The sequence below is a fragment of the Ranitomeya variabilis genome, chromosome 6, assembly GCF_051348905.1.
Source record: "Ranitomeya variabilis isolate aRanVar5 chromosome 6, aRanVar5.hap1, whole genome shotgun sequence".
NCBI classification, from domain to species: Eukaryota; Metazoa; Chordata; class Amphibia; order Anura; family Dendrobatidae; genus Ranitomeya; species Ranitomeya variabilis.
The window spans coordinates 321,213,586-321,285,674 of NC_135237.1; the positions used below are offsets into that span (position 1 = coordinate 321,213,586).

The 72,089-nt window shown below is 45.2% G+C and overlaps 1 protein-coding gene across 1 annotated transcript; it reads left to right on the top strand.

Annotated features, from left to right (window-relative positions):
* Positions 1–41,526: 41,526 nt before the first annotated feature.
* On the top strand, positions 41,527–56,677 carry LOC143782381 (serpin B3-like). Its single transcript, XM_077269767.1, has 8 exons — positions 41,527–41,652; positions 41,943–42,127; positions 42,273–42,308; positions 43,851–43,970; positions 46,127–46,244; positions 49,261–49,403; positions 51,322–51,474; positions 56,181–56,677. Exons 2-8 carry the CDS (start codon positions 41,960–41,962, stop codon positions 56,580–56,582), a joined length of 1,140 nt encoding a protein of 379 aa, XP_077125882.1. The 5' UTR covers positions 41,527–41,652; positions 41,943–41,959; the 3' UTR covers positions 56,583–56,677.
* The last annotated feature ends 15,412 nt before the right edge of the window (positions 56,678–72,089 follow it).

Sequence of the window (72,089 nt, forward strand, 5' to 3'; positions counted from 1 at the left end):
GCCGAATTTCTGATGTCCCTCAGATGTTCCTGTACTCGCACCTTCAATGACCTGGTTGTCATGCCAACGTAGATGCGATCACAGGGACAGCGGCCACAGTAAACAACAGCTTCCGTGTTACAGGTAATATGATGGACGATCCTGAAATTCTTATTGCCTGCCGAATTTGTAAAAAACTTTGTTCTTTTAATAGTATGGCAAGCCGAACAATTCCCACACGGGAGGACCACCACCAACCAAGCCAAACGGATTGCTCTTGGGAGGTACGTAATGGCTGTTACAGAGTATATCACCCAAAGTGCGTGATTTACGCCACGTAATGAGGGGATATGAAGTGAGTTGTTTGGCCAGGTCCCTGTCAGTCAATAATACTGACCAATGTTTTTTAAAAATACCACTAATTTCTGACCAATTAGAGTTGAACTTCGTAATGAAACGGGGCATCATATCCGAATCCTTGATAGCCCTTCTGTGTGGTTTATTCAACAGAGTACATCTGTCCGAATGGAGGGCACGAGAAAAGCCTCTATGGATATCCCTCTGTTTGTAACCTCTCATCTTGAAACAGGTGGATAAATCTCTGGCCTGACACAGGAAACTATCATCGTCTGAACAAATACGACGAGCCCTCAAAAACTGTCCCACGGGTATCGAGCTCTTGAGTTTAGGGGGATGGGACGACGTAAAGTGCAACAATGCGTTGGTGGCCGTTTTTTTCCGAAAAATATTTGTACTCACAGTACCCTCACCAGGATTAGAAATAAACAGATCCAAGAAGTCAATTGAGTCCTGACTATATTTCCACGTAAGCCTGATATTGAAAGTATTGTCATTTAATTGGTTCAAAAATGAATCCAACTGTGACGTGGAGCCCTGCCAGATGAAAAATATATCATCGATATAGCGTAGCCACGAGATGACGGAGCTGTGACCTGGTGTGTCAAGGACCGAATCACTCTCCCACAGCCCCAGGAACAGGTTAGCATACGAGGGCGCTCACGACGCCCCCATAGCTGTGCCCTGGAGCTGTAGGAAGGGGCGGTCCTTGAACACAAAAAAATTATGAGTAAGAATGAACTGTAAGAGTTCCAAAATAAATGAAATCAAATTCGGTTCCAAATTAGTCATGTTAAGAAAAAATTTAGCAGCCCGCATCCCGTGGCCATGCCCTATCGATGTATACAAGGACTCCACGTCACAGGTAACAAACCACATATCCTCGTCCAAAGTAAGACCGTCCAATCTTCTCAAGACCTCTGTAGTGTCTTTAACAAAAGACGGGAGGGTCTCAACACATTGTTTGAGATAAAAATCGATAAACTGACAGGCTGGTTCACAAAGACCCTCCATGCTCGAGAAAATCGGTCTGCCCGGTGGGCAGAGGGGGTCCTTGTGAACTTTAGGAAGTAGGTAAAACGTGGGAATGACAGGAAATTCAGGAAATAAAGCCTGCCTCATTTTACTAGTAATAGCACGGGACTCTACACCTTCATCCAGAAGATGGCTTAACTCTCTTTGAAACACAGTCAATGGTAAGAAATCAAGTATTTTATAGTGATCAGGTCTAAGTAGCTGCTTAGAGGCCTCAGCCTCATACAAACCAACAGGCCACAACACCACATTACCTCCCTTGTCCGCCTTTTTGATGACAACATCCTTCATTTCACCGAGTTCACTGAGAGCACTCCTCTGTGCAGATGTCAGGTTATCACAGCGAACACGGGGATTCAATTTGAGAAGATCCTCTCTAATCATTTTCACAAAAATCTCTACTTGAGGACAGGCGGACAAGGGAGGAAAAGTCCTGGATCGTGGATATAGGTGTGTTGGAACAGAAAGAGAATGGGGCTGAAAATTCTCAGCCTCCAAAGACTCCAAGTCACTCAAAACCTGTAGATAAATTGGGGTAAGAGTTGGATCCGTTTTGGGAGTGAAATACTTTTTAAGAATCAATTTTCTCGCAAAGAGCTCTAAGTCTTTTATCAAGGTGAAATATTCAGACCCCTCAACCGGTGAGAAAGACAATACTTTTGAGAGCACCTCGACCTGTGGCGGGCTCAATTGATATTGAGATAAGTTAATTACCTTTAAAATTTCCTCATTTTCTTGTCTCGGAAGTTGTACTGATGTTTTCTCTTTACGGATACTGGTGTATGTACCCGTTGGACGTGGGGCTCTAGCAGAGGGCCGTCCCTTGCCGATGAATGTCCTCTGTCTAAAAAATGCTCTCCACATGTTCCCTCCGAGGTGCTAGACACACTAGAAAAGGAATGTGATCAAGCTTGCTTCCTAGGGAGTTTTTGACACCAGCGATAGACACGCTTCAGCTGGTAGTCCTCTAAATCACGTAAATACTTCTTAGTTTTGTTATTCTGTATATCCAGCTCCCACTTAGAGAGCTCCATTTCCAAGGACAGATCAAATTTTCTACACTCGTCACCCGGAAGGGTGCTTTGGATTTTTTAACGTATGATTTCAATCTCCTTCTCTAAGGTCTCGAGAGTCCTCTTATCAACCCCCACAAGGAGTTCCAACAAAGTCTTAGAGCATTTAGTTAGGGTTTCCTCCCATTTTGTTGTAAAAACTGAATCCTCTATATCGAGGGTAGGGAATAATTGCACCCGTAACCCCCTAGGTATAATATCTTTTTGTAAATAATTTTCTAAGGCAGCTTTGTTCCACCACGTTTTGGTTCTTTTTTTAAGCAGATCTCTAATCCTCAGTTTCAAGTCTTTAATATCAGTTGCGTCTTTATCAATCAGCTGTCTCTCACCGAACACTGCCCCGAGTTGTGTAACCCGGGTTTTGTCCCATTTCTTAAAATCCATGTAACCTGTAAGGGAGTCTGTAGACACAAGGTAATAAGCAAACTGCAAAACCCAAGAAAAAGCCCTTAGAGCTAACGAAGGGCAACCCTTGTCAGCCAACACATATAAACCAAAAAAGAAAGACAACACCGAGGATCAACTCAGTGTGCATAAATGGATAACTCATGTAACTATGTCAGTAAATAATACAAAAATTAATACATGAAATCCATAACAGACAAGGGTAATTAATGAATATAAATTTATTGAAAAAAACTACAAGTATATAAATACATCAAAAAAGGACACAAAGTGCACAGGCATGAAAACAGCTGAAAAAAACAGCGCAAAAAGATGTAAAAAAGAATTGCGCTGAAGACGACACAGAAATAATACTAATCACTGCTGCACACCACGCAAAAAAACCCCATAAATACCGTAAATTACAACAGCCAGTGGTAAATAGTCATATGTGAAATAGTAGAAAACCACATTGGCTGCAGGTATTAATGTTGGGGCCGCAACGTGCTCAGCTATAATGCTCTGACATTAAGGGAAATACCAAGGGTAAACAGATATAGCGTAGCCACGAGATGACGGAGCTGTGACCTGGTGTGTCAAGGACCGTATCCCTCTCCCACAGCCCCAGGAACAGGTTAGCGTACGAGGGCGCGCACAACGCCCCCATAGCTGTGCCCTGGAGCTTGTTCCTCGCGTGTGTTGTGGCGCCTTGGTGACGTCGCGGGCCGGGTGCGTTGCTGTGGAGATGGGTGGAGGGGCGTTTGTTCCCCTGCCCATGCTCCATAGCGCGCGGCGGCTCGCCTCTTCACTGACGCATACACACTGTGCTTGGCCAGTATTTTGATTCGCTGCATCCCCTTTCAATTTTCAATAAATATCCCGCCTTTCCTCTATTAGCCACGCCTCCTGATGAAGCCAAGGCGGTGAAACGCGCGTCGAGGCTCCATTTTCGCTGTCTGCACGCCCGCTTTTTGTTGCTGTGATGTCTCAAGGTATTAGTATTCAGTCTGTTTACCCTTGGTATTTCCCTTAATGTCAGAGCATTATAGCTGAGCACGTTGCAGCCCCAACATTAATACCTGCAGCCAATGTGGTTTTCTACTATTTCACATATGACTATTTACCACTGGCTGTTGTAATTTACGGTATTTATGGGGTTTTTTTGCGTGGTGTGCAGCAGTGATTAGTATTATTTCTGTGTCGTCTTCAACGCAATTCTTTTTTACATCTTTTTGCGCTGTTTTTTTCAGCTGTTTTCATGCCTGTGCACTTTGTGTCCTTTTTTGATGTATTTATATACTTACTTGTAGTTTTTTTCAATAAATTTATATTCATTAATTACCCTTGTCTGTTATGGATTTCATGTATTAATTTTTGTATTATTTACTGACATAGTTACATGAGTTATCCATTTATGCACTGAGTTGATCCTCGGTGTTGTCTTTCTTTTTTGGTTTATAGGCTATGATTCATGCTGCCAGTTGATCTGGTAAATAACCAAAGAAAAAAATGGACAATCTAGCAATAATGAAATTGTATATTCAAGTTTATTACACATATAAATATGAATAATGCATAGACAAACAAATAAAAGGTAAAAGATACCAAGTTAAAATTTAAAGGGTAGCGACACCTTAGTGCCACTTCCAGATAGGTAGGTGTATATGTCTATATGAATGTCTAGTCAGTATCAAAGGTAATATATGAAATATTCAGTTAAACTTAGGAAATTTGTACATTAGTCAATAAAATTGCAATCAATCCTGTTAGTAAACCTTTTATCTGTATGAGATTATGTAAAGTGCATAGTGCAATCGTTTTATGTGGTCATCTGACCTACAGATAATATTAAAACCTGTATGCTACAGATATAAGGGTGTTAATCAACACTGTCAGTTGCTCTGGTAGCAAGAATCTCGTGACAGGTTCCTTTTAATAAAGTAACATGTCTCTTCAGCAAGCACTACTCTTTTTTAAGTCAGTTTCAGGCAAAAATCATTCACATTCTTATTAAAATTTTTAGTTTTAGTCTTCTGTTTAATAGACCAAGCTGTAAAACAATCAGGCTTCTGCTTAGCCAAACCCTTTACATAGTTGCCGACTTTTACGTTTGTTAGGGCAGAAATGTCCTCTTCTACATAAAAGCAAACAAAGTATTAGCTCACTTTGAAGTCCTCTTGGACAGCTTTTTCTTGGACTATAATTATATTTTCTGCACTAATTTAATTTTGTGTGAAACTGTGGGCAGCACGGTGGCGCAGTGGATAGCACAGCAGCCTCACAGCGCTGGAGTCCTTGGTTCAAGCCCCACTAAGGACAACATCTGCAAAGAGTTTGTATGGTTCTCTCCGTGTATGCGTGGGTTTTCTCCGGGTACTCCGGTTTCCTCCCACATTCCAAAGACATACTGATAGGGAATTTAGATTGTTAGTCCCATTGGGACAGCGATGATAATGTGTGCAAACTGTAAAGCGCTGTGGAATATGTTAGCAGTATGTAAAGATTATTATTTGTGCTTATTTTACATAATTTTTTTAAATTAAATGCTCAGTTGTTCCCTGCTTTATAAGTTAAAGGGCAACCATACTTCAAAATAACTTTTAGAATAATGCTATGGGGGTGTTTTTCAGCTGCACCGACAGGACGACTGGTTGCCATTGAAGGAAATATGACTGTGACCAAGTACAGAGATATAATGGATGAAAACCTCTTCCAGAGTGCTCTGGACCTCAGACTTGGCCGAAGGTTCACCTTCCAATAAGACAATGACCCTAAGCACACAGCTAAAAAAACAAAGGAAAGACTTCAGAACAACTCTGTGACCATTCTTGACTGGCCCGGCTGGAGCCCTGACCTAAACCCAACTGAGCATCTCTGGAGAGACCTTAAAATGGCTGTCCACTAACGTTCACCATCCAACCTGACGGAACTGGAGAGGATCTGCATGGAAGAACGACAGAGGATCCCCAAATCCAGGTGTGAAAAACTTGTTGCATCATTCCCAAGAAGACTCATGGCTGTACTAGCTCAAAAGGGTTCTTCTATTCAATACTGAGCAAAGGGTCTGAATACTTATGACAATGTGATATTTCAGTTTTTCTTTTTTAATAATTTTGCAAATATTTCTACGTTTCTGTTTTTTTTAGGCAAGATAGCGTGCAGAGTGTCCATTAATGAGAAAAAATAAACTTTTTTGAATTTACCAAATGGCTGCAATGAAACAAAGAGTGAAAAATTTAAAGGCTTCTGAATACTTTCCGTACCCACTGTATATACATTTGCTAAAGAAGGGGATAATCCGTCCCAATGGAAATTTCCTGTTTTTGTAAATGAAAAGTCCCACTGAATGAAAAAATGAAAAATAATTGTGGCATAACAAAAATCCACTACCATTAATAAAAATTCCTGAATAACAGATGGATAATTACTGTAAGTGGGCAAATTATATGACAGAGGAGTGATGGCTAATTGGTGAGGTAGGCACTGGTATAATCCCACGTCACAGAAAACTATATGCAATTGTCTAGCCACTTGGTACCCTCTAGAGAAGAAATAACATGTTTTGTACTGTGAATATATCCAGGCAGTTGTTTTACCAATGGTTGTAAGTATAGGTCCATCCAGGAGCTGAGCTTTTTTTCAATATTTCCAATCCCCATCATGATAGAGCATAATGGACGAGGGAATTTATTTTTGTGAATTCTAGGGAGTGAGTGGTATATAGGAATAATGGGGAATTGTGTGAAAATATATTTGGATAATTTTTCTGTTATAACCCCCATATTAACACCCTCTTTGAGAAGTATCTCAAGTTCCTTTTGGCATTTATTAGCCTCCCCGAGGAAGCTTAAAACTTGAAACGCGCGTCGGGGATATCTGTCTGACACCTCTAGTAGGAGACTACACACATGGGTAAGTGCAGCGCCCCAGAGTCCTGGTTGCTGCAGTAATGTCGCTCTTCCACCAGGGGGAGTGATATTACGTCTGCTGGTACTACAGGAGTTCACCTGACCAGGTATCACAGTCACACACTACACTTCACACTCCAGTCCACCAGGGGGAGCCTTGATTCTATCTATTAGGGCACTCCTCACACACGGGTAAAACTGGTGGGTTGGATAGGAAGAGAGTCAGAAGCTACCTGGGTTTGACCCAGAGAGGACCTGTTAGGCAGACAGGGGGAGAAGGAGGAACATCTGAGCTGCAGGCAGGGGGTCCCTGTCAGGGGTGGGATCCTGACAGAGACCAAGCACGAGATAGAACTTTACAGAGCTGTGCCTGCACCCATTGTGGCAGCATCCTAAGAAAGGACACGAAGCGAAGTATATTGTGGAGAGTGAGAAACAAAGTCACAGCACAAGGAGATAATACCGGGAGGAGTTCTGCCCCAAGATCGGCAGCCTCCTTCTGAGGCCCGTAGCCGGTGGCTGGAACACTGAGGGAGTAATAGGCTCTACACATTACTTCAGAGACCGGTAGGACAGTTGATTCCAAGTTGGCTGCCCGACCTTAATACCTATGAAGACACGGAGGCAAATTGTGGGAGAGGGGCGTCTCTAGGGTCCCTATAAAATAGCTCCAGGCTATCCCAGTCATACGGGTTGTCCTATCCATAACATCTGGGGGACAGAGAGAGAGAGAACATCAGAAACATCCACGAAAGTTGTGAGGACTATCCCATGGTGCTCAGCAGGGAGGTACTACAACACACAGGCGCTAGTAGGAAGGCTACTGATTTCCACCTGGATAAGGGAACTCTGGATGTGCCTTCGGACCGGCCGGACTCTGCTTGCCCTGTGAACTGTACTCTGGATTGTGGACTCTGAAGTCTTCAGTAAAAGATAAAGAGACTGCAACCTTTGTGTCCTCGTTATTCATTGCGCCTTACGACGTCCACCATCACCACCTACACATCTGGGAAGCCCTGGGACATACTTCACCTGTGGGAAGGTACGCCATCTAGCTGCCATTCCATCACCCCAGCGGACCCCAAGCAGCTTCGGTCACCCTGACTGAATACCACAGGTGGCGTCACGAACACCGTACAAACAACTTCACCTTTAATTGGACGTCCCTCAGAAGGGCCACGGACCGGGTCGGGCCACCGTGACATCCCCAGAACCGAGAGAGAGATAGACCCGGTACCGAGTACCCCATTGCCCTACACGTGGGGGCGCTCCATAAGCATAACATGCGGCATGTTACTTAGTTAGACTTGCACTTTATGGGCATATTGCAATAGGGGTAGAGTTGGGAGGGATATGGCAGAGCAATGCTTATGGGCTATTGGCTACTTAGCCTAAGATTACTGCATTTCTCCCACTCTCGTAGTATTTGCACTGTTCTTTGCTCTACTCTATTAAACGTTTACCTTATATGCTGTTCGTGTTGGCACCCTTACATATGTTATGTGTGTGTCTTCATGCAGATGGTGCCTTTCAGTCATCTACCTTTTCCTCATCACTGATATTATTGGATGATTTTACCCTTTGTTCTTGCATTTATGTGAATAAAATTTATACGTTTCATATGAAATTGTTGATGTCATGAATATCTATGGGGCATTACGCTCTTGGTTGTTTATAGGACTATATTTGGCATTTATTAGTAGGATTGAAACTTAGCCCCTGTTATACCCTTTAACTTGTAACATGTCAAGAATCTCGTGAGAGGCTCCTTTTAATAAAGTAACGTCTTTTCAGCAAGCACTACTCTTTTTTAAGTCAGTTTCAGGCAAAAATCATTCACGTTCTTATTAAAATTTTTAATTTTAGTCTTCTGTTTAATAGACCAAGCTGTAAAACATTCAGGCTTCTGCCTAGCCAAACCCTTTACATAGTTGCCGACTTTTACATTTGATACGGCAGAAATTTCTTCTTCTATATAAAAGCAAACAAAGTATTAGTTCACTTTGAAGTCCTCTTGGACAGCTTTTTCTTGGACTATAATTCTATTTTCTGCACTAATTTCTAATTTTGTGTGAAACTGCTTTGTTTATTTGTGTTTATTTTAGATTTTTCTTTTTAAATTTGTAAACTTATTTTTTTTATTTTACATATTTTTTTTAAATTAAATGCTCAGCTGTCCCCTGCTTTATAAGTTAAAGGGCAACCATACTTCAAAATAACTTTTAGAATAAGCTGCCAGGTGTATGCATATCAGGAACTACACTATTTATGTCCATTTTATGACTTTTATCCTGTACTTTAACCAGTTTTCCCCTCTTTATGTTCTATATCTCAATTTTCAATTCACACTGAGCTAGTGGGAGGAGACTAGTTGCTCTGATCTCTCCTATACATGTCACAGCAGACAGAGATGGATTCCTGCTGTTCATTCATTTTTTACAAAACAAAGTCAAGCAATAGCAGCAGGAAGGATATTATACACCAGTGCTGAGCAATCTGGATATGAATGTGTAACACCCCAGGGTCCTGGTTGTTACAGTGGCATTGCTTTCCTCACGGGGAGAGTGATGTCACCCTTGGAAGCAAGTGAGGATCTTCTTTATCAGGTAATCAAAAGCATACAACTGTCATGTCGGACGCTGTTCACACTAGGGCGTCCGATAGACAGCTGTAATTCCACTTACATCCACTACACGCTCAGTGGCGTCGGCTAGATTTTATCCAGCTTGCTCGGGGTTAATCCAGCTGGTAATCAGGTTGGAGGCTGGGTCACGCCCACGGCCTTTAAATAGTCGCGCTGGACTTTGGGCGTCGCCGATTATAGCTTGTGCTTTATGCCTAGTGGTTCCGGTCTGGAGTGGTGGTCTTGTTGTAGGAATATCGTATCTGGTGGTGTATTATCCTTTGTCATATTCCTCCTTCCTATTTGTATTTGTTTTGCCCTGTGCACATTATAGTGTATTCCTGTGTGTCTGCGGCGTAGTGCGTTTTTCAGTTTTCCCTGTCTGTGCTTTCTGTGGGGATTGGTGTGTGGTCTCTTCACTGGGTGGCGGGTCGTGGTTTCAGCTTCGGGCTGAAACAGGAGTCAGGGTCAGGCCTGGCGGCCCAGACATGCACACCTTTAGTGTAACTTCTGGGAAAGGGACAGACAGGGTTTCCCTAGCCTGAGGGATATCGCAGGGGCCCGGGTAACCAACCTTAGTCTACCCAGTTCCCCCGTGACATTATAATCGGCCCAAAAGAAAAAAATATATATATATTTTATTTTTTTTTGCATGTCATGGAGCCCATGACTTCCATAAACTGCCAGTTGAGGGCGCTGTTCTTACAGGTCACTGAATTGAAGGGGGCAGTTCAGCAACAGGGTCTTGTGGTATCTAATGTGCAAGTGGAAACTGCAGGTAGAGTTGCAGAGCCAAAAATCCCTTTACCTGAGAGGTTTGCTGGGAAACGCAGTAAATTTGTTGTTTTCCGTGAAGCTTGCAAATTGTATTTTCCTATGCGCCCGCTTTCCTCAGGTAATGAGGCTCAGCGTGTGGGCTTGGTTTTGTCATTACTGAACGGAGACCCCCAAGCTTGGTTGTTTTCATTACCTTCTGATTCAACTGCATTTAACTCAGTAGAGATTATTTTTTCTGCTCTTGGACTCATATATGATGATCCTGACAGATTGGCTCTAGCAGAATCTAAAACACGCGCTCTCCGCCAGGGGGAGCGAATGGCGGAGGATTACTGTTCTGAATTTCGCCGCTGGGTGGTGGACACACAATAGAATGAGCCGGCGCTGCGGAGTCAGTTTGTATGTGGGGTTTCGGGAAGGGTTAAACAAGCCCTTCTGATGTATGAGACTCCTGCTTCTCTAGAGTCTGCCATGAGTCTTGTTGTCCGCATTGATCGCCGTTTGCGTCAGAGAGGGCTAGAGACGCCACCTATGGGGGAGGTTGTAGGTGCAAGTGAGGTTGCTGCAGGTGAGCCCACGGAGCCTGTGCAAATCGCATCATCAAGCCCCCTCGTTCAGGAAGCAGGGACTCTGTTTTTGCTGTGGTAAAGAGGGGCATTATGTAAATGCTTGTCCTCTGTTTTCTAAAAAAAAAAGCGCAACGGCGGAAAACTACTAAGCTCAGAGGGTGTGGAGGAGGCCAATCTGAGCTTATGCATATTCTCCATGGTGGTCTCTCAATGTATGCTCCCTGCCAGAGTTATGGTCGCTGGCAGAGAGCTGCCAATCACTGTTTTTGTGGATAGTGGTTCGGCCACTAATCTCATTGATGGGGAGTTTGCGCGCACGGCCGGGTTCATGGTCGAAAAATTGCCTCATCCTATCCGTTGGTCACCATCAATGCTACCCCTCTCCCACAGGGGGAGATTACTGAGTTTGTGGCTGAGGTTAAACTCCACATTGGGGTCCTACATTCTGAGCAGGTTACATGTAGGGTGCTCAGTAATCTTCCTGCACAAATGGTTCTGGGTTTTCCATGGTTATCTATGCACAACCCGGTTATTGACTGGAAAACTCAGGACATAATTCAGTGGAGCGGATTTTGCCAGGAGAATTGCCTGGCCACATGTGTGTCCGCTGTGACTCCAAGCATTCCTGAGTCACTGCTGGATTTCGCGGATGTGTTCTCAGAGAAGGGTTGCTCAGAATTGCCACGACATCGCCCCTATGACTGTACTATTAGGTTTAAACCAGGGGCTAAATTGCCGAAAGCAAGGATGTTCAACAACAACATCTCTGGTCCTGAGAGGCAAGCTTTAAAAGATTACATTGCTGAGAGTCTGAGCAAAGGGCACATCAGGCCTTCGTCTTCGCCGGTGGCAGCGGGGTTCTTCTTCATTAAAAAGAAAGATGGCGGACTACGCCCGTGTCTGGATTTCAGAGAGTTAAACCAGATTACGGTTCGTGATCCATACCCTATGCCACTGATACCTGATTTGTTCAACCAGGTGGCTGGTGCCAAGTGGTTTTCCAAGCTTGACCTCAGGGGGGCTTGCAACCTCATAAGAGTCCGTCAAGGTGATGAGTGAAAGACGGCTTTTAATACTCCTGAGGGTCATTTTGAAAATTTGGTGATGCCATTTGGGTTGACAAATGCGCCTGCAGTGTTACGGCTAGCGGAACTCACTGAATAAATAGAGATGTTTTTATTGATATTGGTGCGTTCGCAGCCCGGGGTCCACTGGGCGGGAGTACCTGCTGCTAGCAACGGCGGCATGATATGGCGGTATGGACTAACTCAGTTACTTCACCGAGTAGTCGTGAAAGAAAAGCACTGTGCCCTGTTAGGCTTCACAGAGGCACAGGCTAACTGCCCACACAGAGAGCAGTCAGTGGTCACGCATGCACACAAAACTCCTCGCCGGAGGTGCCAGCATTCTAGGGGCTTATTTCAGCCGGGTCCCTGAACACATTCAAACACAAACTCCTCGCCGGAGGTGCCAGTATTCCAGGGGCTTATTTCAGCTGGGTCCCTGAACACATACTCTCGTGACCACACTGGCACAAAGCACTTAACAAAGAACAATACTAGCGCATGGCCGTGCGGTCATGCAAACCTTAAATAGCTGCAGCACGTACAGGACCTTCCTAGAAGGACCAATGAGAAGCTACACCAGAGCGTGAGCACCTACAGGACCTTCCTGAAGGAGCCAATGACCTTAGCTGCAGTATCAGATCATGTGACCCTCGATCTCCACTGAGAGATCTTACTCTGGGCATGCTCAGAATGAGCAAAGCAGGATTTAGACCCAGAAGCATCTTCTCGCCGCTGCCCAGCACCGACTTCAATGGCAGAAGCAGGAAAGGCAGCAGTAACTCTTAGCACAGAGTCAGACTGAGCGAGACGCTGGGACAGACGTCTCCGCTGAGCAGGCTCCACTGTGGCAGGAGAAGAATGGGAGACCGCAGCGGAGACGGACTGAGATTCCCCCTGTGCAGAGGAGGGAACTCGACCCCTAAAATGGGCCCCCCCTCCTTGGGCCTCGCTACTTTCGAAGGCAGCAATGAGCTGCGGAGCCCGAATGCGCTCAGCAGGCTCCCAGGACCTATCCTCAGGACCATAACTGTCATGATTCTCAATGGCGAGAGAACATAGCCCAGCATATATGAGAACTAGCTCTTGGAAGATGGAAACTATACTGACCATGAACTAAACCTGCCGCACAACTAGAAGTGGCCGGGTAGCATGCCTACGTTTTTTTATCCCTAGATGCCCAGCGCCAGCCGGAGAACTACCTAATCCTAGCAGAGGAAAAGACAGTCCTGGCTCACCTCTAGAGAAATTTTCCCAAAAGGCAGACAGAGGCCCCCACATATATTGGCGGTGATTTAAGATGAAATGACAAACGTAGTATGAAAATAGGTTTAGCAAAATCGAGGTCCGCTTACTAGATAGCATGAAGACAGAAAGGGCACTTTCATGGTCAGCAGAAAACCCTATCAAAACACCATCCAGAAATTACTTTAAGACTCTAGCATTAACTCATAACACCAGAGTGGCAATTTCCGCTCACAAGAGCTTTCCAGACACAGTAACGAAACAGCAGCTGTGAACAGGAACAAAATGCAAAAACACACAAGGACAAAAGTCCAACTTAGCTGGGAGTTGTCTAGTAGCAGGAACATGCACAGAAAGGCTACTGATTACATTGTTGACCGGCATGAAACTGACAGAGGAGCAAGGTTATATAGCGACTCCCACATCCTGATAGGAGCAGGTGAACAGAGGGGATGATGCACACAAGTTAAATTCCACAAGTGGCCACAGGGGGAGCCCAGAATCCAATTTCACAACAGTACCCCCCCCTCAAGGAGGGGGCACCGAACCCTCACCAGAACCACCAGGGCGATCAGGATGAGCCCTATGAAAGGCACGGACAAGATCGGAGGCATGAACATCAGAGGCAGTGACCCAAGAATTATCCTCCTGACCGTATCCCTTCCATTTGACCAGATACTGGAGTTTCCGTCTGGAAACACGAGAGTCCAAGATCTTTTCCACAACGTACTCCAACTCACCCTCAACCAACACCGGAGCAGGAGGCTCAACGGAAGGCACAGCTGGTACCTCATACCTGCGCAACAATGACCGATGAAAAACATTATGAATCGAAAAGGATGCAGGGAGGTCCAAACGGAAGGACACAGGGTTAAGAATCTCCAATATCTTGTACGGGCCGATGAACCGAGGCTTAAACTTAGGAGAAGAAACCCTCATAGGGACAAAACGAGAAGACAACCACACCAAGTCCCCAACACAAAGCCGAGGACCAACACGACGACGGCGGTTGGCAAAAAGCTGAGTCTTCTCCTGGGACAACTTCAAATTGTCCACCACCTGCCCCCAAATCTGATGCAACCTCTCCACCACAGCATCCACTCCAGGACAATCCGAAGATTCCACTTGACCGGAGGAAAATCGAGGATGAAACCCCGAATTACAGAAAAACGGGGACACCAAGGTGGCAGAGCTGGCCCGATTATTGAGGGCGAACTCCGCCAAAGGCAAAAAAGCAACCCAATCATCCTGATCCGCAGACACAAAACACCTCAAATATGTCTCCAAGGTCTGATTAGTCCGCTCGGTCTGGCCATTAGTCTGAGGATGGAAAGCAGACGAAAAAGACAAATCTATGCCCATCCTAGCACAGAATGCCCGCCAAAATCTAGACACGAATTGGGTCCCTCTGTCAGAAACTATATTCTCCGGAATACCATGCAAACGAACAACATTTTGAAAAAACAGAGGAACCAACTCGGAAGAAGAAGGCAACTTAGGCAAGGGAACCAGATGTGTTATGACCCCAATGGCGAGGGTCTCAGAGGAACGTGGAAGTCTGCAGAATACAAAAATCCAGCTCATAGGGCAGTGGTAACTGGGTTGACCATATATCTACTCCTAACGCCAACACTAGAAGTAGCCGGGGATCATTCCTACGTTGATTCTAGATGACACGCGCCAGCCGGAGAATCTAGCTACCCCTAGTAGAGGAAAACAAAGACCTTTCTTGCCTCCAGAGAAGGGGACCCCAAAGCTGGATAGAAGCCCCCCACAAATAATGACGGTGAGGTAAGAGGAAATGACAAACACAGAAATGAACCAGGTTTAGCACAGAGAGGCCCGCTTACTGATAGCAGAATAAAGAAAGGTAACTTATATGGTCAACAAAAACCCTATCAAAATCCACACTGGAAATTCAAGAACCCCCGAACCGTCTAACGGTCCGGGGGGAGAACACCAGCCCCCTAGAGCTTCCAGCAAAGGTCAGGATATAGATTAGGAACAAGCTGGACAAAAATACAAAACCAAAACAAATAGCAAAAAGCAAAAGGCAGACTTAGCTGAAATAACTGGAACCAGGATCAGTAGACAAGAGCACAGCAGACTAGCTCTGATAACTACGTTGCCAGGCATTGAACTGAAGGTCCAGGGAGCTAATATAGCAACACCCCTAACTAACGACCCAGGTGCGGAATAAAGGAATGACAGAAAAACCAGAGTCAAAAAACTAGTAACCACTAGAGGGAGCAAAAAGCAAATTCACAACACAGATGGACCATCTTAGAGAAACGGTCACACACCACCCAGATGACAGACATCTTCTGAGAAACAGGCAGATCCGAAATAAAATCCATCGAGATGTGCGTCCAAGGCCTCTTCGGGATAGGCAAGGGTAACAACAATCCACTAGCCCGAGAACAACAAGGCTTGGCCCGAGCACAAACGTCACAAGACTGCACAAAGCCTCGCACATCTCGTGACAGGGAAGGCCACCAGAAGGACCTTGCCACCAAATCCCTGGTACCAAAGATTCCAGGATGACCTGCCAACGCAGAAGAATGAACCTCAGAGATGACTCTACTGGTCCAATCATCAGGAACAAACAGTCTACCAGGTGGGCAACGATCAGGTCTATCCGCCTGAAACTCCTGCAAGGCCCGCCGCAGGTCTGGAGAAACAGCAGACAATATCACTCCATCTTTAAGGATACCTGTGGGCTCAGAATTACCAGGGGAGTCAGGCTCAAAACTCCTAGAAAGGGCATCCGCCTTAACATTCTTAGAACCCGGTAGGTAAGACACCACAAAATTAAACCGAGAGAAAAACAACGACCAGCGCGCTTGTCTAGGATTCAGGCGCCTGGCAGACTCAAGGTAAATTAAATTTTTGTGGTCAGTCAATACCACCACCTGATGTCTGGCCCCCTCAAGCCAGTGACGCCACTCCTCAAAAGCCCACTTCATGGCCAAAAGCTCCCGATTCCCAATATCATAATTCCGCTCGGCGGGCGAAAATTTACGGGAAAAAAAAGCACAAGGCCTCATCACGGAGCAGTCGGAACTTCTCTGCGACAACACCGCCCCAGCTCCGATTTCAGAAGCGTCGACCTCAACCTGAAAAGGAAGAGCAACATCAGGCTGACGCAACACTGGGGCGGAAGAAAAGCGGCGCTTGAGCTCCCGAAAGGCCTCCACAGCATCAGGGGACCAATCAGCAACATCAGCACCCTTCTTAGTCAAATCAGTCAATGGTTTTACAACATCAGAAAAACCAGCAATAAATCGACGATAAAAGTTAGCAAAGCCCAAAAATTTCTGAAGACTCTTAAGAGAAGAGGGTTGCGTCCAATCACCAATAGCCTGAACCTTGACAGGATCCATCTCGATGGAAGAGGGGGAAAAAATGTATCCCAAGAAGGAAATCTTCTGAACCCCAAAAACACACTTAGAACCCTTCACACACAAGGAATTAGACCGCAAAACCTGAAAAACCCTCCTGACCTGCTGGACATGAGAGTCCCAGTCATCCGAAAAAATCAGAATATCATCCAGATACACAATCATAAATTTATCCAAATAATCGCGGAAAATGTCATGCATAAAGGACTGGAAGACTGAAGGGGCATTTGAAAGACCAAAAGGCATCACCAAATACTCAAAATGGCCCTCGGGCGTATTAAATGCGGTTTTCCACTCATCCCCCTGCTTGATTCGCACCAAATTATACGCCCCACGGAGATCAATCTTAGAGAACCACTTGGCCCCCTTTATACGAGCAAACAAATCAGTAAGCAGTGGTAACGGATATTGATATTTAACAGTGATTTTATTCAAAAGTCGATAATCAATACACGGCCTCAAAGAGCCGTCTTTCTTAGACACAAAGAAAAAACCGGCTCCTAAGGGAGATGACGAAGGACGAATATGTCCCTTTTCCAAGGACTCCTTTATATATTCTCGCATAGCAGCGTGTTCAGGCACAGACAGATTAAATAAACAACCCTTAGGGTATTTACTACCCGGGATCAAGTCTATGGCACAATCGCACTCCCGGTGCGGAGGTAGTGAACCAACCTTGGGTTCTTCAAAAACGTCACGAAAGTCAGACAAGAATTCAGGAATCTCAGAGGGAATAGATGATGAAATGGAAACCAAAGGTACGTCCCCATGAGTTCCTTTACATCCCCAGCTTAACACAGACATAGCTCTCCAGTCGAGGACTGGGTTATGAGATTGCAGCCATGGCAATCCCAGCACCAAAACATCATGTAGATTATACAGCACCAGAAAGCGAATAACCTCCTGGTGATCCGGATTAACACGCATAGTCACTTGTGTCCAGTATTGTGGTTTATTACTAGCCAATGGGGTGGAGTCAATCCCTTTCAGAGGTATCGGAGCCTCCAATGGCTCCAAATCATACCCACAGCGTTTGGCAAAGGACCAATCCATAAGACTCAAAGCAGCGCCAGAGTCGACATAGGCGTCCGCGGTAATAGATGACAAAGAACAAATCAGGGTCACAGATAGAATAAACTTAGACTGTAAAGTGCTAATTGAAACAGACTTGTCAGGCTTCTTAGTACGCTTAAAGCATGCTGATATAACATGAGTTGAATCACCACAATAGAAGCACAACCCATTTTTTCGTCTAAAATTCTGCCGCTCGCTTCTGGACAGAATTCTATCACATTGCATATTTTCTGGCGTTTTCTCAGTAGACACCGCCAAATGGTGTACAGGTTTGCGCTCCCGCAGACGCCTATCGATCTGAATAGCCATCGTCATGGACTCATTCAGACTCGCAGGCACAGGGAACCCCACCATAACATCCTTAATGGCATCAGAGAGACCTTCTCTGAAAATCGCCGCCAGGGCGCACTCATTCCACTGAGTAAGCACAGACCATTTGCGGAATTTTTGGCAGTATATTTCAGCTTCATCTTGCCCCTGAGACAAGGACATCAAGGCCTTTTCCGCCTGAAGCTCTAAATGAGGTTCCTCATAAAGCAACCCCAAGGCCAGAAAAAACGCATCCACATTGAGCAACGCAGGATCCCCTGGTGCCAATGCAAAAGCCCAGTCTTGAGGGTCGCCCCGGAGCAAGGAAATTACAATCCTGACCTGCTGTGCAGGGTCTCCGGCAGAGCGAGACTTCAGGGACAAAAACAATTTGCAATTATTTTTAAAATTTTGAAAGTGAGATCTATTCCCCGAGAAGAATTCAGGCAAAGGAATTCTAGGCTCAGACATAGGTGCATGAACAACAAAATCTTGCAAATTTTGTACCTTTGTGGCGAGATTATTCAAACCTGTAGCTACACTCTGAAGATCCATTTGAAACAGGTGAACACAGAGCCATTCAAGGATTAGAAGGAGAGGAAGAGAGGAAGGCTGCAGTATAGGCAGACTAGCAAGTGATTCAATTAAGAGCACACTCAGAACTAGAGGGAAAAAAAAAAAAAAAAAAAAAAATTGTAGCAGACTTCTTTTTTTCTCTCCTTTCTCAGCCAGTAATTTAACCCTTTTTTGGGCCGGTCAAACTGTCATAATTCTCAATGGCGAGAGAACATAGCCCAGCATATATGAGAACTAGCTCTTGGAAGATGGAAACTATACTGACCATGAACTAAACCTGCCGCACAACTAGAAGTGGCCGGGTAGCATGCCTACGTTTTTTTATCCCTAGATGCCCAGCGCCAGCCGGAGAACTACCTAATCCTAGCAGAGGAAAAGACAGTCCTGGCTCACCTCTAGAGAAATTTTCCCAAAAGGCAGACAGAGGCCCCCACATATATTGGCGGTGATTTAAGATGAAATGACAAACGTAGTATGAAAATAGGTTTAGCAAAATCGAGGTCCGCTTACTAGATAGCATGAAGACAGAAAGGGCACTTTCATGGTCAGCAGAAAACCCTATCAAAACACCATCCAGAAATTACTTTAAGACTCTAGCATTAACTCATAACACCAGAGTGGCAATTTCCGCTCACAAGAGCTTTCCAGACACAGTAACGAAACAGCAGCTGTGAACAGGAACAAAATGCAAAAACACACAAGGACAAAAGTCCAACTTAGCTGGGAGTTGTCTAGTAGCAGGAACATGCACAGAAAGGCTACTGATTACATTGTTGACCGGCATGAAACTGACAGAGGAGCAAGGTTATATAGCGACTCCCACATCCTGATAGGAGCAGGTGAACAGAGGGGATGATGCACACAAGTTAAATTCCACAAGTGGCCACAGGGGGAGCCCAGAATCCAATTTCACAACACATAACCCTTCCAGTCCACCAAATAAAATTTTTTGCCACGAACCACCTTGTACCCCAAAATAGCGTTCACCTCGTAATCGTCCGTAGACGAACCCGATGTCCCGGCAGATGACTCAGAAAACCGGGACATGTATACGGGCTTAAGGAGGGACACATAAAAAAGGTGTCGGTGATACCTAGGCGTGGAGGAAGAGCTAGACGGCAGACCACAGGATTAACCTGTTCGAGGACCTTGAAGGGACCCAAGTAGCGAGGAGCAAACTTAGTGGACTCAACACGCAGCCTGATGTTACGGGCGGAGAGCCACAATAAATCGCCGGGACCAAAGGTCAGAGCGGGGCGCCGATGTGCATCGGCGGAAGACCTCATTCTCTCCTTGGAGGCCCGAATGGCATCCTGAGTGCGGTCCCAAATGTCCCGTGCCTCCACAGCCCAGTCTGCCACCCTGGAGTCGGCGGAAGACACGGGCATGGGCACAGGTACCCGCGGATGCTGACCATAATTAAGGAGGAATGGCGTCTGTCCAGTGGAGTCAGCTACAGTGTTGTTCAGTGCAAACTCTGCCCACGATAGCAAGGAAGCCCAGTCATCCTGCCTGGCTGAGACAAAATGTCGCAGATATGTGACCAAGGTCTGGTTGGCCCTCTCTACCAACTCATTCGTCTCGGGATGATAAGCAGAAGAGAGATTTAATTCAATACTGAGAAGATGACAAAGCTCTCTCCAGAACCCGAGACGCAAACTGGGGACCCCGGTCACTGACAATTTTGTCTGGCATACCGTGTAGCCAGAAGATGTGTTTAATAAACAACGCTGCCAAGGCCCGTGCAGAAGGTAGCCGTGGAAGCGGCACCAAGTGCACCATTTTAGAAAAATTATCGGTGATAACCCAAATGACGGTACAGCCATGAGACTTAGGCAAACCCACCACAAAGTCCATCCCGACCATCTCCCAGGGCCTATCTGCCACCGGCAGAGGATATAATAATCCAGCTGGCCATTGTCAAGGAGACTTATTTTTGGCGCAGGAGACACACGCCCGAACATAGTCTGCGACATCACGAGCCATATGCGGCCACCAGTATGTCCTCGCCAGTAACTCAGATGTCCTTTTGGAACCAAAATGTCCACCCACCCTGGACGAGTGTGCCCAAGAGAGAACCTCCGGTCTCAAACCGGATGGTACAAAAGTCTTGCCCGGAGGCACAGACTCTAGCGAAACCGGGGCCACAGTTCTCAGGCTCTCGGTGGGGACAATAAGCCGAGGCTCCTCTTCCTCCTCCACAGATGACACAACGGAGCGAGAGAGAGCGTCGGCACGAATGTTCTCCCCAGAGAGGAAATGGAGGGTGAAATGAAACCGGGAGAAGAACAAGCACCATCTGGCCTGGCGAGAATTTAACCGCTGGGCTGTCTGCAGGTACACCAAATTTTTGTGATCTGTGTAGACTTGGAAGGGAAAACGAGCTCCCTCCAAGAGATGTCTCCACTCCGAGAACGCCAACTTCATGGCTAGCAACTCCCTGTCCCCGATGGAATAATTCCTCTCTGCTGGTGAGAAGGTCTTAGAAAAGAAGAAGCAAGGATGCTTCCAACCTTGAGCATCCTTTTGGAAGAGGACTGCTCCAGCACCAACAGATGAGGCATCCACCTCCATGATAAATGGCCTATCTACATCGGGGCGATGTAGGATGGGAGCGCTAGCGAAGTGAGACTTTATGGAGTTAAAGGCCTTGGAGACCTCCACAGACCACAATTTGGGATTTTCTCCCTTCTTGGTGAGGGCAACCAAGGGAGCTACCAAAGTCGAGAAGTGCGGAATAAACTGACGATAATAATTTATGAACCCCATAAAGCGCGGCACCACTTTAAGAGAATGGGGTTCCTGCCAGTCCATCACAGCCTGTAGTTTGGCAGGATCCATGGCCAATCCCTGGGCGGAGATGATATAGCCCAGGAAAGGTAAGGACTCCTGCTCAAACACACACTTCTCCAACTTGGCATAGAGGAAGTTTGCCCGTAGGAAGTCGAAGACTTTGCAAACATCTCTCCGGTGGGAGTCAATATCTGGAGAGTAGATGAGAATATCATCCAGATAGACTACGACCGAGGTGGTGAGTATATCCCGGAAGATGTCATTCACAAAGTCTTGGAAAACGGCTGGGGCATTACAGAGCCCGAAGGGCATCACCAGATATTCATAGTGCCCATCCCTAGTGTTAAAAGCCGTCTTCCATTCATCCCCCTCACGGATGCGAATCAGGTTGTAAGCACCCCGCAGATCTAGTTTAGTAAACACCCTTGCTCACCGAAGCCTATCGAAGAGCTCAGTTATCAAGAGCAAAGGGTACTTATTCTTAACGGTGATGGCTTTAAGACCCCTGTAGTCTATGCATGGACGCAGTTCCCCATTCTTCTTCTGCACGAAGAAGAACCCAGCCCCAGCAGGTGACACTGACTTCCTGATGAACCCTCTTGCCAGATTCTCTTGAATGTACTGAGACATTTCCTCTGTCTCCGGGAGAGATAATGGATAAACTCGACCCCGAGGAGGCTCAGCACCAGGCAAGAGGTCAATAGGACAGTCATAGGGGTGATGGGGCGGAAGGGTCTCCGCCGCCTTTTTGGAGAACACGTCCGCATAAGACCAATACTGCTTGGGGAGAGAGGATAGATCTGCAGGTACCTCTATAGTAGCAACCTGAACGCACTCCCTCTGACACCTACCCCCACAAGATTCACCCCATCCCAAAATTCTGCCTGAGGACCACTCGATATGAGGAGAGTGTGTCATGGTTCTCAATGGCAAGAGAACGTAGTAAAGCATACAAAGGACTAGCTCTTGGAAGATGGGAACTAGAGCTGACTGTGAGCTAAACCTACCGCACAACTAACAGTGGCCGGGTAGCGTGCCTACGTTTTATCCCTAGACGCCCAGCGCCAGCCGGAGGACTGACTGACCCTAGCAGAGGAAAATACAGACCTGGCTTACCTCTAGAGAAATTTTCCCCAAAAGGCAGACAGTAGCCCCCACATATATTGTCGGTGATTTCAGAGGAAATTGACATGCGAAGTATGAAAATAGGTTTAGCAAATTGAGGTCCGCTTACTAGATAGTAGGAAGACAGAAAAGGGAACTACACAGTCAGCTGAAAACCCTTTTCAAAACACCATCCTGAAATTACTTTAAGACTCTAATATCAACTCATGACACCAGAGTGGCAATTTCAGCTCACAAGAGCTTCCAGCCTCAGAAAAATTCAATCACAGAGAACTGGAACAAAAATGCAAAACAAACTTAGGACTAAAAGTCCAACTTAGCTGATAGTAGTCTAGGAGCAGGAACATGCAACAGAAAGGCTTCTGGTAACATTGTTGGCCGGCATAGAAATGACTGAGGAGCAAGGTTAAATAGAAAACTCCCACATCCTGATGGAAACAGGTGAACAAAGGAGATGAAGCACACAAGTTCAGTACCACCAGTGACCACCGGGGGAGCCCAGAAACCAAATTCACAACAGTACCCCCCCCTCAAGGAGGGGGCACCGAACCCTCACCAGAACCACCAGGGCGATCAGGATGAGCCCTATGAAAGGCACGGACCAAATCGGAGGCATGAACATCAGAGGCTGTCACCCAAGAATTATCCTCCTGACCGTAGCCCTTCCACTTGACCAGATACTGAAGTCTCCGTCTGGAAACACGGGAGTCCAAGATCTTCTCGACAACGTACTCCAACTCACCCTCAACCAACACCGGAGCAGGAGGCTCAACGGAAGGCACAACCGGTACCTCATACCTGCGCAACAATGACCGATGGAAGACATTATGAATAGAAAAAGATGCAGGGAGGTCCAAACGAAAGGACACAGGGTTAAGAATCTCCAATATCTTGTACGGGCCGATGAACCGAGGCTTAAACTTAGGAGAAGAAACCTTCATAGGGACAAAACGAGAAGACAACCACACCAAGTCCCCAACACAAAGACGAGGACCAACACGACGACGGCGGTTGGCAAACTGCTGAGTCTTCTCCTGGGACAACTTCAAATTGTCCACCACATGCCCCCAAATCTGATGCAACCTCTCCACCACAGCATCCACTCCAGGACAATCCGAAGACTCCACCTGACCGGAAGAGAAACGAGGATGAAACCCCGAATTACAGAAGAAAGGAGAAACCAAGGTGGCAGAACTAGCCCGATTATTGAGGGCAAACTCCGCCAAGGGCAAAAAGGCAACCCAATCATCCTGATCCGCAGACACAAAACACCTCAAATAAGTCTCCAAGGTCTGATTAGTTCGCTCGGTCTGGCCATTAGTCTGAGGATGGAAAGCAGACGAAAAAGACAAATCAATGCCCATCCTAGCACAGAATGCTCGCCAAAATCTAGACACGAATTGAGTTCCCCTGTCAGAAACGATATTCTCCGGAATACCATGCAAGCGAACCACATTCTGAAAAAACAGAGGAACCAGCTCGGATGAGGAAGGCAATTTAGGCAAGGGGACCAAATGGACCATCTTAGAGAAACGGTCACACACCACCCAGATGACAGACATCTTCTGAGAAACAGGGAGATCAGAAATAAAATCCATGGAGATGTGAGTCCAAGGCCTCTTCGGAATAGGCAAAGATAATAACAATCCACTAGCCCGAGAACAACAAAGCTTGGCCCGAGCACAAACATCACAAGACTGCACAAAACCTCGCACATCTCGCGACAGGGAAGGCCACCAGAAGGACCTAGCCACCAAATCCCTGGTACCAAAGATTCCAGGATGACCAGCTAACGCAGAAGAATGGACCTCCGAGATGACTCTACTGGTCCAATCATCCGGAACAAACAGTCTACCAGGCGGGCAACGATCAGGTCTATCCGCCTGAAACTCCTGCAAGACCCGTCGCAAGTCTGGGGAAACAGCAGATAATATCACTCCATCCTTAAGGATACCTGTAGGTTCAGAATTACCAGGGGAATCAGACTCAAAACTCCTAGAAAGGGCATCCGCCTTCACATTTTTAGAACCCGGTAGGTAAGAAACCACAAAATTAAACCGAGAGAAAAATAACGACCAGCGCGCCTGTCTAGGATTCAGGCGCCTGGCAGACTCAAGATAAATCAAATTCTTGTGGTCGGTCAATACCACCACCTGATGTCTAGCCCCCTCAAGCCAATGACGCCACTCCTCAAAAGCCCACTTCATAGCCAAGAGCTCCCGATTACCAATATCATAATTTCGCTCAGCGGGCGAAAATTTACGAGAAAAGAACGCGCAAGGTCTCATCACGGAGCAGTCGGAACTTTTCTGCGACAAAACCGCCCCAGCTCCGATTTCTGAAGCGTCGACCTCAACCTGAAAAGGAAGAGTAACATCAGGCTGACGCAATACAGGGGCGGAAGAAAAGCGGCGCTTAAGCTCCCGAAAGGCCTCCACAGCAGCAGGGGACCAATCAGCAACATCAGCACCCTTCCTAGTCAAATCAGTCAACGGCTTAGCAACATCAGAAAAACCAGTTATAAATCGACGATAAAAATTAGCAAAGCCCCAAAACTTCTGAAGGCTCTTAAGAGAAGAGGGTTGCGTCCAATCACAAATAGCCTGAACCTTGACAGGGTCCATCTCAATGGAAGAGGGGGAAAAAATGTACCCCAAAAACGAAATCTTTTGAACCCCAAAAACACACTTAGAACCCTTTACACACAAGGAATTAGAGCGCAAAACCTGAAAAACCCTCCTGACCTGTTGGACATGAGAGTCCCAGTCATCCGAAAAAACCAAAATATCATCCAGATACACAATCATAAATTTATCCAAATATTCACGGAAAATGTCATGCATAAAAGACTGAAAGACTGAAGGGGCATTTGAAAGACCAAAAGGCATTACTAAATACTCAAAATGGCCCTCAGGCGTATTAAATGCGGTTTTCCACTCATCCCCCTGCTTAATTCGCACTAAATTATACGCCCCACGAAGATCAATCTTAGAGAACCACTTGGCCCCCTTTATTCGAGCAAACAAATCAGTAAGCAGTGGCAAAGGATACTGATATTTAACCGTGATTTTATTCAAAAGCCGATAATCAATACACAGCCTCAAAGAGCCATCTTTTTTAGATACAAAGAAAAAAACGGCTCCTAAGGGAGATGACGAAGGACGAATATGTCCCTTTTCCAAGGACTCAATATATTCCCGCATAGCAGCATGTTCAGGCACAGATAGATTAAATAAACGACCCTTTGGAAACTTACTGCCCGGAATCAGATCTATAGTACAATCGCAATCTCTGTGCGGAGGTAGTGAACCAAGTTTAGGCTCCTCAAAAACGTCACGATAATCAGATAAAAATTCCGGAATCTCAGAGGGAATAGATGACGAAATGGAAACCAAAGGTAAGTCCCCATGAGTCCCCTGACATCCCCAGCTTAACACAGACATTGCTTTCCAGTCGAGGACTGGGTTATGAGATTGCAGCCATGGCAATCCAAGCACCAACACATCATGTAGATTATACAACACAAGGAAGCGAATAATCTCCTGGTGATCCGGATTAATACGCATAGTTACTTGTGTCCAGTACTGTGGTTTATTACTAGCCAATGGCGTGGAGTCAATACCCTTCAGAGGTATAGGAACTTCCAGAGGCTCTAAATTAAACCCACAGCGTTTGGCAAAGGACCAATCCATAAGAATCAAAGCGGCGCCAGAGTCGACATAGGCGTCCGCGGTAATAGACGATAAAGAGAAAATCAGGGTCACAGATAGAATAAACTTAGACTGTAAAGTGCCAATTGAAACAGACTTATCAACCTTCTTAGTACGTTTAGAGCATGCTGATATAACATGAGTTGAATCACCACAATAGAAGCATAACCCATTTTTTCGCCTAAAATTCTGTCGTTCGCTTCTGGACAGAATTCTATCACATTGCATAATCTCTGGCGCCTTCTCAGTAGACACCGCCAAATGGTGCACAGGTTTGCGCTCCCGCAAACGCCGATCAATCTGAATGGCCATTGTCATGGACTCATTCAGACCTGTAGGCACAGGGAACCCCACCATAACATCTTTAATGGCATCAGAGAGACCCTCTCTGAAATTCGCCGCCAGGGCGCACTCATTCCACTGAGTAAGCACAGACCACTTACGAAATTTTTGGCAGTATATTTCAGCCTCGTCTTGCCCCTGAGACAGGGCCATCAAGGCTTTTTCAGCCTGAATCTCTAAATGAGGTTCCTCATAAAGCAACCCCAATGCCAGGAAAAACGCATCCACATTGAGCAACGCAGGATCCCCTGGTGCCAAAGCAAATGCCCAATCCTGAGGGTCGCCCCGGAGCAAGGAAATTACAATCCTGACCTGCTGTGCAGGATCTCCAGCGGAGCGAGATCTCAGAGACAAAAATAATTTACAATTATGTTTGAAATTCTGGAAGCGAGATCTATCCCCGGAGAAAAATTCAGGTAAAGGAATTCTAGGTTCAGATATAGGAGCATGAATTACAAAATCCTGTAAACTTTGAACCTTCATAGCGAGATTATTCAAACCTGTAGCTAAACTCTGCTGATCCATTTTTATCAGGTGAAATCAGAACCATTCAAGGATTAGAAGGAGAGAGAGACGAAGGCTGCAGTAAGCAGAGATGCAAGTGAATCAACTAATGAGCAAACTCAGAAAAAAAAAAAATTATCTGCAGACTTCTTTTCTCTCCTTTCTTCTACCAATTATTTTAACCCTTGGCCGGCCAAACTGTCATGGTTCTCAATGGCAAGAGAACGTAGTAAAGCATACAAAGGACTAGCTCTTGGAAGATGGGAACTAGAGCTGACTGTGAGCTAAACCTACCGCACAACTAACAGTGGCCGGGTAGCGTGCCTACGTTTTATCCCTAGACGCCCAGCGCCAGCCGGAGGACTGACTGACCCTAGCAGAGGAAAATACAGACCTGGCTTACCTCTAGAGAAATTTTCCCCAAAAGGCAGACAGTAGCCCCCACATATATTGTCGGTGATTTCAGAGGAAATTGACATACGAAGTATGAAAATAGGTTTAGCAAATTGAGGTCCGCTTACTAGATAGTAGGAAGACAGAAAAGGGAACTACACAGTCAGCTGAAAACCCTTTTCAAAACACCATCCTGAAATTACTTTAAGACTCTAATATCAACTCATGACACCAGAGTGGCAATTTCAGCTCACAAGAGCTTCCAGCCTCAGAAAAATTCAATCACAGAGAACTGGAACAAAAATGCAAAACAAACTTAGGACTAAAAGTCCAACTTAGCTGATAGTAGTCTAGGAGCAGGAACATGCAACAGAAAGGCTTCTGGTAACATTGTTGGCCGGCATAGAAATGACTGAGGAGCAAGGTTAAATAGAAAACTCCCACATCCTGATGGAAACAGGTGAACAAAGGAGATGAAGCACACAAGTTCAGTACCACCAGTGACCACCGGGGGAGCCCAGAAACCAAATTCACAACAAGAGTGGTACCGTAACCAAGGTATCCCCAACAGGACCTCATCAATTCCCTTAGGAATGACGAGCAGAGATATAATCTCCTGATGGGATGGTGACATGGACAGAGTAAAAGGGATGGTTTGGTGTGTTATCTGTGAGGGCAGTGTCGACCCATTCACCACTCGTACCATCACTGGTTGAGCAAGCATAACCAGGGGTATTGCGTGACGTTGGGCGAAGGCAGAAGACATAAAATTGCCCTCCGCCCCAGAATCCACGCAGAGCTCTACCGAGTGGGAGGATGAGCCAATATTAATTGTCCCCTTAAAGGACAATTTGGAGGCAAACGTCGCCGTGTCTAGTGTACCTCCACCTACTACCACTAGACGCTGACGTTTCCTCGACCGCTGAGAACATCTTGCAGCGCCCCAGAGTCCTGGTCGTTGCAGTACTGTTGCTCCGCCACTAAGGGGGGCTATGGTACGTCTGATGGCACTGAAGGAGTTCACCTGACCAGGTATCACATACACTAATACACTTCACAGTCTGGCCTCCAGGGGGAGCTAAGGGTGCTATGTATTAGGCCACTCCTCACAGTCTGGTAAAACTGGGGGTTAGAAAGGAAGTTAGACAGAAGCTGACTGGGTTGGAACCAGGCAACATCCTGTGGCAGAGGGTGTTGCAGGGGAAGATTCAGCGGGGTCCCTGTCAGGGGTGGGATCCTGACAGAGGCCTAGCGAACAGAAAGAATGTTACGGGACCGCGCCTGCACTTCATTGCGGCGGTACCCCAAGAAAGGACAAGAAGCGAGGTTTATTGTGAAGAGTGAGAAACGAGATCAACGCAACAAGGAGAAAACACCAGTAGGAGTCGTGCTGTAAGATCGAGGCAACATCCTACTGAGGCGCGTAGCCGGTGGCCGGAAACGCCGAGGAAGTACTGGCTCCAAGCCTTACTTCAAACCAATGGCAGGACAGTCAGTTATAGGCGGGCTGTCTCACCTAAATCACCTAAGCAGACATAGGGGGCAACAGTGGGAGAGGGGCGACTCTAGGGTCCTGGAAGAACTCCAGGCCTCCCCATCATATGGGTGCGTGTTGTGAAATTGGATTCTGGGCTCCCCCGGTGGCCACTGGTGGAATTGAACTTGTGTGCATCATCCCCTCTGTTCACCTGCTCCCATCAGGATGTGGGAGTCGCTATATAACCTTGCTCCTCTGTCAGTTTCATGCCGGTCAACAATGTAATCAGAAGCCTTTCTGTGCATGTTCCTGCTACCAGACAACTCTCAGCTAAGTTGGACTTTTGTCCTTGTTTGTTTTTGCTTTTTGTTCCAGTTCACAGCTGCTGTTTCGTTACTGTGTCTGGAAAGCTTTTGTGATCGGAAATTGCCACTCTGGTGTTATGAGTTAATGCTAGAGTCTTAAAGTAATTTCTGGATGGTGTTTTGATAGGGTTTTCAGCTGACCATGAAAGTGCCCTTTCTGTCTTTCTGCTATCTAGTAAGCGGACCTCGATTTTGCTAAACCTATTTTCATACTACGTTTGTCATTTCGTCTTAAATCACCGCCAATATATGTGGGGGCCTCTGTCTGCCTTTTGGGGAAATTTCTCTAGAGGTGAGCCAGGACTGTATTTTCCTCTGCCAGGATTAGTTAGTTCTCCGGCTGGCGCTGGGCATCTAGGGATAAAAAAAAACGTAGGCATGCTACCCGGCTACTTCTAGTTGTGCGGCAGGTTTTAGTTCATGGTCAGTATAGTTTCCATCTTCCAAGAGCTAGTTCTCATATATGCTGGGCTATGTTCTCTCGCCATTGAGAATCATGACAGTTTGACCGGCCCAAAAAGGGTTAAATTACTGCTGAGAAAGGAGAGAAAAAAGAAGTCTGCTACATTTTTTTTTTTTTTTTTTTTTTTCCCTCTAGTTCTGAGTGTGCTCATAATTGAATCACTTGCTAGTCTGCCTATACTGCAGCCTCCCTCTCTTTTTCTCCTTCTAATCCTTGAATGGCTCTGTGTTCACCTGTTTGAAATGGATCTTCAGAGTGTAGCTACAGGTTTGAATAATCTTGCCACGAAAGTACAAAATTTGCAAGATTTTGTTGTTTATGCACCTATGTCTGAGCCTAGAATTCCTTTGCCCGAATTCTTCTCAGGGAATAGATCTCACTTTCAAAATTTTAAAAATAATTGCAAATTGTTTTTGTCCCTGAGGTCTCGCTCTGCCGGAGACCCTGCACAGCAGGTCAGGATTGTAATTTCCTTGCTCCGGGGCGACCCTCAAGACTGGGCTTTTGCATTGGCACCAGGGGATCCTGCGTTGCTCAATGTGGATGCGTTTTTTCTGGCCTTGGGGTTGCTTTATGAGGAACCTCATTTAGAGCTCCAGGCGGAAAAGGCCTTGATGTCCCTATCTCAGGGGCAAGATGAAGCTGAAATATACTGCCAAAAATTCCGCAAATGGTCTGTGCTTACTCAGTGGAATGAGTGCGCCCTGGCGGCGATTTTCAGAGAAGGTCTCTCTGATGCCATTAAGGATGTTATGGTGGGGTTCCCTGTGCCTGCGGGTCTGAATGAGTCCATGACGATGGCTATTCAGATCGATAGGCGTCTGCGGGAGCGCAAACCTGTGCACCATTTGGCGGTGTCTACTGAGAAAACGCCAGAAAATATGCAATGTGATAGAATTCTGTCCAGAAGCGAGCGGCAGAATTTTAGACGAAAAAATGGGTTGTGCTTCTATTGTGGTGATTCAACTCATGTTATATCAGCATGCTCTAAGCGTACTAAGAAGCCTGACAAGTCTGTTTCAATTAGCACTTTACAGTCTAAGTTTATTCTATCTGTGACCCTGATTTGTTCTTTATCATCTATTACCGCGGACGCCTATGTCGACTCTGGCGCCGCTTTGAGTCTTATGGATTGGTCCTTTGCCAAACGCTGTGGGTATGATTTGGAGCCATTGGAGGCTCCGATACCTCTGAAAGGGATTGACTCCACCCCATTGGCTAGTAATAAACCACAATACTGGACACAAGTGACTATGCGTGTTAATCCGGATCACCAGGAGATTATTCGCTTTCTGGTGCTGTATAATCTACATGATGTTTTGGTGCTAGGATTGCCATGGCTGCAATCTCATAACCCAGTCCTCGACTGGAAAGCTATGTCTGTGTTAAGCTGGGGATGTAAAGGGACTCATGGGGACGTACCTTTGGTTTCCATTTCATCATCTATTCCCTCTGAGATTCCTGAATTCTTGTCTGACTTTCGTGACGTTTTTGAAGAACCCAAGCTTGGTTCACTACCTCCGCACCGGGAGTGCGATTGTGCCATAGACTTGATTCCGGGTAGTAAATACCCTAAGGGTCGTTTATTTAATCTGTCTGTGCCTGAACACGCTGCTATGCGAGAATATATAAAGGAGTCCTTGGAAAAGGGACATATTCGTCCTTCGTCATCTCCCTTAGGAGCCGGTTTTTTCTTTGTGTCTAAGAAAGACGGCTCTTTGAGGCCGTGTATTGATTATCGACTTTTGAATAAAATCACGGTTAAATATCAATATCCGTTACCACTGCTTACTGATTTGTTTGCTCGTATAAAGGGGGCCAAGTGGTTCTCTAAGATTGATCTCCGTGGGGCGTATAATTTGGTGCGAATCAAGCAAGGGGATGAGTGGAAAACCGCATTTAATACGCCCGAGGGCCATTTTGAGTATTTGGTGATGCCTTTTGGTCTTTCAAATGCCCCTTCAGTCTTCCAGTCCTTTATGCATGACATTTTCCGCGATTATTTGGATAAATTTATGATTGTGTATCTGGATGATATTCTGATTTTTTCGGATGACTGGGACTCTCATGTCCAGCAGGTCAGGAGGGTTTTTCAGGTTTTGCGGTCTAATTCCTTGTGTGTGAAGGGTTCTAAATGCGTTTTTGGGGTTCAAAAGATTTCCTTCTTGGGATACATTTTTTCCCCCTCTTCCATCGAGATGGATCCTGTCAAGGTTCAGGCTATTTGTGATTGGACGCAACCCTCTTCTCTTAAGAGTCTGCAGAAATTTTTGGGCTTTGCTGACTTTTATCGCCGATTTATTGCTGGTTTTTCTGATGTTGTTAAACCATTGACTGATTTGACTAAGAAGGGTGCTGATGTTGCTGATTGGTCCCCTGATGCTGTGGAGGCCTTTCGGGAGCTTAAGCGCCGCTTTTCTTCCGCCCCAGTGTTACGTCAGCCTGATGTTGCTCTTCCTTTTCAGGTTGAGGTCGACGCTTCTGAAATCGGAGCTGGGGCGGTGTTGTCGCAGAGAAGTTCCGACTGCTCCGTGATGAGACCTTGTGCTTTTTTTTCCCGTAAATTTTCGCCCGCCGAGCGGAATTATGATATTGGGAATCGGGAGCTTTTGGCCATGAAGTGGGCTTTTGAGGAGTGGCGTCACTGGCTTGAGGGGGCCAGACATCAGGTGGTGGTATTGACTGACCACAAAAATTTAATTTACCTTGAGTCTGCCAGGCGCCTGAATCCTAGACAGGCGCGCTGGTCGTTGTTTTTCTCTCGGTTTAATTTTGTGGTGTCATACCTACCGGGTTCTAAGAATGTTAAGGCGGATGCCCTTTCTAGGAGTTTTGAGCCTGACTCCCCTGGTAATTCTGAGCCCACAGGTATCCTTAAGGATGGAGTGATATTGTCTGCCGTTTCTCCAGACCTGCGGCGGGCCTTGCAGGAGTTTCAGGCGGATAGACCTGATCGTTGCCCACCTGGTAGACTGTTTGTTCCTGATGATTGGACCAGTAGAGTCATCTCTGAGGTTCATTCTTCTGCGTTGGCAGGTCATCCTGGAATTTTTGGTACCAGGGATTTGGTGGCAAGGTCCTTCTGGTGGCCTTCCCTGTCACGAGATGTGCGAGGCTTTGTGCAGTCTTGTGACGTTTGTGCTCGGGCCAAGCCTTGTTGTTCTCGGGCTAGTGGATTGTTGTTACCCTTGCCTATCCCGAAGAGACCTTGGACGCACATCTCGATGGATTTTATTTCGGATCTGCCTGTTTCTCAGAAGATGTCTGTCATCTGGGTGGTGTGTGACCGTTTCTCTAAGATGGTCCATCTGGTTCCCTTGCCTAAGTTGCCTTCTTCTTCCGAGTTGGTTCCTCTGTTTTTTCAAAATGTTGTTCGTTTGCATGGTATTCCGGAGAATATCGTTTCTGACAGAGGGACCCAATTCGTGTCTAGATTTTGGCGGGCATTCTGTGCTAGGATGGGCATAGATTTGTCTTTTTCGTCTGCTTTCCATCCTCAGACTAATGGCCAGACCGAGCGGACTAATCAGACCTTGGAGACATATTTGAGGTGTTTTGTGTCTGCGGATCAGGATGATTGGGTTGCTTTTTTGCCTTTGGCGGAGTTCGCCCTCAATAATCGGGCCAGCTCTGCCACCTTGGTGTCCCCGTTTTTCTGTAATTCGGGGTTTCATCCTCGATTTTCCTCCGGTCAAGTGGAATCTTCGGATTGTCCTGGAGTGGATGCTGTGGTGGAGAGGTTGCATCAGATTTGGGGGCAGGTGGTGGACAATTTGAAGTTGTCCCAGGAGAAGACTCAGCTTTTTGCCAACCGCCGTCGTCGTGTTGGTCCTCGGCTCTGTGTTGGGGACTTGGTGTGGTTGTCTTCTCGTTTTGTCCCTATGAGGGTCTCTTCTCCTAAGTTTAAGCCTCGGTTCATCGGCCCGTACAAGATATTGGAGATTCTTAACCCTGTGTCCTTCCGTTTGGACCTCCCTGCATCCTTTTCTATTCATAATGTTTTTCATCGGTCATTATTGCGCAGGTATGAGGTACCGGTTGTGCCTTCCGTTGAGCCTCCTGCTCCGGTGTTGGTTGAGGGTGAGTTGGAGTACGTTGTGGAAAAGATCTTGGACTCTCGTGTTTCCAGACGGAAACTCCAGTATCTGGTCAAATGGAAGGGATACGGTCAGGAGGATAATTCTTGGGTCACTGCCTCTGATGTTCATGCCTCCGATCTTGTCCGTGCCTTTCATAGGGCTCATTCTGATCGCCCTGGTGGTTCTGGTGAGGGTTCGGTGCCCCCTCCTTGAGGGGGGGGTACTGTTGTGAAATTGGATTCTGGGCTCCCCCGGTGGCCACTGGTGGAATTGAACTTGTGTGCATCATCCCCTCTGTTCACCTGCTCCCATCAGGATGTGGGAGTCGCTATATAACCTTGCTCCTCTGTCAGTTTCATGCCGGTCAACAATGTAATCAGAAGCCTTTCTGTGCATGTTCCTGCTACCAGACAACTCTCAGCTAAGTTGGACTTTTGTCCTTGTTTGTTTTTGCTTTTTGTTCCAGTTCACAGCTGCTGTTTCGCTACTGTGTCTGGAAAGCTTTTGTGATCGGAAATTGCCACTCTGGTGTTATGAGTTAATGCTAGAGTCTTAAAGTAATTTCTGGATGGTGTTTTGATAGGGTTTTCAGGTGACCATGAAAGTGCCCTTTCTGTCTTTCTGCTATCTAGTAAGCGGACCTCGATTTTGCTAAACCTATTTTCATACTACGTTTGTCATTTCGTCTTAAATCACCGCCAATATATGTGGGGGCCTCTGTCTGCCTTTTGGGGAAATTTCTCTAGAGGTGAGCCAGGACTGTATTTTCCTCTGCCAGGATTAGTTAGTTCTCCGGCTGGCGCTGGGCATCTAGGGATAAAAAAAAACGTAGGCATGCTACCCGGCTACTTCTAGTTGTGCGGCAGGTTTTAGTTCATGGTCAGTATAGTTTCCATCTTCCAAGAGCTAGTTCTCATATATGCTGGGCTATGTTCTCTCGCCATTGAGAATCATGACAGGTGCGTCCTAGCCATATCATCTGGGGGACGGAGAAGAACATCAGAATCAGTTGTGAGGGAACATCAGAAACAGGCACAACAGTTGTGAGGACTATCCCGTGGTGCTCAGCAGGGAAGGACTACAACACACAAGCGCTAGAAGGAAGGCACAGATTTCCACCTGCAAAGGGAACTCTGGAGGTGCCATCGGACCGGCCGGTCTCAGACAGCCCTGTTAACCGTACTCTTGATTGAGGATCCTGAAGCCTTCAGTAAAGAGGTAAAGAGACTGCAACCCTGTGTCCTCGTTATTCATCGCACCCTGCACCACACATTATCACTCTCAACTTTTACTGGACGCCCCTTAGCAGGGTCATGGACCGTGTCTAGCCACAGTGACAATCCCAGAACCGAGACAGAGAGGCCCGGTACCGGGTACCCCTCGGCCCTGCGACAGTGGGGGCGCTCCAACCTGGTGGCAAGATGTCCTGGCTGCTGGCAAACATGACAAACCTGGAGTGCACGAGCAGTCCGGGACTTAAAACCCGCTCGTGACACTTCCATGGCCTCATGTGACTCAGGTACCATGACCAGAGATTCGAGAGGTTTGGCAAAGGTGGGAGCCAGCCAAAACCCCTGCCTACACTGGGCTTGCTCTAACCTCCGCTCGTTAAAACAGAGGTCAATTCGAGTAGAGACCGATATTAACTCCTCCAGTGTGGCAGAAATCTCCCTAGTGGCCAGCGCGTCCTTAACGTGATCAGCCAGGCCCCTCCAAAATTTGGGGATAAGGGCTTTATCCGACCACTCCAGCTCAGAAGCCAGAGTCCGAAATCGGATGGCAAAATGGCTGACCATGGACTCACCCTGAGTTAATGCCAGCAGTTGGAGTGCCGTGTCATGGGTGACTTGAGGTCCTAAAAAGACCTGTTTCAGAGTGCTCAGAAACCGCGGAGCACTCTGCACCACATGATCGCCACGCTCCCACAGCGGCGTAGCCCACTCCAACACCCTGTCCGACAAGAGAGACAGAATAAATCCCACCTTAGCCCGCTCAGTAGGGAAACGTGCAGCCAGGAGCTCGAGATGAATAGAGCACTGACTCACGAAACCCCTACAAGATTTGCTGTCTCCCGAAAATTTTTCTGGCAGTGAGAGGCGAGATAATGTCAGAACAGGGATGGCAGTGGACAAGGTAGCTGCAGCCACGCTAGCAGCCTGTACAGCAACTGCGGTAACATCCACAGCTGGGGTTGAGCTCTCGAGAGCCGCCAACCTACCCTCCAGCTGCTGGATATACCGCAAAGTTTGCTGAATGTCCGCCATTTACTAGCCAGACCCTGGCGCTAGTATTATGTTACGGCTAGCGGAACGCACCGAATAAATAGAGATGTTTTTATTGACATTGGTGCGTTCGCAGCCCGGGGTCCACCGTGCAGGAGTACCTGCTGCTAGCAACGGCGGCACGATATGGCGGTATGGACTAACTCAGTTACTTCACCGAGTAGTCGTGAAAGAAAAGCACTGTGCCCTGTTAGGCTTCACAGAGGCACAGGCTAACTGCCCACACAGAGAGCAGTCAGTGGTCACGCATGCACACAAAACTCCTCGCCGGAGGTGCCAGCATTCTAGGGGCTTATTTCAGCCGGGACCCTGAACACATTCAAACACAAACTCCTCGCCGGAGGTGCCAGCATTCTAGGGGCTTATTTCAGCCGGGACCCTGAACACATTCAAACACAAACTCCTCGCCGGAGGTGCCAGCATTCTAGGGGCTTATTTCAGCCAGGGCCCTGAACACATACTCTCGTGACCACACTGGCGCAAAGCACTTAACAAAGAACAATAAAATCGCATGGCTGTGCGGTCATGCGAACCTTAAATAGCTGCAGCACATACAGGACCTTCCTAGAAGGACCAATGAGAAGCTACACCAGAGCGTGAACACCTACAGGACCTTCCTGAAGGAGCCAATGACCTTAGCTGCAGTATCAGATCATGTGACCCTCGATCTCCACTGAGAGATCTTACTCTGGGCATGCTCAGAACGAGCAAAGAAGGAATTAGACCCAGAAGCATCTGCTCGCCGCTGCCCAGCACCGACTTCAGTGGCAGAAGCAGGAAAGGCAGCAGTAACTCTTAGCACAGAGTCAGACTGAGCGAGATGTTGGGACTGACGTCTCCGCTGAGCAGGCTCCACTGCGGCAGGAGAAGAATGGGAGACCGCAGTGGAGATGGACCGAGATTCCCCCTGTGCAGAGGAGGGAACTCGACCCCTAACATGAAGTTTTTCAACACTTCATAAATGATGTATTCTCACATGTTCTGGGGAAATTCGTTATTGTGTACCTAGATGACATTCTCATTTATTCATGCGACCGTGATACTCATCTAGAGCAGGTGTTACAGCTTCTCAGGGAAAATAAGCTCTATGCAAAACTTGAGAAATGTGTATTTTCGGTTCAGGAGTTGCCTTTCTTGGGTTATATTGTGTCTGCTTCAGGGTTTAAAATGGACGCCGCTAAGGTGCAAGCGGTGCTGCATTGGGAACGGCCTGATAACCTAAAAGCACTCCAGCGATTCCTTGGGTTTTCCAGAAAGTTTATCAAAGATTTTTCTACCATTGCTAAACCGCTTACTGACATGACGAAAAAGGGTACCAATTTCTCTGCCTGGCCTCAGGCTGCTGTGCGCGCATTTGAATTTCTGAAGAACAGTTTTGCTTCGGCCCCCATTCTGGTGCAACCGGACGTATCAAAACCATTTACCGTGGAAGTCAATGCGTCTGAGGTTGGAGTGGGGGCGGTGCTGTCACAAGGCTCATCCTTGGGTGAGTTGCGTCCTTGCGCCTACTTTTCCAAGAAGCTGTCGTCTGCCGAACGTAATTACGATATCGGCAACAGGGAGTTGTTGGCTATCAAGTTGGCTTTTGAGGAATGGCGACACTTTTTGGAGGGGTCGGTCCATCAGGTTACAGTTATCACCGACCATAAAAATCTGCTGTATTTGGAGTCAGCCAAGCGTCTGTCCCCCAGGCAGGCTCGCTGGGCATTGTTTTTCACGCGGTTCAACTTTTTTGTTACGTACTGACCTGGGTCTAAGAACACTAAGGCGGATGCTTTGTCCAGGTGTTTTCTGGGGGGAGAACCTCGGGGAGATCCGGTACACATCCTCCAAAAGGGTGTAGTGGTCTTGGCTCTCATGACCGAGGTTGAGTCTGAGATTGCCAAGGCTCAGGAGGAGGTACCACCAGAGCTTCCCATTAACAAATCGTTTGTACTGCTCCATCTTTGCCTAAAGGTGTTGGGTGAGCATCATGATGCTGTCCTGGCTGGCCATCCAGGGGTTAGGGGTACCTTGGAGTTGGTGTCACGTCGGTTTTGGTGGCCCAAAATCCGACAGGACGTGGTCTCGTACGCATCAGCATGTACCACGTGCGCTAGGGCTAAGACATCCCACTCTCGTCCTGCTGGCACACTACATCCTCTCGGGGTACCCAGTAGGCCATGGACGGAGATTTCCATGGATTTTATCACAGATTTGCCCTCCTCTGCTGGGAACACGGTCATTCTGGTGGTTGTTGATCGGTTCTCAAAGATGTTGCATTTTGTATCTTTGCCTTCATTGCCTAACACTAAGACTCTGGCTCAGGTTTTTGTGCAGGAGGTGGTCAGACTTCACAGGGTCCCGTCTGACATCGTGTCTGATAGGGGTAATCAGTTTGTGGCAAAATTTTGGAAAGCTTTTTGCTCACGGCTGGGGATCAAGTTGTCGCATTCTTCTGCGTTTCATCCTCAGTCAAATGGTCAGACCGAGCGTATGAACCAGAATTGGGAGCAGTACTTACGCTGTTTTGTTTCTGACAATCAGGAGGAGTGGTCGACGTTCCTTCCTTTGGCTGAGTTTGCTATAAATAATCACCATCAGGAATCGTCTGGGGAGTCCCCGTTCTTTTGAGTTTATGGGCTCCATCCTCAGTTTTGTACTCTGCTTCAGGGGGGCTCTACTGGCATCCCGGAGGAGGACCAGTTAGGAGCACAACTGTCATCCGTTTGGAGGAGAGTGAAACAGCGCTTGCTAAGCATAGGTGCAAGGTACAAACGAGTGGCTGACAGTAAACGTGTGACAGGTCCGGACCTGAGTGTGGGTGACTGGGTGTGGTTGTCCACAAAAAAACATAAAACTCAAGATTCCATCCTTGAAATTGGGTCCAAGGTTTATTGGTCCATTTAGGGTTGCAGCCATCATTAACCCGGTAGCCTACCGTTTGGCGCTCCCTACGGTATATAAAATACACAAAGGTACACAAAAGGGGGTGGGTTCTGTGGACACGGCGCCTATGCCACCTCCAGTCTTGGTGGGTGGCAATTTGGAGTTTGAAGTCTCCAAGGTGGTTGACTCTCGTGTAGTGCGCCGCACATTACAGTACCTGGTACACTGGCGTGGTTATGGGCCGGAAGAGAGGTCCTGGGTATCAGCCTCGGACATACATGCAGACCTGCTGGTCAGTATGTTTCACCGCCACCATCCGGACAAGCCGGGTCCTATAAGTCGTGAGGACCCTGGGGTCCCTCGTAGAAGGCGGGATACTGTCATGTCGGACGCTGTTCACACTAGGATGTCCGATAGACAGCTGTAATTCCACTTACGTCCACTACACGCTCAGTGGCGTCGGCTAGATTTTATCCAGCTTGCTCGGGGTTAATCTAGCTGGTAATCAGGTTGGAAGCTGGGTCACGCCCACGGCCTTTAAATAGTCAAGCTGGACTTTGGGCGTCGCCGATTATAGCTTGTGCTTTATGCCTAGTGGTTCCGGTCTGGATTGGTGGTCTTGTTGTAGGAATATCGTATCTGGCGGTGTATTATCCTTTGTCATATTCCTCCTTCCTATTTGTATTTGTTTTGCCCTGTGCACATTATAGTGTATTCCTGTGTGTCTGCAGCGTGGTGCGTTTTTCAGTTTTCCCTGTCTGTGCTTTCTGTGGGGATTGGTGTGTGGTCTCTTCACTTGGTGGCAGGTGGTGGTTTCAGCTTAGGGCTGAAACAGGAGTCAGGGTCAGGCCTGGCGGCCCAGACATGCACAGGCATTTAGTATAACTTCGGTGAAAGGGACAGACAGGGTGTCCCTAGCCTGAGGGATATCGCAGGGGCCCGGGTAACCAACCTTAGCCTACCCAGTTCCCCCATGACAACAACATGTTCACACTCCAGGCCAGAAGGGGGAGCTCTGATCCAGCTTGTGGGTGGCTCCCCTATATATATATATATATTCTGGTCTGGAGGGAACGTCAGTTAGTTCCTGTCAGACATACAGAGGGGAAGGAAGCAGAGGGGCCGTGCAGCCACAAGAAGGTGCTGCAGCTCCTGGAAAGAGATAACACAGAAAGACGAACAGATTTGTAGTGAGCGTGCAGGAGGGCGAAGCACAGGCGAGTGACATGTGGAGAGGATAGCTGCGATTGGGCTACATCCCTGCAGAGCGCAGATACCGGTAGCTGGAAGACCGAGGTTGGGAGGGACTCTAGAACTTACAGCAGAAACCAGCAGGACAGCTGGACTTCACGTCACCTGTCTTCCCCAATACCCAGGAGACACAGTGGCACATAGAGCCTGGGTCGTGATAGAGACCCTGTAAAAAGGCTCGAGCCACCTGTCATACGGGTTAGTGTCCCACCTTTATGAAGGACAGAGAGAACTGTGAGGACCTTGATAGAAGCCAAAGGCAGCAAGGAAACACACAAAAGCGCTGGTAGGAAGGTTTTCATCTCCACCTGGTAAAGAGGACTCTGAACTTGCTTCCAAGTAGGCTGGACCTTGTCTGTACCTGTGATCTGGTGCCCTGGACTGTGGATTCCTGAAATCTCTAGTAAACCAGGTAAAGAGACTGCAAACCTGTGTCCTCCGTTCTTTACTGCACCACTCACCATCCTCATCCACACACTGGGAGCCCTGGGGACCTACTTCACCTGTAGGAAGTTATACCATCTTACCATCTTAGCTGCCATAACATCACCCCAGAGGACCCCTTTAAGCAGCGTCGGTCCCCACTGACCGAATACCACAGGTGTCGTCACGAACTTTTATTATTTTACAAACCCCTTTAAAGACTTTCCCTTTAACATGGGCACCCAGGGCCATGGACCGGGTCACCGCCACTGTGGCTCACCCCTTTAAGTACCGGACCCGGTACCGAGTACCCCACAGCCCTGGCGGGCGTTCTGTTTCAAGCTCTGATGTGAAGTAAACGACTTGTTAAAAAGCTCAGAGCGATTTTTCTGTGTTACTCTCTGCCTGTTTCCTCTCCCTGATCCTCATTCCTACTTCACCCTTCATGGCATATATGAGTGTATGTGTCCTATGACACCAAATTGAGCTGTGAGTCTGTCTTGTGTGAGCATGATTAATTTTAAGCTGTTTATATTTTTTTCAGATTGGATGACAAGTTCAAGAAACAGGGGGGAGGAAAAAGTGCCTTATAAGTGTGGAAGGAAACTGATTCCTCTAATATTACTCAGTTTCTTATATTCTTTTAAGCTATGATTTATGCAAAGTTTGTTGAAAGTTCAGTTCTATTTTAAGGTTGATGGACCCAAAATGAGGTTTTAAAAGAAAGAACTTATACTCCAGGGCTGATGTCACTCTTTTGCACCCGGTTAGTGCTTCCCCCCAGATCTACTGGCATCAATATCCTACAGTGGTCACTCAATGTCATACAGGATCTTGATGCCAGGAGACTGGCAGAGAAGTCACGCTCATGGCAGAGGAGCAGCACTGAACCAGAAGATGATTATAAGTTTAGATTTATGACTCCACCTTGGGTCCATTAATGTGAACTTTTAAAATAGCAGACAACTCCTTTAACAATGCAAAAAACTTGCTCAGCCTGCTTGAAAGACAAAAAATCTGAATGTGTCAACAAAGCTAAGGCAAACTTTGTGCCATGTTGTTATATGCTAATAAAACATTGCACTTCATGGCACCATGCCAGTGGGTAAAGAAGAATAGTATATAAGCCTGCATGTTTTAAATGCCTCACCAGTCCACTGAATTCCACTGAAGGTACAGAGACTGTATAAGCTATCCGTCAAGGTAATGTAACTTATTTACAAGAATATACTTTACAGTTACTATGTTACGTTTTATTGTATACGTACATAAGACAGTGCTAAATGGAATTCTTTAAAGCACTCATAGCTTGCATTCTTCATTGTTACAAAGTGGAATCTTGCTTGAAATAAGAATCCCCTTGTTTGCTAAGTCAACTCATTAAATTGCTAGTTGTAACTCTTGCTAGACCCGCTGGAGATGGTCAAGTTACAAAATTATAATGAAGGTTTTTAAGTAATATACTTAAACTATGAACAATATTTTTTTTCTAGGATCCATTTTAAGCATCATGGATGCCATTAGTAAAGCTGTTAACAACTTCTCATGTGATCTGTTGAAAGAGATCGCAAAATCTGAGCCAAACAAGAACATATTTTATTCACCTCTCAGCATTGCTACAGTGTTGAAAATGGTTATGTCAGGAGCTGGCGGAAATACAAAGTCTCAAATGGAAAAGGTACTTTTGCCTGTGAGCCTCTTGAGTTCGAGCCACTCTGTTCATCATGGTCCATACTTGAAATTGTGAAACATGAATGTGAGAGGCCAGATTCATTTTGGTTGACATAGCAATTATTTATGCTAGATTGTCTTTTTCATTCCAGGTTCTTCATGTGTCGCAAGAATGTTCAAGTTTAAAGGTACAAATTCATCTAATATGAAATACCATGCCATTAACCTTAACTATATCATGCCCTTTCACCAACAATAGGGATGCCTAACTACTAAATAAATATCTTTGTGTACTTCAAAGCCTGATGATTTGCTTTCACATAATCAAGAGTATCTATCACAAATCTGAGGCTGCCCTTTATAAGAGAGTAAGTAATTGATAATATATTGCACTCATCGTATTATTGAGAACTGTGTACTTACAATTGCTAATTTTGCCTTTCTACCCAGTTAATTATTCTCTTTTCCATTAGATCTACGACATCACGTAAGTAAAAACAGACTAGCTAAATCCTTCTAAGCTCTATGCAGAAGCAGAAGGTCTCTTTTTCCTTGCATGAGTCATCCCTCTTTTCAATTCTTGACCCAACTGCTCTGCTCCTCCCTCCACCAGGGACTTTTGTAGTGATGACTCATGCAGAGAAAAGACTTCCTGTTTCTACATAGAGCTTAGAAGGATTCAGCTAGTCTGTTTTTATTCACGTGATGTCATAGATGTAATGAAAAAAAAGAAGAATTAACTGGGTAGAAAGGGAAATTGAGCAATTGTAAGTACACAGTGCTATATAATATGATTGAAATATATTAAAAGGACAAGAACTTTGATGGTGAGTGCTTCTTTAAAGACAACAAAGCCCAAGCTTTGTATCATTGTGTCATTGTGCAATATGAATGCATGATGAATGGCATAAGTGACAATACATAATAACTAGATCGGTGCTCATAATCAGATATATAATTACAATGAAACATTTATAGAAAAATGAGTGTTAAGATACACTGCATGTTTTGTAAAGAGGGTGCACTTGCATAAGTGCTACGTGGAAGGGGGGTCCAATGAAAGAATATAAATCTCGTTCTCCCAATGTTACAGATTAATTAGTCTATTCAGGAATCAACACTTGGGAAAGTACAATCCAGTTCTTTTCTGATAGATAACACTGCTTATTTGCTAAAATTGTGCTCTGAAAAAAAGGAAGGGAATCTGTAGTCAGATTTGTGCTGCTCCATCTGAGAACAACATGATATAGGGGCAATGACCCTGATTCCAGTGGTAAGTCACTTACTGTGATGATTGCTATTAATTTGATACAATTACTGTTTTATCTGCTGCAGGTCTAGCAGTTATCTGAATGCTGTGCTCTGTATAACCCCGTCCACATCACTCACGGGTTTATACAAAGCTCATCTCCTGCTGATAAAACAGTGATTTTTATCTAAACTACACTAAGCATCACAGTAAGTGACACATCACTGGAATCAAGGTCTCTGCTACTATATTATGCTTCTTTGGCATTACGTGGCAAAAATCTGGTGACAGCTTCCCTTTACTGCACCACTTACTCCAACAAGTTGTTTTTCTCATAGAGTTTTTAAAGCAAGTGCTCAATGAACACGTTGAGATAAAGCTTATTTCAACAATGCTAAAAAGTCATGACTTCATTTCTTGTCAAATCAAACTATACTTCTATCAGAAATTCTTTATCTAATAAATGGTATGTGCATTATAGGAATGTGAAGAAGAACTCAAATCAGAAATCAAACAACTTCTGTCTGATCAGAAAGGCAAAAAATATGAACTAAAGATTGTTAGTGGAATATTTGGAGACAAGGCGTTCACATTCATAGACGTAAGTTGCAAATTCAACAGTGATGGGCGAGCGTGCTCACCACTGCTCGAAACTCAATACATTTTACTAGCTTAGTTCTCAAAAGGTAAAAAAAGAGAAATGATGTACATTTAAGTGTTCCTTATTATATGAGTTCTAGGGCACCAGTCAACTCTTCTCTTACGTCAGTTTTAGGCAATATTTGGTTTTCTCATAAAAGACAATGGAACATTTCTTATAATTCTGCCCTCTGTTCTTCCTGCTAGAAATGTGTGACTTAAGTGATAACTGAGTTTACCATTCTCTTAGTAAGTAGGGGATGTAAAGGTTTACTGGGAAATTAACCAAGAAATGCCAATGTCTAATTAATTTCCAAGAAAAACAATAGAATTCTAATTAATGGGCTCCTGCATTGTTATTTTAGGAGGAAGGCAAGTACAGAGAACTTCTTCAATGCAGCCTTACACATTTTTCATAGCTCTGTGTGTTTTGAAGGGGTATGCCAGGGAGAAAAAAGTATTCTAATATATATAGCTTTATAGTTTATGAAGCTAACATCCATAGTGTTGTTTCTAATACTGACAGTACCTGCTATTGCTTATGACAGTGGATCTTCTCTTCAATTGCCAGCCCCTGCCAAGCTACAGCCATTCTATCTGTTCTCTGCCTGCCTTCCACTTTACATGAATGCTAGTTCACACCTTCTTTAGTCAGAAGAGAGGAGGAGAAATAAGTAGAAAATCCAACGCCATGTTTTATTATTATTATTATTATTATTATTTATTGTTATAGCGCCATTTATTCCATGGCGCTTTACATGTGAGGAGGGGTATACATAATAAAAACAAGTACAATAATCTTAAACAATAAAAGTCACGACTGGTACAGGAGGAGAGAGGACCCTGCCCGCGAGGGCTCACAATCTACAAGGGATGGGTGAGGACACAGTAGGTGAGGATAGAGCTGGTCATGCAGCGGTTTGGTACATCGGTGGTTACTGCAGGTTGTAGGCTTGTCAGAAGAGGTGGGTCTTCAGGTTCTTTTTGAAGATTTCGATGGTAGGCGAGAGTCTGATGTGTTGTGGTAGAGGGTTCCAGAGTAGGGGTGATATGCGAGAGAAATCTTGTATACGATTGTGTGAAGAGGAGATAAGAGGGGAGTAGAGAAGGAGATCTTGTGAGGATCGGAGGTTGCGTGTAGGTAAGTACCGGGAGACGAGGTCACAGATGTATGGAGGAGACAGGTTGTGGATGGCTTTGTATGTCATGGTTAGGGTTTTGAACTGGAGTCTCTGAGTAATGGGGAGCCAGTGAAGGGATTGATAGAGGGGAGAGGCCGGGGAATAACTGGGGGGGGATAAATGGATTAGTCGGCAGCAGAGTTAAGAATAAATTGGTGGGGTGGGAGAGTGTTAGAAGGGAGGCCACAGAGCAGGAGGTTGCAGTAGTCAAGGCGAGAGATGATGAGTATATGGACTAGGGTTTTTGCAGATCCTTGGTTGGGGAATGTACGGATCCATATTTTTGAGTTGAAGTCGGCAGGAAGTGGAAAGGGCTTTGATATGTGGTTTGAAGGAGAGATCAGCGTCAATGATTATTCCAAAGCAGCAAGCTTGTGGGACTGGGGAGAGTGAGCAGCCGATACAAGATTCTGGCATAGCCAACATTAAGAATAGGTATCAGAAAATCTTCTTACATGTTTTGGAATAAAATTAGTTAATCATAGTTATTCATAGATTGATTAAGGAATTTTATTCTGAAATGCATAAGAAGATGTTCTGATACCTAATCTTAATGTTGGCTATGCACATGATTTTTAAATAAAGAAGCAAGAATTCAATTTGGAGGACACACTTACGTCTTTTTCTTCAGTTGATTTAAAAAAGGATTCTCTTAAAATAACTTCAGAAACTATAAAGCTAACATCCATAGTGTTGTTTCTAATGCTGACAGAACCTGACATTGGATCTGCTCCTTGTTTTCTCCCCCTCCCTTTTGACTAAAGAAGCTGTGAACTAGCAGGCATGGATCCGAAATGGAAGTGGAAGATTTATCTTCATGCTTACTCAGGCTATGGAGTGCCTGGAATGTTAATGATGCTTGTGAATACTTTTTATACTCCCTGGAGTACACCTTTAACTTAAAAAAAATTCTAGAATTTTTAATTATTTCTTTTAGCAATATGTACAGCTTCTGAAAAATGAATACAATGCAGAGGTCCAGACTGTTGATTTCAAGCATAACGCAGAAACAGAAAGCCAAAAAATAAATGAATGGGTAAAATGCTTAACAAATGGTAAGTCATTTGTCCTTATCATACTAGTACAATACACTGTGTACTATAATTTTTACTTTATTTGGAATAATTGCATGCATATACAGTACAGACCAAAAGTTTGGACACAACTTCTCATTTAAAGATTTTTCTGTATTTTCATGACTATGAAAAGTGTGCATTCACACTGAAGGCATCAAAACTATGAATTAACACATGTGGAATTATATACTTAACAAAAAAGTGTGAAACAACTGAAATTATGTCTTATATTCTAGGATCTTCAAAGTAGCCACCTTTTGCTTTGATGACTGTTTTGCACACTCTTGGCATTCTCTTGATGAGCTTCAAGAGGTAGTCGCCGGGAATGGTTTTCACTTCACAGGTGTGCCCTGTCAGGTTTAATAAGTGGGATTTCTTGCCTTATAAATGGGGTTGGGACCATCAGTTGCGTTGTGCAGAAGTCTGGTGGATACACAGCTGATAGTCCTACTGAATAGACTGTTAGAATTTGTATTATGGCAAGAAAAAAGCAGCTAAGTAAAGAAAAACGAGTGGTCATCATTACTTTAAGAAATTAAGGTCAGTCAGTCCAAAATATTGGGAAAACTTTGAAAGTGTCCCCACCTGCAGTGGCAAAAACCATCAAGCGCTACAAAAAACTGGCTCACATGAGGACCGCCCCAGGAAAGGAAGACCAAGTGTCACCTCTGCTTCTGAGGATAAGTTTATCCGAGTCACCAGCCTCAGAAATCGCAGGTTAACAGCAGCTCAGATTAGAGACCAGGTCAATGCCACACAGAGTTCTAGCAGCAGACAGATCTCTACAACGACTGTTAAGAGGAGACTTTGTGCAGCAGGCCTTCATGGTAAAGTAGCTGCTAGGAAACCACTGCTAAGGACAGGCAACAAGCAGAAGAGACTTGTTTGGGATAAAGAACCCAAGGAATGGACATTAGACCAGTGGAAATCTGTGCTTTGGTCTGATGAGTACAAATTTGAGATCTTTGGTTCCAACCACCGTGTCTTTGTGTGACGCAGAAAAGGTGAATGGATGGACTCTACATGCCTGGTTCCCACCGTGAAGCATGGAGGAGGAGGTGTGATGGTGTGGGGGTGATTTGCAGGTGACACTGTTGGGGATTTATTCAAAATTGAAGGCATACTGCACCAGCATGGCTACCACAGCATCTTGCAGCGGCATGCTATTCCATCCGGTTTGCGTTTAGTTGGACCATCATTTATTTTTCAACAGGACAATGACCCCAAACACACCTCCAGGCTGTGTAAGGGCTATTTGACCAAGAAGGAGAGTGGTGGGATGCTGCGCCAGATGACCTGACCTCCACAGTCACCAGACCTGAACCCAATCGAGATCGTTTGGGGTGAACTGGACCACAGAGTGAAGGCAAAAGGCCCAACAAGTGCTAAGCATCTCTGGGAACTCCTTCAAGATTGTTGGAAGACTATTCCCGGTGACTACCTTTTGAGGCTCATCAAGAGAATGCCAAGAGTGTGCAAAGCAGTCATCAAAGCAGAAGGTGGCTACTTTGAAGAACCTAGAATATAAGACATAATTTCAGTTGTCTCACACTTTTTTGTTAAGTATATAATTCCACATTTTAATTCATAGTTTTGATGCAGTCAGTGTGAATGTATAATTTTCATAGTCATGAAAATACAGAAAAATCTTTAAATGAGAAGGTGTGTCTAAACTTTTGGTCTGTACTGTATATATATATATATATATATATATATATATATATATTTATATATATATATTTGTAAATTTAAATAGAATATTTTATGAGTAATGAGTAAACCTACTGTCACATCCATATCTGGACCTTCTCCAACTACCTCTACTGCAGTCACTTGGAGCCACCATATTAATTTTGTGGGCAGCACATCATGGACAATAGCTCTTGTTAGAGTAGGCACTGTCCAGCCAAAAATAGTTGTTTGGTTGGGTCTTATGGAGTCACCCAGTTAGACAGAATCAGCAGCAGGAATAATTGCCTCAGTGCTGTAGGAAGTACCACACCCTATTTAAACTTCCAGTATACTGACAAGAGTTACATAGTCACATAGGTTTAAAAAAGCCCTAGGTTCATCAAGTTCGACCTCTCTCTCACCAATTATACATTTTTTGTCACTAGATTATCTTTAACCCACAATGTTATGTGTACTGAGGAAATTATCCAGCCCTTTATTAAAAGCTGTTATAGTGTCTGTAATGACTACCTGTTGAGGTAGAGCATTCCACAGTCTGACTGCTCTGACTGTAAAGAACCTTTTCTATTAAGTTGCTGGAATCTCCTTTCTTCCACCTGCAATGAGTTCCTGATGGTCCTTAGTATGGTCTTTGGAAGGAATAAGTCATGTGCCAGTCCTTTGTATTGACCACACATGCATTTATACATACAAATGAGATCTTCTCAGAAATATTTTTACTATGATATACAAGGCCAACATTTCCAAATTCTCATCATATGAGAGACCATAGTTACCAGCATTGGAACTGAGTGTAACTTCTGATTGTCCTTTTTAATATGTGGATCTAAAAACTGGATTCCATATTCTAGATGTGACCTCACAAGTGATTTATAGAGAAGTAACAATACATTGGAATCATGGGATTTTATCCCTCTTTTTATACACTCTAAATTCTTGTTTGCTTTTCCAGCTGCTGCTTGACATGGAGTACTGCTGCTCAGTTTACTTGTAAACAAAATACCCAAGTCCTTGTCTGTATTTCTGACTATTTTTCCATTTAATGTATATGCAGCAATAGAGTTACTCCTTCCTAGGTGCAATACTCTACATTTATCAACAATATATCTCATTTGCCAAGTGTTTGCCCATTCAGACATCTTATCCAGATTGTTTTGCAATATTGTAATGTCAAGATCAGTTTTTAATATCTTACATAGCTGGTGTCGTCAGCAAAGATTGACACTTTATTCTCAATCCCATCCACAAGGTCAAATAATTCATTTATAACATGTCTCGTTTTTTGCTCTTTTTGTAATTCCAGGTAAAATAACCAACCTTTATGAAAAGGGATCCCTTAATGAATCATCAGTTGTGGCATTAGTAAATGCAATTTACTTTAAGGGGAAATGGGCAAACAAATTCAATCCAACAAATACAAAAGAAGGAACTTTCCATGTGAATAAGGTATAGGAAATCTGTTGCAGAAATGTGCTATTGCAAAAAGAATCATATTTCAACCCAGTTAGGTAGTAAAAGAGGATAGTCAACAAACTTTGCAGTACAAACTGGGACATTACTAAAGAGATCTATTAGACCTGATGTACATTCTTAAACCCCTTTCCAACTTTGGGCGTAATAGTACGCCGATGTCGGACTCCCTCCCTTTGATATGGGCTCCGGCGCTGAGCCAACATTTTTCCGGCACATGTCAGCTGTTTTGAACAGCTGATATGTGCCTCAAACAGCCGCCACTGGAATCACGACTGTTAACTAGTTAAATGCCGCTGTCAATCTCTGACACCGGCATTTAACTCGCGCTTCCATTCCGCCCATCTGTGACCCCGTCACATGATTACGGGTCACCAATGGGTTGGCATGATAACCAGAGGTCTCCAGCAGACCTCTATGGTTGTCACTACCAGATTGCTATGAGAGCCACCTAGTTGTTGGTGCTCATAGCAAGTGAGCAATTCTGACATCGCCTGTATGTAGCAGAGCAGATCGGATTATGGCAGCTTCTACTCTCCCATGGAGACTATTGAAGCATACCAAAAGTAAAAATAAAATGTTTTGAAAAAAAATAAAAAAATAAAAAAATAGTTCAAATTACTCCCCTTTCGCCCCATTCAAAATAATACAATAAAAAAATCAAAAACATACACATATTTAGTATTGCCGAGTTCAGAATCGCCCGATCTGTCAATATAAAAAAAAATGAACCTGATTGCTAAACAGCGTAATGAGAAAAAAAATAAAAACTCCTGAATTACATTTTTTTGGTCACCGCAACATTGCATTAAATTGCAATAATGAGCGTTCAAAGGATTATATGTACACGAAAATTATATCATTAAAAATATCAGCTCGATGTGCAAAAAATAAGCCCTCACCCAACCTAAGATAATGAAAAATGGAGATGCTACAGGTATTGGAAAATGGCACAATTTTTCTTTTTGAACAAAGTTTGGCATTTTTTTTTGCCACTTAAATTAAACAGAACCTAGACATGTTTGGTGTATATGAACTCGTAATGACCTGGAGAATCATAATGGCTGGTTAGTTTTAGCATTTAGTGAACATGGTAAAAAAAAAAACAACTGTGGAAATGCACTTTTTTGCAATTTCACCGCACTTGGAATTTTTTCCCGTTTTCCAGTACACAATAAGTTAAAACCAATAGTGTTATTCAAAGGTGCAACTCGTCCCACAAAAAATAAGCCCTCACATGGCCATTTTGACCAAAAAAAATAAAAAACTTTATGGCTCTGGGAAGAAGGGGAGCAAAAAATGAAAATCAAAAATACTTCTGGTCATTAACGGGTTAAATATCCATGTCAGAATTCTGTATAATCCTTGAACGTTTTCTTAAAATTGGCATTTATTAGGCAGGAAAGCTTTATAAATCTTTAATAGAATAGATGTATAATGTTTTGCAAAGTAATTTTCCCAGCCTAATCAGGTCTAAGCATTTCAATAATAATGTATGTCATTTGTATTGTTAAATCTGATAGCACATACACTTTTAGATCTTTAAAGCATATGACTGCACCTGCACATATGACAGAGGAGAATGGAGGTCCTTTAACCCACCTAGTGCATTCAGAAGGAGATTGAATAGAGAGGTGATAGCACGTGACTGTGAGTTCCCTCCATTTACTTCTAAGGCAGTTACAAATATAGCCAAACTCTCAGGTTTTGTGGGACCTCTGCACTTTGTATATCTGTGGGTCCAGAGATTATTCACCCATTAGCAATTCATGGCATATTCATAAGTGTCCAAACTTTACCTTTGGACTGAAATGTGCATTTTCCATGCGTTTCTTAGTGCTTGTGATAATTGATGCATTTCTCGAAAAATGGATATATGTTTTGCTCCTTCTAGAATGAAAAGAAGACCATTCAGATGATGTCTCAGAGTGGGAAGTTCAAATATCTTGCCCTACCAGAGTTTAAGAGCAAGGCTTTAATGCTTCCATATGAAGAAGACCTATGTATGATCATTGTGTTGCCAGATGAAACTGATGGAATCAAAGAGGTAATGTAAAATATCAAATATTACAAAAACTGCAACACAATGTAATCCATAGGATCATTAAAATGAGTTGTCTAATTATACAACCCCTTACCTAATGGTAAATGCCCTAGCTATGAGCTGATCACCTATGATCTATCTCCTTGAAATCCAAGTGATCAGTTGTAATAACCAAAAGTGTGGTTTGGAAACAGTTTCCTTGCAGATGTTCTCTAACAAATAAATGACCATCTATACAATAAATGGATGGCCCGGTCAGCCAGAGTGAGAGTCAGTAAAAGCAGAAGATCTGTAAGTGGGTGGGTTTTCAGTGTGTGACCTTTCACCCCAAATATAGCAGCTACCGATCCTCTTCTTCCAAGAGTCATAACTTTTTTATTTTCCTGTGAACATAGTCATAGTAGGGCTTGTTTTTGCAGGAGAAATTGTAGTTTTCAATGAAATAATTCATTTTACCATACAGTGTACTAAAAAAAGAAGGGGAAAAAACTTACAAGTGGAATAAAAAGGTGAAAAAATGCAATTCTACCATAGTTTTGGGGAGGTTGTATTTGCAGCGTTCATTGTGCATTAAAAATAACCTGGAAACCTCATAAGTACAACAATGACAATACCCACCTTGCAAATATATACATTTTTTTCTTCTTTAAAGGGAACTTGTCATCATTTTTTCCTATATAACCTTTCAACCCGATGTGACAGCATATGACTCCAGTTCGCCCTGCAAGGCAAAAAAAAAAGACTCTGTATTGTACTCACCTACAGGGCGGTCCGATGGGCATGACTGGTCTTGGTCCGGTGCCTCCTCTCTACTTGCGATGCCAACCTCCGTTTGTGCTTCATGTGGATGATGCATCCTACTTCATCCACACAGTTTTCCCTTGCGCTTCTGCGCAGGCGTACTTCTCTCTCTGCCCTGAGCAAAGTACTGCAGTGAGCATGCATTCTTTTGATCTTTCCCGGTGCATGTGCACTTCAGTAGTTTGCTCTGCCCTCAATTGTAAATGATGTAGGATGCGTCCGGGACCAGTTTTTGTTTTTTTTTCTGTTTCATCACACTGTAGCTTGTTCTCCAGAATTTTTCTCTCCATCTGGCTTAATATAGGTAACAGATGAGTTCAGATCTTAAAGTTTAGGTACCGACCTGCAATAGTCACATCTGAAGGTCACTACTGCCCTAGTTAGGCCCAACTCCATTCTCCAAAGCCCCTTACTTTTCTCACTTCAGTGCACTATATCTTAGATGCACACTGCCCCAGGGTAGCCAGTAAATTACCGCCATAGCTAGAATTTGTACTTAGAAGCTTGTAAAAATTAACTATTTTTACTAGCTGTAGCAGGGCTGCCACCAAGAATTTCAAGGCCCCACGCTGCCAAAATTTTCTTGGCCCCTTGAGAGTCTGCACAAGCTACACTTAGTTCTGCCTCCACCCCTCGAACCTTCCAGGGTCTCACCGATCACTTTTCCACAAAGTCCTCACCAATCTCACATTGACAGTTCCTATCGAACACCATGTCACATACACAGCCATTAGCTTCTGTTTTGGACAAAAGACTACCAACATATAGAGCATGTGCAAATAATTATTAAAGACACACCTTAGCTATGAATACCACCCAAATGAAAATAGGTGCATATACTCTCTTTAAAAATAATATTTCTTTAAACATTATTGAAAAATTGATCAATTTAAAGTACATATAAGTTTAACAGAGAAATGCAATGGAGGACCACATGTTGCATTTGCATAGTTATATCCAATCAAGGGCCTGATGAAGCAAAGGATGAAACGTACGTCGGGGCACCACGACCACATTCCACATTAGGACTCATACTCGCGAGAAAAACGGACGAGTGCAATCAGATAAAAAATCGGATTGCATTCAGACCAATGTTATTCAATAGGCGACATCTCATTAGCGAGTTTTTTCTCAGCCGAAATCAGACTGAGGAAAAAAATCGCAGCATGCTGCGATTTGCTGCATATCTCAGACAAGACTTGCCAATGTAAGTTAAAAAAAAAGAAAACATGTGAGTGCTGTACGATTTTTACACACCAGTGTCCTTTGAAAAGTCAGCCATTCATGTCCGACTACTGTAAAAATCACACTGACAGGTTAAAAATAGAAAAGATAGAATAGATATATACACATAGAATACATATATATGTCAGTGATACACACACATATATATGTCTTTATATTTCATAGACAGATAGATAGCAGTATAACCAATAATTCATTTGTCAGCTTCTGTACAATCATTGCAGAAGCCGACAGGATAGGAGTCATGGTTTACATATAGTAAACCATTGCAGAACAGTTAGATTTATAGATGTCAGTGTCTAATAATGTTACTAGCATGTGTGTGTAAAATTTGGGACCTGTATATATTTAATATGATTTCACGTAAAAAATTGGCGTGGGTTCCCGCACAATTTTCGGTGCCAGAGAGGGAAAGCCAGTAACTGAGGACAGATATTAATAGCCTAGAGAGGGACCATGGTTATTGCCCCAAGGCTACAAACATCTGCCTCCAGCCACCCCAGAAAATTCCGGCACTTAACCTCTCTCATCCCATTGCCCTGTAGCAGTGGCATATGGGGTAATAAGGGGTTAATGTCACCTTTTTATTGTAAGGTGACATTAAGCCTGGCTTAGTAATAGAGAGGTGTCAATAAGACACCTATCAAATACTAATCTTATAGTTTGTAAAGGATTAAATAAACACACACATGCAGAATAAAGTATTTTAATGAAATAAAACACTAAACACTGTTTGACCATTTTATTGTTACTGGTAATCCAAGTGAAGCCCTCAATCACCTGTAAAAAATCTAAAATAAAAAAGCAACAATATCCCATACCTGTCCGCCGTACAGTCAAGTTCCACGCTGCAATCCATCTCAAGGGGTTAAATAGTTTACAACCTGGAGCAGTGCTAATGCTACCACCCCGACTGTAAACCACTGTGTAATGAATGAAAAGCTGCCTGCACAGCCTCCCCGCCTGACCGGACATGAACTAATTAGCGTGGGAAAGTTTCTGAACATTTTCCCACCCTGTCAAGTTCACCGCGTCAGGCGAGGAGTCTGCACAGCCTAAGTGACATCAGCAGTAGGCTGTCCAGTGTGTCTCATCCAGTCCAGACCCCTCCCCTCTTTGCTTCTGCTCACCAGGCCCCATACACAGGTAATGGCAGTAATGTCCTGATGGCGTCCCTGGTCAGTAGCAAATAAGTGCACAGTAAAGTTGCTTCCTATGTGAATTGAATACTGCTCCTTTGCCTGTCCATCCAGCAGCTGAATGCCAGCAGTCTCAGTACTAGGCCAAGTTTGGAACTGGCATTGGTGGGAAATTGTAGGGGCAATGCAGAAAAGAATTGCACACAACATACTCCCTGCCTATGCAGCCATGTAAACAGAAATACAAGGTGGTTTCACAATGGTCTTTGCCTTTTGGCCTCCATCAGGCCGATAATCGGTATATATTTTACCGCTCTATAGAATAGTGTGATTCTCTACTCTACCCTCTACAGAGATGTTCAGGAAAAAAATCCCATAGTAGTGCATGACAATTGTATTTTCACAAATTGCAGAAAAGAAGTCAAACACAACAATAGTGTATAAATTCCTGGTTGGAAATGATGACAAACAAGTATGTACAGTGATTAGCCATGACTCCACAGCCAGGCTCCATTCTTAACCTTGTCCAGCATTTTTGGGTGAAAGAGGTGTCAACCCTAACTTCCATAAACTTACTATTTGACCAATTTCTTCTCATTACAAGACATAATATCTTCTTCCTATACTAACAGGAGTTTTAGTGACTTGAGCACCTGCAGATCCACAGGAGCTAAATTGTAAAAAAAAATGTTCCTGCTTTATACTGAGACAAACATGTGGCCATTCAAATCATTTATTCCACACAAACACTCTATTGAAGCCAAGAGAAGTTTAGACTTTGATGTAATTGGTAATTTCAATCTACACAAGATCATGACATGAGAAATCGGGAGCAAACATGTTATCAGCCACACACAAGATATTATAAACTGTTTTAAATTATTTTAGACATTTATTCTAATAAGAAACAAAGGCCCTGATTCATCAAGACCCATTTTTTTCACCAGTCTTGATGAGGGGACATGGTGGAGTCAGAAGCTCCTGATTCATTAAAAGGTGCACGTTTCTCCAGATTCATTAGGAGTGTAAGATGGTCGCCAGACGAGTCCTTGAGGGGAGATATGTGTCATTGCAGCTATTAGCTGCGATGATCTAAGCTCGGAAGTATGCTCCAGCACCTATAGTGCTGAGAGAGTTATTTGGCCATTGCAGGGCCGGATTTTATGAGCGCTCATAAGATATGGGTGGGAATGACCGCTCACATATCCCAACCCCAGGGGAGTGGTTTGGCTAATAAAATGAGAGATTTCTCATTCGGTGTCTGACTGGAGGTGTGGAGACCTCCAGTGTGTGTTCCTAAAGACACTGACCTGAGCTGGCGGACCCGCAGGACCATATGGACTATTTTGTTTCCTGTTTGTTTTCACTTTGGGCCGGAAAAGGCTATTCATTTGTTTCTATCCAGAGCAGTTTATGTAGTTTTAATAAACTTGCTTGGAGATATGTGGTATTGATTATTTCAGTTTCAGAGAAGCAATAAAAGCTTATTATTTACTATGGTTTCCTATTTAATTTCTCTTTTAGCTACTATCAAAGGCAACTCCTGACTTACTGGCCACCTGGGCCCAAAGAAAAAATTTAAGGGAGAAGGAAGTTGATGTGATGATCCCAAAATTTAAACTGGAAGAAGGCTATGATGTAACGTCGACATTAAAGACATTAGGAATGACAGATATTTTCCAAGGAAATGCTGATTTATCTGGAATATCTAGTACAAAGGGTTTAGTTCTGTCAAGTTTTGTCCATAAATCTTCTATAGACGTAGATGAGGAGGGTACTGAAGCAGCTGCTGCCACCGGTGCTGGAGTCAGTGTAACCAGCTTGCCTAAACGGGAACCATTTACTGCAGATCATCCCTTTATGTTTTTCTTAGCAAAGAACAGCAATTTTCTCATCTTTTTCCAAGGAGTGGTTTTCTCACCATGAATACTGGGTTTTGTACCCTAATTATCAATAATACTGTTAAAAACTATTTGTCTATGTAATTACTGATATGCATGCAATAAAATTGATAAAAAATGTATTTTCTTTCATTCCAATTAAAGAAATAATGAAACATACACAAAAAAGCACATTATCATAGAACACAGCGTAAATGTATAACAAATGAAGTAAATGAACAAGTGTTGCTAGTGAGGAGCCCCACTGTATCTTATACTCCCAAAGAGCAGTCTTGAAATGCAGTATCTGCAGCTACAAACAAGAACTTCATACATGGGTTGGGTACCTTATTCTAGTGGGTGATGGCAATCCTATCAGTCAGACCTTCACTGGCTTAAAGGAGTTGTCCAGCTTTAGGTAGCAAGTCTACAGTTATTCTGTGACTGCAGACTTGTGAAACCTCACACTGTGCGTGCTGTGAAGATTCTTTGGTGCCAGCAGCGGACATATGATGGCAAGTATCTGACTTGTATACATGCAGTCACTTGCTCACTAGATGGATGTGGCTTCGTTCAAGACAAGTGTATTGAGCGAGGATGTGTACTCTGTCTAGTTGGAATGAGTCCAAAAGTATGAAAATTGCATACTTTCGGTCACATGACCTGCCGCTCTCTGGACATGAGAATGGTCACACCCTGCAGTGTGTGCTCTGTGAAGATTCACAAGTCTGCAGTCACTCTATGACTGCAGACTTGTAGCCTAAGGCCAAACAACCCCTTTAACATTCGCAAATGTTTTCCTTTACCCCTTTTACAGTTTACTGACAAATACATATGGCTGCATTCTTACATACATTTTTAGAGTATATTAACTAGTGATACAAATCTCTGCCCAATTATTAGATTGGTCAAAGCACATCTAAGTAGATTTTTACTAAAATATTACTAATGTTAAATAATGCTATGCTTCTATTATTGCACTGAGTGAAATCACATCAATAATTATGCAGTTCACATTAGGAAAATAAGTGTTAATGGCTAAACTACCTTACACCTCAGAATATTTATTGAATTTGGAAATCACCAGTAATGTTAAGTGGAACCTGCCATGTTGGTTAACGCTATTAACCTGGAAATATAGGGTTATCAGCAGGTTAATAGCGATAAGAAGGTGATCAGATGCCATAGTGAAATCGAAGCTTCAAAGAGAGAATAAAAGGGGTTATCCAGGCTTGGGATGTGAGTCGCCCGCAGGGCAGTGGGGTACTTGGTACCGGGTCCGGTCGCAAGGGGGGATGTCACGGTGGCTGCGACCCGGTCTGTGGCCCTGGGCCTCAACGTTAAAGTGGAAAATGTTCAAAGTTTGTTGTGATGCCACCTGTGGAGTTCAGTCAGTAGTTGGACCGACGCTGCATTAAAGGGGTCCCCTGGGGGATGTTGCGGCAGCACAGATGTTACACTTCCCACAGGTGAAGCAGGGTCCCCAGGGGTCCTATGGTGTGTGGCCAAGATGATGGTATGTGCCGATAAATAAATGGAGGAGACAAGTTGTAAGTCTTTACCTGGTTTACTGCAAATGGTTGGCCACAGTCCAGGGCACTGGTAACAAGTACATTAGGAGTCCAGAGACAAGCGGAATCCCCTTGGCAGGTCAGGTAGAAGCCTTCCACCTGCCAAGGAGGTTTCCACACATCTGAAAGACCTCATCCCCAACCACAACAAATGGCATTGGCGGGTCTTGAGTGTTGGGAAGAGGTTGCGGCAGGGGGAAATTGAAATGATTGCCATACAACTGTTGGCCCATGTCTGAGTTTTTAAATGTCTGGGAGTCATTACCAAGGCCAAAAGATCCTATGTCCAAGGCAACAAACCTACAGTCCGCAGCTGCTATCGCCATGAGCACTATGGAAAAATATTTTTTATAATTAAAGTACTCGTATCCAGTTCCAGCTGGTTTGGTAATTATAATATGTTTCCATCCACTGCTCCCAAACAGTTGGGGAAATTACAAATTTGCCAGTATTTATCTGCATTTTCCGGCCAGATTTCCGTTGTGGGTAGGGGGATAAATTCCTCACAGAGAACATCCCACAAAGCCCGGCAGGTGTCTGCGACAATCACAGATAGTGTGGAAATTCCTAACATTAGAAAATAGCCGACAGCACAACTGATATAGGGATGCCCGTCCTAGTTCCACTGGACCCAAATTGAAAAGTACATACCGCAGCAAAGAGAAGGACAGCATTCAATCCAGGTGAAGTATAAAAAGTCCTTTATTGTACCAAATGCAACGTTTCAACCATATAGGTCTTTTTCAAGCATGCTAAATAAAGGACTTTTTATACTTCACCAGGATTGGATGCTGTCCTTCACTTTCCTGCAGTGTGGAAATTCCTATCTGGAACTGGAAATGGAGCGATGATAGGCTCTCTCCAGTAGCCAGCTGAACAGAGAAAGAGAAAAAACATCAGAACAATAATATTTATTACTGGGGTTTTGCAAAACAGAGAAAGAAAAAAAATAATGAAAAGGACATGGCTTATAACAATAATATTTAGGACAGTATTTTAGCAAAACAAAAAAGGGAAAAATATTAAGTACATTGCAGAACAATAAGAATTATGACAGGTGTTAATGTTTAAATATTACATACCTTAGGCCGGCGTCACACTGGCGTTTTAAACGGCCGAGTGCAATGCGATAAAAAATCGCATTGCACTCGGACCAATGTTCAGCTATGGGGCAGCTCCCACCAGCCGACTTTTTGTCGGCCGTTTTCCACGGTCCGAGACAATCGCAGCATGCTGCGATTGTCTCGGACCGAGGAAAACTCTCAGCTCACTCACACCCATATAAGCCTATGGGTGCGAGTGAGACAGCGCACACCACTCGGATATCATCCGAGTGCTGTGCCTTATAAGCGGACCCCAGCAATGGAGGAGATGGAGAAATTAATTTCTCCTCCTCCTCCGCAGCTGTGCTCCGATCCTCCCTGTGCGAGAGAATCGGAGCACAAACGCATGACACTCGGCTCCTGCTCTGCTGCAAGCAGGAGCCAAGTGTCATTAGCATATCGCATCCGATGATCTCGCATCGGATGCAATACGCCAGTGTGACGCCGGCCTTAGTGTCACCAGCAGATGTTCTTCAGCAGGAATCGCTCTACGGAGCTGGGTGTCCTGCCTGCTGATGGCTCCTTGTACACGGACCAGCAATTCCATGAAGCTGTCTTGAGACATCCTCGTGTACTCGAAATATTTCTCCAAGTTTTCACGGAGCTCACTGAATAAGGAGTGGTAGGCTCCATGGCTCTGTTGGAGCTCAAGATTCGGGTGCTGCCAAAGCACCAACACCGTCTTCTCTGTTTTTTCTCTTTTACATTCTTGCTCACAAGCAAATGCAAAGCAAAGAAACAAGTTGACATCCAAATCCAGATCCCGATAGAAACTCTCCATGCGAAGATCCATTTTGACACAGGATACAGGAGCAAAGTGTGAGGATTTCATCTGATCAAGGGTTTATATACAGAAATCCCATGAGCCACGCCCATTTGGCGTGGCTTGTTTCAAGGAAATTCTCCTTGAAAATTTTTTTCCTATCAAACGCATGCGCTTAAAAAACGCGAGCACATGCAAAAATGCATGCAAATGCGTGCAAACGTTGCGTAAGCTGATGCGGATAAAAAACGCTGCGTTATCATGCATGCGTATTTGCATGCATTCGCGGTTGTGGACGATGTGCTGCAGACTCAATCGCAAATGTGAACCTAGTCTAACCGAGGAAAGGCAAAGAGGATTGTTCAAAGAGGCATTTCTCAAATTTGGCATAAAGCCTGTTCTCTCTGAGTCTTTGTAGGAGCAGACGCACTTGCTTCCGGTGCGAGGCCAAGTCTGCAGAGAAGATCAGAATGTCATCCAGGTAGACAGTGACACAAGTATAGAGCAGGTCCCTGAAAATGTCATTAACAAATTCCTGAAAGACTGCGGGTGCATTGCTTAGGCCAAATGGCATTACCAGGTATTCATAGTGGCCATCACGGGTGTTGAAGGTTGTTTTCCATTTGTCTCCTTCTCGGATTCAGATCAAGTTGTTGGTCCCTCTGAGATCCAATTTTGTAAAGATCTTGTCCCCTCAGAGACGATCAAACAGCTCTCAAATAACAGATAACGGATATCTGTTTTTTACCGTGATCTGGTTTAGGCCCCAGTAGTCAATACAGGGCCGCAGGGATCCGACCTTTTTCTTCACAAAGAAGAATACTGCTCCTGCCGGCAAAGATGACTTTCGGATATATCCTCTTGCCAGTTTCTCTTGGATGTAGTCTGGCATGGCCTGAGTCTCTGCTTGAGAAAGAGGATAAACTCTCCCCGGAGGGGGAGATGTTCCAGGGAGAAGATCAATCGGACAGTCATACGACCTGTGTGGAGGTAGTCTATCAGCCTCTTTTTTCCCCAAAACATCAGAGAAGGACCAGTAAGAGGAAGGTAACCCTGATAGGGAAACTGGTCACACTGGAGGTGAAATGGGATGAATCTGGGTTAGGCATCGTTGCATGCAGCAATCTCCCCAACATAGAACCTCTCCTGTTCTCCAGTTTAGGACCGGTTCATGCATCTGAAGCCATGGTAGACCTAAAAGTAAAGGATGAGACAAACCAGGATACACATAAAAATGGATTCTTTCAGAATGCGTTAGACCTACCAGGAGTTCCACAGGCTTGGTCTGGAAGCGAACGGCCTCGGTCAGTGGTTTGCCATCTAAAGCGGTCGCCCGCAACGGATCAGGAAGACATTGGACTGGTAAGCAGTAACGATCCACAACCACCTGCTGGATGAAGTTCCCTGCAGCTCCAGAATCCAGCAAACAGAGTTCAGAGAATTCTATTGCTCTGACGGACACGGTGACCGAGATTTGCAATGATGGAGAGGAATGTTCTCTACCTAGGGTGGCCTCTCCAACCGAACATAGGCACTGGAGTTTTCCGACCTATTTGGACAGGTACGAATCAGGTGTTCGAAACTACTGCAGTAGAGACAACTTCCCTGTTTGAGATGCGCCTCCTGGCGGTGGCTGGTCAAACTTACATGATCAACCTCCATGGCCTCAGGGGAGGAAGATGAGGTAGCTGACTTAGGTGAAGTAGAGCCCAGGTGGTAAGGCCTTTTGTCTCATTTGATCTCCTTGGCATGTTCCAGAAAATGCAGATCTATTCAGGTTGCAAGGGATATCAGGTCATCCAAGGTGGTAGGCCTGTCCCGTCCCGCCAGCTCATCCTTGATTCTTCCCAACAAACCCTCCCAGAAGGTAGCCAGCAAGGACTCAGTGTTCCAGGAAAATTCGGACGAGAGACGACAGAGTGCAGAACCAAACAGCATACTGAGCCACCGAGAGTGTTCCTTGACGTAGGCAGAGCAGAGCTGAAGCTGTCGACGTGACAAGACAAGGTTCATCAAAGGTGCTGCGAAATGCTTCTAGAAAAGACTGGAGATCATTAATCAGAGGATCCCCTCTCTCCCATAGAGGGTTCAGCCAGGCAAGGGCCTCTCCGGCAATTTGAGACATTATGAAGCCCACCTTAGCTCGGGCAGAAGCAAACATATGACCCAGGATTTTGAAGTGCAGCGTGCACTGATTAATGAAACCCCGACACTGAGTGGGATCGCCATGGAAGCAGGTGGGGGCTGCCAGGTGAGGACCTTTAACTGCATGCAGGCAGGTACCTGGGTGTGGGTAGACGAGTCAGTTGCTGTCAGGGACAGCAGGGAATCCATGCGGGTAGACAAGCTGTGAAGATAAGTCGTGATCTTATCCTGTTGATCCTTTAGATGGGTCACCTCTTGGCAAAGTTCCACAGTCTGAAGTCTCTGGGATCCAATGAGTTCCATGGCCGGAGCACTCCGTAACGAATGGAAGCGGAGGCACAGGTGATGAAGTTCACATTCGTTTTTAATTTTTTTAGTGGAATCTCGAGACCTCGGTTTGGGGGGCTCTGAAGGGGCTCTGAAGGGCATGTAACTAGTGAGCCCCGGGTATTCATAACAAGATCCCACGAACAGGACCAGAGTGGAATACCTGGGGGACACAGGTGCTACCTCCAGTTAGACCCTGGACACATGGCAGCTGTCCCAGAGGGAAAAACTGGTAAACAGATATAACAGATATGGTGGAGCTGACCGGCGGACACCGGGTATGAGATATGAAGCTGGATCTGGCGAGGGAAGTCACATTCCAGGTAGATGGGAGGAAGCTGGCTCTGGCACCTTTAGCGTTATCCAGGGGTTCAGATGGCAAGTGGTGGAATGGGATGGCACTTGATTATAAAGGTACAGGTGTTGTCTTGAGATAGCCGAACAACTGGTCACTGATATTCTGCGGAAACAAACAGTATAAGCAGAGTGCAAAATGGAATGCTATATCAGCGCAGACAGAACAGGTACAGAACCGGAAATAACAAGAGCAGATACCCTATGACGGAGGGGCCAGAAGTAGTAATCAGTACGCTGCTATTGGTTAATTGAAATTTTCAAAAAATGCACGCTGTCACTTTAAGAGACTGGAGGTAAGCGAATGTGTCCTTAGCATTCTCCCTGGAGGCCTGCTGGCAGCGTGCCAGGAAGTGGGGGAGAGAGAAGCAGCAGCAGGATGCCAAGGGACAGACAGAGCGAGGATCCAGACAGGGACCTCGCAGAGGTACAGGAACAGCCTCGGGAGCAGCAGCGGGTGAGGGACCAGAACTAGGGGCAGCGCCAGAACCGGGTGTAACTCCCTGATGTGCCTAAACAGTAGAAACCCCCCACAAGTGACCCCATTTTGGAAACTTATCTATATGTGCCTACACAGTGGCAATGCCCAACAAGTGCCCTATATTCAGACCTAATCTACTGTTTCCTGGTACAGTGGGGGAAAAAGTATTTAGTCAGGCACCAATTGTGCCAGTTCTCCCACTTAAAAAGATGAGAGAGGCCTGTAATTGACATCATAGGTAGACCACAACTATGAGAGTCAAAATGAGAAAACAAATCCAGAAAATCATCTTGTCTGATGTGGCAAGATTTGTTTAGCAAATTATGGAGGAAAATAAGTATTTGGTAACCTAAAAACATTAAAGATTTCTGGCTCTCAAAGACCGGCACAGCAGCAGATTCTGTAGCATGATGGCACTGCAGAAAACCTCAGAGTGGTCATACAGCGGCTGCGCCCTGTCATTGGTTCAATCGATGGCACGACTCAGAGCTGACCCTGGTGACGCTGGCATTTTCAGGCAATAGCCTAGGATCAGAGCTCTCACAGCTCCACGTCTTTGCCCTGTGATTGGCGAGATTGCTGTAATCGTCAATTTCGCCAATCAGAGGGTGCTCTTACAGCTCCGATCATAGGCAGGGACAGCGCTGTCACACCACGGCTGTGCCCTGTGATTGGCGCGATCGAAGTAATCGTAGATTGCGCCAATCAGAGTCAGTTTAGGCGATGCCTGGCGTTGTCAAGCACCAGCTTAGTATTGGTGCTCCTGGAGCACCGATCGTAGGCTGGGACATCAGTGTTTCAGGCAATCCGATTACCTGAAACACTGAGAAATGCTGCGATTGGCTATTCTGAATTAAACAGCAAATCACAGCAATCGTGGTTGTCGGAGGGCGGCGACACCCCCCAGGATGATGGCACCATCTACCCAGAGGTAAGATGGGGCCGGAATTTTAATGCATCCACCGTGACTTTGGTCGAAGTGTCGCATTAAAAAATGACGTAATATTCCGTCCATGGTCAAATAGGCCAAGGTCACATGGACGGAATATTACATCCAACGTCAGAATGGGGTTAAAACTCTATTTAGCCATAGTGTTTTTCTCCTATTTTAATTACCTATTCCTGTAGGTTATATATTGTGCAAAGAACCCATTCAGGATGCTTATAAAAGTATCCTATTTTCTGTGTATTTTTATTTTTAAGGATATTGTGCAAGTTTATGGCATTCAGGTGGTTGTACACTTTCAATTACTGTATATACTCGAGTATAAGCCGAGATTTTGAGCCCATTTTTTGGGGCTGAAAGTCCCCTTCTCAGCTTATACTCGAGTCATACCCAGGGGTCGGAGGGGAGTCTAATAATACTCACCTGCTCCCAGCGCAGTCCCTGCAGGTCCCTGGTTCTCCCGGCGCCGCAGCGTCACATGGTACCGCTCATTACAGTAATGAATATGGACCCGACTCCACTCCCATAGGGGTGGAGCCGCATATTCATTACTGTAATGAGCGGTAATGGTGACCGCTCAGTACAGGAAGAAGCTGCGGCGCCGAAGAACCAGGGACACCACGCATGGGGCAGGTGAGTATAATGGGGAGGGGGAGCGCTGCGCGATATTCACCTCTCCTCGTTCCGGGCGCCGCTCTGTCTTCAGTGACTTCGCGGGAATGCTCAGGTCAGAGGGCGCAGTGACGTGGTTAGAGCGCTCCCTCTGCCTGAACGTCAGTGTAGAAGACGCTGAAGACGGAGCAGCACCCGGAACGAGGACAGGTGAATATTGAAAGTGCCGGGGGCCTGAGCGACGAGAGGTGAGTATGTGTTTTTTTTTTATTGCAGCAACAGCATATGGGGCAAATATCTTTATGGAGCATCTTATGGGGCCATTATCAACGTTTGTGCAGCATTATATGGGGCAAATGTGTCTGTATGGAGCATCTTATGGGGCCATAATCAACGTTTGTGCAGCACTGTATGGGGCAAATATCTTATACTCGATTCATTAAGTTTTCCCAGTTTTTTGTGGCAAAATTAGGGGGGTCGGCTTATACTCGAGTCGGCTTATACTCGAGTATAGACGGTAAATTTCTTCCTTATCAGCATAGGAATGGCTTGGCAGAGGAGCTAAGTTCACTGATTGGCTGCTCAGCTGTCAAGGTGATGTCAGTGCCGCAGCCTATGCCAGACACCAAGAGCAATGGCGAGGACTTGCCGGTGGACTCAGGGAAGGGCAGTACAGATGTTTGTTTCTTTATAGCTAACACCAGCCAGAAGAGAAATTTAATTGAAAGGGAACCACTCCTTTAAGATCAACTCTTAACTGGTGCTTAGTGTTTTTGTAACCTTTATGATGAAAAACTTGCTAAAGGATATTTGATAACTTATTATGTATAATACTATTATTACATTGTGGCCAAATGTGCACATTTGATACTATGTTTGGCCTATTGGTTATAATTACTGTATTTTTTGGACTATAAAACGCAATGGACCATAAGACGCACCTAGGTTTCAGAGGAGGAAAACAGAAAAAAAATGAAAGCAAAAAAGTGGTCTATTCTTTACTAATATCCCCCATCCTGGTATACAGGGTCCCCTTATCCCCATCCTGGTATGCAGTGTCCCCTTATCCCCATCCTGGTATGCATGGCCCCCCTCATCCCCATCCTGGTATGCATCGTGCCCTCATCCCCATCTTGGTATGCATGGCCCCAATCCCCGTCCTTGTATTCATGATCCCCTCATCTCCATTCTGGTATGCATGGCCCCAATCCCCATCCTGGTATGCATGGTCCCATTATCCCCATTCTGGTATGCATGGCCCCCTCATCCCCATCATGATATGCATGGTCCCCTGATCCATATCCTGTTATGCATGGCTCCGTCATTCCTATCCTGGTATGCATGGCCCCCTCATCCCTATCCTGGTATGCATGGCCGACCCTCTCATCACCATTCTGGTATACATGCCCCCCTCATCCCCATTCTAGTATGCATGGTTCCCTCATCCCTATTCTGGTATGGATGGTCCCTTCATCACCATTCTGGCATGCATGGCCCCCATCCCTGTTGTGAATTGGATTTTTTGGCTCCCTCTTGTGGTCACTAGCGACATGACACTTTGAGTTTCTTTCCTCAGCTTGGTACCCACCTGGCTCGTTAGTCCAAGGGTGTTGCTATTTAAGCTTCCTGGATTTTCAGTCTGGTGCCTGGCATCGTTGTAATCAGTTCCTTTCTGTTTGCTCCCGTCTGCTGGTCCTGGTTCTTGCAAAATAAGCTAAGTCCTGCTTCCTTATTTTTTGGTTATTTGCATTGCTCTTATTTTTGTCCAGCTTGTACTAAATGTGATTCCTGATTTTGCTGGAAGCTCTAGGGGGCTGATATTCTCCCCCCGGGCCGTTAGACAGTTCGGGGGTTCTTGAATATTCAGCGTGAAAATTTTGATAGGGTTTTTGCTGACCGTATAAGTCATCTTCCTATATTCTGCTATTAGTCAGTGGGCCTCTCTTTGCTAAAAACCTAGTTCATTCTTACGTTTGTCTTTTCTTCTTACCTCACCGTTATTATTTGTTGGGGGCTTGTATCCAACTTTTGGGGTCTTTTCTCTGGAGGCAAGAAAGGTCTATCTTTTCCCTTCTAGGGTTAGTTAGTTCTCCGGCTGGCGCGAGACGTCTAGAACCAACGTAGGTACATTCCCCGGCTGCTGCTATTTGTGGTGCTAGGATCAGGTATACGGTCAGCCTAGTTACCACTGCCCTATGAGCTGGTTTTTGTGTTTGCTGACTTGGTAATAACTTCTGAGACCCTCTGCCATTGGGGTCATAACAGTATGCCAGGCCGAAGGTGAATGTTTAATGCATTGCAGAAGTGGGATAATAAGAAAGGAAATTCTGAGTTTTTTTTTTTTTTCTCTTTCTTCCTCCCCTTTACCTCTGAGTGGCTTGAGCTTGCTGCAGACATGAATGTCCAGACTTTGATTACTAGTGTGGATCAGCTTGCTGCTCGTGTGCAGGGCATTCAAGATTTTGTTACCAGTAGTCCTATGTCTGAACCTAAAATACCTATTCCTGAACTGTTCTCTGGAGACCGATTTAAGTTTAGGAATTTCAGGAATAATTGTAAATTGTTTCTATCTCTGAGACCCCGTTCGTCTGGAGACTCAGCTCAGCAAGTTAAAATTGTTATCTCTTTCTTGCGGGGCGACCCTCAGGATTGGGCCTTCTCGTTAGCGCCAGGAGATCCGGCATTGGCAAATATTGATGCGTTTTTTCTGGCGCTCGGGTTGCTTTACGAGGAACCCAATCTTGAAATTCAGGCAGAAAAAGCCTTGCTGGCTATCTCTCAGGGCCAGGATGAAGCTGAAGTGTATTGCCAGAAATTTCGGAAGTGGTCCGTGCTTACTCAGTGGAATGAGTATGCTCTGGCCGCAAATTTCAGAAATGGCCTTTCTGAAGCCATTAAGAATGTGATGGTGGGTTTCTCCATTCCTACAAGTCTGAATGATTCCATGGCGCTGGCTATTCAAATTGACCGGCGTTTGCGGGAGCGCAAAGCCACTAATCCTCTGGTGGTGTTGTCTGAACAAACACCTGATTTAATGCAATGTGGTAGAATTCAGACTAGAAATGAACGGAAAAATCATAGACGTCAGAATGGGTTGTGTTTTTACTGTGGTGATTCTACACATGTTATATCAGCATGCTCTAAACGCCTAACAAGGGTTGTTAGTCCTGTCGCCATTGCAACCTAAATTTATTTTGTCTGTGACTTTAATTTGCTCATTGTCTTCCTACCCTGTTATGGCGTTTGTGGATTCAGGTGCTGCCCTGAGTCTTATGGATCTGTCATTTGCCAAGCGCTGTGGTTTTGTTCTTGAGCCGTTGGTAAATCCTATCCCTCTTAGAGGTATTGATGCTACGCCATTGGCGGAAAATAAGCCGCAGTTTTGGACACAGGTAACCATGTGCATGACTCCTGAACATCGGGAGGTGATTCGTTTTCTTGTTCTGCATAAAATGCATGATTTGGTCGTTTTGGGTCTGCCATGGTTACAGACCCATAATCTAGTCTTGGATTGGAAGGCAATGTCTGTGTCAAGTTGGGGCTGTCAGGGAATTCATAGTGATTCCCCGCCGGTGTCTATTGCTTCCTCTACTCCTTCGGAAGTTCCTGAGTATTTGTCTGATTATCAGGATGTATTCAGCGAGTCCAGGTCCAGTGCTCTTCCTCCTCATAGGGACTGTGACTGCGCTATAGATTTGATTCCAGGTAGTAAATTTCCTAAGGGAAGATTATTTAATCTGTCTGTACCTGAGCATACCGCAATGCGTTCGTATATCAAGGAGTCTCTGGAGAAGGGGCATATCCGTCCATCCTCTTCCCCTCTTGGTGCGGGATTCTTTTTTGTGGCCAAGAAGGACGGATCTTTGAGACCTTGTATAGACTATCGGCTTCTGAATAAAATCACTGTTAAATTTCAGTATCCTTTGCCTCTGTTGTCGGACTTGTTTGCCCGGATTAAGGGTGCCAAGTGGTTCACCAAGATAGATCTTCGTGGTGCGTACAACCTTGTGCGCATTAAGCAAGGAGATGAATGGAAAACTGCATTTAATACGCCCGAAGGTCATTTTGAGTACTTGGTGATGCCTTTTGGGCTCTCTAATGCTCCTTCAGTGTTTCAGTCCTTTATGCATGATGTCTTCCGGAAGTATCTGGATAAATTTATGATTGTTTATCTGGATGATATTCTGTTTTTTTCTGATGATTGGGACTCCCATGTAAAGCAGGTCAGGATGGTGTTTCAGATTTTGCGTGAGAATGCTTTGTTTGTTAAGGGCTCAAAGTGTCTCTTTGGAGTACAGAAGGTTCCCTTTTTGGGTTTTATTTTTTCCCCTTCTGCGGTGGAGATGGACCCAGTCAAGGTCCGAGCTATTCATGATTGGACTCAACCCACGTCAGTTAAGAGTCTTCAGAAGTTCTTGGGTTTTGCTAACTTCTACCGTCGTTTTATCGCTAACTTTTCTAGTGTTGTTAAACCTTTGACGGATATGACCAAGAAAGGTTCTGATGTTGCTAACTGGGCTCCTGCAGCCGTGGAAGCTTTCAAAGAGCTGAAGCGCTGGTTTACTTCGGCGCCTGTTTTGTGCCAGCCTGATGTCTCACTTCCCTTTCAGGTTGAAGTGGATGCTTCTGAGATCGGGGCAGGGGCCGTTTTGTCGCAGAGAGGCCCTGGTTGCTCTGTAATGAGACCATGTGCTTTTTTTTCTAGGAAGTTTTCGCCTGCTGAGCGGAATTATGATGTTGGCAATCGGGAGTTGTTGGCCATGAAGTGGGCATTTGAGGAGTGGCGTCATTGGCTCGAGGGTGCTAAGCATCGTGTGGTGGTCTTGACTGATCACAAAAATCTGATGTATCTCGAGTCTGCTAAACGCCTGAATCCTAGACAGGCCCGTTGGTCATTGTTTTTCTCCCGTTTTGACTTTGTGGTCTCGTATTTACCAGGTTCAAAGAATGTGAAGGCTGATGCTCTTTCAAGGAGCTTTGTGCCTGACTCTCCTGGAGTCTCAGAGCCAGCTGGTATTCTTAAAGAGGGAGTAATCTTGTCAGCCATTTCTCCGGATTTGCGACGTGTGTTGCAGAGATTTCAGGCTGGTAGACCTGACTCTTGTCCACCTGACAGACTGTTTGTTCCTGATAAATGGACCAGCAGAGTCATTTCCGAGGTTCATTCCTCTGTGTTGGCAGGGCATCCGGGGATTTTTGGCACCAGAGATTTGGTGGCTAGGTCCTTTTGGTGGCCTTCCTTGTCACGGGATGTGCGGTCATTTGTGCAGTCCTGTGGGACTTGTGCTCGAGCTAAGCCTTGCTGTTCTCGTGCCAGCGGGTTGCTCTTACCCTTGCCTGTCCCGAAGAGGCCTTGGACACACATTTCCATGGATTTCATTTCGGATCTTCCGGTGTCTCAGGGCATGTCTGTCATCTGGGTGGTATGTGATCGCTTTTCCAAGATGGTCCATTTGGTGTCTTTGCCTAAGCTGCCTTCCTCTTCCGATCTGGTTCCTTTATTCTTTCAGAATGTGGTTCATTTGCACGGCATTCCTGAGAATATCGTGTCTGACAGAGGATCCCAGTTTGTTTCCAGGTTCTGGCGATCCTTTTGTGCTAAGATGGGCATTGATTTGTCGTTTTCGTCTGCCTTTCATCCTCAGACTAATGGCCAAACGGAGCGAACAAATCAGACACTGGAGGCTTATTTGAGGTGTTTTGTTTCTGCAGATCAGGATGATTGGGTGACCTTCTTGCCATTGGCTGAGTTTGCCCTTAATAATCGGGCTAGTTCCGCTACTTTGGTTTCGCCATTTTTCTGCAACTCTGGTTTTCATCCTCGTTTTTCCTCGGGACATGTTGAGCCCTCTGACTGTCCTGGGGTAGATTCTGTGGTGGATAGGTTGCAGCGGATCTGGAATCATGTGGTGGACAACTTAAAGTTGTCACAGGAGAAGGCTCAGCGTTTTGCCAACCGCCGCCGCGGTGTGGGTCCCGGACTTCGTGTTGGGGATTTGGTGTGGCTGTCTTCTCGGTTTGTTCCTATGAAGGTATCCTCTCCTAAATTTAAGCCTCGCTTCATCGGTCCTTATAAGATTTTGGAAATCCTTAATCCAGTGTCCTTTCGCTTGGATCTTCCGGTGTCGTTTGCCATTCACAACGTGTTCCATAGGTCTTTGTTGCGGCGCTATGTTGTTCCTGTGGTTCCTTCTGTTGAGCCTCCTGCTCCGGTGTTGGTTGAGGGCGAGTTGGAGTACGTGGTGGAGAAGATATTGGATTCTCGTCTCTCCAGACGGAGGCTTCAGTATCTGGTCAAGTGGAAGGGCTATGGTCAGGAGGATAATTCCTGGGTGGTCGCCTCTGATGTTCATGCGGCCGATTTGGTTCGTGCCTTTCACGCTGCTCATCCTGATCGTCAAGGTGGTCTTGGTGAGGGTTCGGTGACCCCTCCTTAAGGGGGGGGGTACAGTTGTGAATTGGATTTTTTGGCTCCCTCTTGTGGTCACTAGCGACATGACACTTTGAGTTTCTTTCCTCAGCTTGGTACCCACCTGGCTCGTTAGTCCAGGGGTGTTGCTATTTAAGCTTCCTGGATTTTCAGTCTGGTGCCTGGCATCGTTGTAATCAGTTCCTTTCTGTTTGCTCCCGTCTGCTGGTCCTGGTTCTTGCAAAATAAGCTAAGTCCTGCTTCCTTATTTTTTGGTTATTTGCATTGCTCTTATTTTTGTCCAGCTTGTACTAAATGTGATTCCTGATTTTGCTGGAAGCTCTAGGGGGCTGATATTCTCCCCCCGGGCCGTTAGACGGTTCGGGGGTTCTTGAATATTCAGCGTGAAAATTTTGATAGGGTTTTTGCTGACCGTATAAGTCATCTTCCTATATTCTGCTATTAGTCAGTGGGCCTCTCTTTGCTAAAAACCTAGTTCATTCTTACGTTTGTCTTTTCTTCTTACCTCACCGTTATTATTTGTTGGGGGCTTGTATCCAACTTTTGGGGTCTTTTCTCTGGAGGCAAGAAAGGTCTATCTTTTCCCTTCTAGGGTTAGTTAGTTCTCCGGCTGGCGCGAGACGTCTAGAACCAACGTAGGTACGTTCCCCGGCTGCTGCTATTTGTGGTGCTAGGATCAGGTATACGGTCAGCCTAGTTACCACTGCCCTATGAGCTGGTTTTTGTGTTTGCAGACTTGGTAATAACTTCTGAGACCCTCTGCCATTGGGGTCATAACACATCCCCATCCTTGTATGCATGACCTCCTCATCCCTATCCTA

Bases quoted from the DNA above. Each gene is read 5' to 3' on its own strand.
- LOC143782381 (XM_077269767.1), top strand. From the start codon at position 41,960: ATGGATGCCATTAGTAAAGCTGTTAACAACTTCTCATGTGATCTGTTG. The intron at 42,128-42,272 runs GTACTTTTGCCT...TTTTCATTCCAG, and splicing joins CAAAGTCTCAAATGGAAAAG to GTTCTTCATGTGTCGCAAGA. The intron at 51,475-56,180 runs GTAATGTAAAAT...TTTCTCTTTTAG, and splicing joins AAACTGATGGAATCAAAGAG to CTACTATCAAAGGCAACTCC.